At 44.2% G+C, this 72,089-nt stretch overlaps 1 long non-coding RNA gene and 1 pseudogene across 1 annotated transcript; one reads left to right on the top strand and one right to left on the bottom strand.

Moving 5' to 3' along the window:
- Positions 1-10,236: 10,236 nt before the first annotated feature.
- On the top strand, positions 10,237-11,554 carry LOC103246540 (inositol-3-phosphate synthase 1-like; annotated as a pseudogene).
- A 24,709-nt stretch (positions 11,555-36,263) lies between these two features.
- LOC119627719 (uncharacterized) lies at positions 36,264-71,644 on the bottom strand. The gene is made up of 4 exons (XR_005243948.2): positions 71,398-71,644; positions 60,596-60,689; positions 40,069-40,162; positions 36,264-36,405 (listed from the first exon to the last, which is right to left on the bottom strand). It is a non-coding gene; the product is annotated as an uncharacterized lncRNA (long non-coding RNA).
- Between the last annotated feature and the right edge of the window lie 445 nt (positions 71,645-72,089).

The following is a 72,089-nucleotide window of genomic DNA, read 5'->3' as shown; positions in this document are numbered from 1 at the left end:
TAAAAATCTTAGCAATCCAGAAAAGTATGAATCTACATTAACTTGGCCAGGTGCAGTAGCTCATGCCTATAATCCCAGTACTTTGGGAGGCTGAGACAGGAGGATCACTTGAGCCCAGGAGTTCCAGACCAGCCTGGACAACATAGTGAAACACCATCTCTACCTAAAAGTTAAAAACTTATGGTGATATGTGCCTGTAGTCCCAGCTACTTGGGAAGCTGATGCAGGTAGATCATTTGAGCACAGGAGTTCAAGGTTGCAACGAGCTATGATTACATCACCGCACTTCAGCCTAGGTGACAGAGCAAGAACCTGTCTCTAATTAAAAATAATAATAATAACAAAAATACCCTTCTGTATGACAAATAAGCACACAAAATATAAAGACAAGTGACCGATGAGAAGAAAATACTTGTAACATATTGTGGGCCCTGGAGAATAATATTTAAGTACTTGATAACATCTTGTGCATGAAATCCTGTGCTGGACCTATCACTTGTATCATCTCATTTTTTTTTTTCCCTCCCTCCCTCCCTCCCTCCCTCCCTCCCTCCCTTCCTTCCTTCCTTCCTTCCTTCCTTCTTTCCTTCCTTTCTCCCTCCCTCCCTCCCTCCCTCCCTCCCTCCCTTCCTTTTTTTTAATGAAGTTTTGCTCTTGTTGCCCAAGCTGGAGTGCAAAATGGCGAAGTCTCGGCTCACTGCAACCTCCACCACCCGAGTTCAAGCAATTCTCCTGCCTCAGACTCCTGAGTAGCCAGGATTATGGACACATGCCTCCACACTTGGCTAATTTTTTGTATTTTTAGTAGAAATGGAGTTTCACCATGTTAGTCAGGATGGTCTCAAACTCCTGGCCTCAGGTGATCCAGCCACCTTGGCCTCCCAAACTGCTGGGATTACATGTGTGAACCACTGCACCTGGCCCTCATTTCATCTTTAAATCGAGTCTCTGAGGCAGTGGTGACTGACACCATTGTTCAGAAGAAGACACTAAAAATTGGAGAATTTAAGCACCCTGCCCAAATCTCATGGCTCAGAAGCTCAGAAGTGAGTTAGGGTTCCAACATGGAGCTAACCTGGCTCCCACACCTGCCACCATTTATCTCTCCAGGAACTAGCATGATTCCTTATCTCCTAAAGTCACTTAACTTATTCTTTGTGCTTTTGATGTGTTTGTTTCTGGATAGATTGCCTGAAAGGGTCTTTTCAGTGGAAAGGTCCTGAAGTGAAGATGGAGAATGGGTGACAAAGCTGTCACATGCCTTCCTTCTCATGAACTCTTGAGAAGCAATCTTTTTCCTCAGCTTTTTCTTCCGCCTTCTTCCTTGGCTTCTGAATTCCTGGGGTGGCCCCAGTTTCCAGCCAGTGGAGAGCTGGGCTTGGTTGCCCCATTCCATAGCATGCCCACCCTCTTCCCCTTTCTCATTTGCTTGTGACAGGGAGAAAGAATGGAGTGTGGGTGAACCCTCTGAATTATCTGATTGTGCTGTGGACAGGCCAGGCCAGGCTTGGCTTGACTGGCTTGACCTGCTCTCCTATTTCCTTTTCTGTCCCCCACTTTTTCTTTTTTTAGATTAGGTCTTACTCCACCACCAAGGCGGGAGTGCAGTGGCACAATCACAGCTCACTGCCGCCTCCACCTCGCAGGCTCAACTGATCCTTCCACCTCATCCTCTGAGTAGCTGGGACTACAGGCACACATCAGCATGCCTGGTTAATTAAAAAAATTTTTTTTTGTAGAGGTGGGATCTTACTGTGTTGCGCAGGCTGCTCTTGAACTCCTGGGCTCAAGTGATCCTTCCACCTTGGCCTGCCAAACTACTGGAATTACAGGTGTGAGTCACCGCGCCCAGCCTTCTGACTGAAGGATGTAGACTGTCCTGTGTTTCTGTGAGAGGGGCAGTCACTGTTATTTAGGATGTTCTGGAAAGGGTGACTGCTTGTCAGTCCCTCTCAGAGCCCCTTGAGCATCTGAATCAGAGTCAGCAAACTCTGTCCATCTCCTCTGCCATTATCCCTTTCTCTCCCCCATCAACTCCTTCTATGCCTTCCTACTCCTAGTTTCCAAGTCTCCAAGGTCAAGTTCAACTTCCTAAAGCACAGATTTTATCACATTTTTCTTTTGCTTAAGAACCTGTAAGAGTCCACCAGTGAATTTTCAAAATAAGGTTCATGGATGTTACATTGGAGTCCAGGAAGTATTAGACATTCAATTTATTCTTAATCCAAAAGTTAAGAAAGAAACAGCTTGGGTACTAGATAGCTGGTATATTGATTGTCACTAGTGCCCCACTTGGCCCATCTGTCAGACAGTTTCCTGAGTCATGGTGTGTGTCAGAAATATCATAATGCAGAGGGCCAGACAGGAGGGGTGTATTCTCATCCACTCCCTTTCAGTCCATTGCCAAGTGTCGCAATTTCCATGAGTCTAGCTCCATGAATTCCTACGGCCTCAGGATATGGCAGAGAGAAGTTTCTTAGAAATGAAACATGCATGATTCTTTGCATATAATCATGCAAGTCCATTCTAAAGTGTCTGTGGGGATTTTCCTTTCCCTCTATGGAAACAAAGGCATGACATTTCTGGCAGTTCTTGGTAATAAAAAGCCTTGTCCTTTTCAGTCATATCTCTGTCTTCAGACCTCTGGTCTAGGAAGGGGAGTAGTAGTGGCCAGCTTGTCTCTTTAAACTTCTCTTCCCTTGGAGCTAGAAGTAGGAGGAAGGAAGAGAGGTAAGGGATAGAGAGTTCTTATTTGGGTGGTACTTGAATAATCTGACCCCATGATTTCTAGACCTTGGAGGTTTGTGGAGCTGACTCTCTCTCGTGGGCATTTCTATGGATTTTCTGGAGACTCCCTTGCTAGGGCTGTTCAACAGCAACTCCACAGTGGCAGGCAGTGTTTCTCTTGCCTCTGGCTGCTCCTGACATAGCCTCAGTTTCTACCTCTAATGGTTCACATCACAGCCTCTTACCACCAGGGTCCTCTCTGGCTGTAGGCCGCCATCTTGGGAGGATCTCTTCTAAAATGACCCAGGCCATATTCTTACTGCAAGCTCATGTCTGGTCCCTGCGTTAGAGGGAACTTCAGCCACTTCTGACCCACCATTGGAGGGGAGGAGTGAAGAGACTTCCCAGATGTTCAGCCATAGGGAGTGAGGCTGGTCCATGGAGGCCCAGCTATAGGTGCCCTGAGCTCTATGCAAGGTCAGGTGAAGGTTCTCTCGCTGGGTTGAGGTTAGGAGGGCACTCCCCTCCCAACTCTCTCTCGGTGCACCAAGTGCTATGGGCTACATTGTCACTGTGTATGTTGTGGGCACCACATTGATTCTGCTTCCTGGGTTCAAATCCTACCTCTCCCTCACTAGCAGTGTGAACTCGTGCAAATTTTTGAAAGTCCCCATTCCTCATCTGTAAAATCGGGGAATGTTAATGCCTACCCAGTATGGCTATGATAAGCTCAGTATATTTCTAATACTTGGAACAGTACCTGGTACTATATGTATGTGTGTGTGTGTGTCTGTGTGTCTGTGTTTGTGTGTGTGTATTAGCTATTATTTTTACAAAATCAGGACCTTTAGAGTAGAATTTTTATAATTCTTTCTAATGAGATGGTGGCCTCTCTGCAAGGGATACTTGTTTCCATTTATAGTGGTAATGCACTGTTTATTTCAAAAATTCCTAATTTATGTTTTAAAAAGTAAGTTGAATTAAATAAAACTATGAATTAGACAAAAGTGTTGGGAAGCATGGCAAGCATTGTGATGGTGGCATACAAATGACTGATCTTTAGAGGTACAAGTCTAGTAGCTCTTGAGTTCATAATGGCACTCTAAGAAGAACCTGACCAGTATTCTTCCTTATCCAGAAACCCTCATGGAATGAATAGCTTTTTTTGTTATTGTTCGAGATGGGAGTCTCATTTTGTTGCCCAAACTGGACTGCAGTGGCGTGATCTCAGCTCACTGCAGCCTCTGCCTCCTGGGTTCAAGCGATTCTCCTGCCTCAGCCTTCCGAGTAGCTGGGACTACAGGTGTGCGCCACCATGCCCGGCTAATTTTTGTATTTTCAGTAGATAAGGGGTTTCACCATGTTGGCCAGGATTATTTCAATCTCTTGACCTCCGGATCTGCCCGCCTTAACCTCCCAAAGTGCTGGGATTACAGGCGTGAGGCAACGCGCCCGGCCAACATAGTTTAATTTTATCTCAACTTGGCAATATTCTCCAAACATTGTTTTTATTTGTTTGTTTGTTTTCTTCTGAACACCTTCTTCAATAAACCAAACGAAAAAACAAAAACAAAACCAACAGCACTGAACAACTTGAACATGAAACCCCAATATGTATTTGCTTAAAATGTGAACATTATACTTATATATGACAGACAGAATAGAGTAGTAGTTATGAATGTAAGCTTTCCAGCCAGACCATGGAGTTCAAATCCCAGTTCTGCCACCTGTCTACTATATGATCTTAGAGGGATAGCTTGACCTTTCAGTGCCTGGTAAGTAGAATTAATAATACCTACCTCGTAGAGTTGTTGTAGGGGTTCAATGAAATGATAAATGTAAGCTATTAGAATGTTGCCTGACATAGAATAAAAACTCATTGACATTACCTATTATGATGATTACTGTGCAGCAAAATAGGTACCTCATAAAATACTTTAAAATTATAAATGTAAGATTAAGATAGGCGGTAATCCCAGTACTTTGGGGGGCCGAGACAGGTGTATCACTTGAGGCCAGGAGTTCAAGACCTGCCTGGCCAACATGGTGAAACCCCATCTTTACCAAAAAATACAAAAAAATTAGCCAGGCATGGTGGCGTGTGCCTGTAATCCCAGCTACTCGGGAGACTGAGGCAGAAGAATCGCTTGAACCCGGGAGGTGGGTTCAAGTGAGCCAAGATCGCACCACTGCACTCCAGCCTCAGTGACAGAGTAAGACCCTGTCTCAAAACAAACAAACAAACAAACAAACAACAAAAAAAGCACAAACGAACAAACAAAAAGAGATCAAGATTACAGAGGTTCTGTTATGTCCCTTCACCCTCATGAACTGTCTTGTGATGTCTGGGGTGTATACACCCCCACTTTGGAAACTGCTGGCTTAAGCAATGATAGGAACATACTATGTCCCTGGGTATTCTGACTTTTGAGATGCTCTGTAAAGCTTGGAGGACTGTGGGTGGGTGGATTCTTCCATGCTTGGATTATGCACACTCTCATTTCTGCACAAACCTCTTGGCTTCTCTGCTTGTAAACAGTAATCAAGTAGGGTTGAATGTGGGGCCGGGAGGCGCAGGCTCCTTGCCAGTCCTACCCAGTCATTCCTAAGTATGGAGGCTGCACGGGCTCTGCCTCTTGCCTTGCATCTGCCACCCTGTGCTTAAGCAACTCCCACAGAGCTTAACTCCTGGAGACAGTGGCCGGTGGGGACAGCTGCATGTCAGTCTGTGCTGTGAAACCAGCCATCCTTGTAACCAAATGTGAGAGCAGCAGATTAAAGCAGAATTACCTAAAGATAGGTTTGTAGGACACACACTGGCCAAGTCCCCTGCTGCCAGCAGCTGCTTTTCTTGACATGGGGCCAACCCAGAAACTTTGCGGGATACCCTCAGATGCTCCAGCAGCTCTAGAGAGGTGGTGATGGCCCTGGAACTGCTGAGAGCAGCTGGTTTCATCAGGGATGGCTGAACATCTGGATCAACAGTGAAACCTCTGACTCTTTCCCAGGGAGCAGGCTGGTGGGCGCTGCGTCGACAGCCGTGACTAGTAAACCCAGCGGGAACCAGGTCTAATTACAGTAGAGCTACAGAAATTGCCCCCACATTCCAGCTGCTTTAAGTCAGATAATTTTAGGGTTGAGAAAGACCCTAGAGATTACCTAATGGATCCCAAACCTAGTTGCTTACAGCATCAATGAGAAACCTTAAAATTCTTATAGTGAATTAGCTCAGTCATATAAAACAGTGGAGGGGCTGAGTCACCACATCATCCTGTGTTCCACTTAGCTGAAGAAATGGAGGCCGGGCGCAGTGGCTCCCGCCTGTAATCCCAGCCCTTCGGGAGGCTGAGACAGGCGAATCACTTGAGGTCAGGAGTTCAGGACCAGCCTGGCCAACATGGTAAGACCCCATCTCTACTAAAAGTACAAAAATTAGTGGGGCCTGGTGGTATGTAATCCAAGCTATTCAGGAGACTGAGGCAGGAGAATCACTTGAACCTGGGGGGCAGAGGTTGCAGTCAGCCAAGATGGCACCACTGAACTCCAGTCTGAGTGACAGAGTGAGACCCCATCTCAAAAAAAAAAGAAAAGTTTCCCAGGCATTCCCAGTGACCCAGTGATGAGCCGGGATTGGTGAATAACTGCTCTCACGGGGGCTTGCCTGAGTGGACTGAGCACCTGTGTTGAAGTTAAAAAACCTGACATCCCGTCCGGATGGTGCCACCTCCCACCTGTATGACACCTGGCAAGGGGCATATTCCTCAAAACCTCAATTTCTTCACTGTAAAAAGGGGATAAGGACAATAAACTCCCTTTCGAGCTTATGCATGTATATGAAGGTCTAAAACACGACACAGACATAGGACTCAAGGGCTCATGCAGCCTAGGGTTGGTCACCTCCAGTGACAGGAGGCTCATTACTTTCAGAGACAGCACCCCCCTCCTTTTCTTTGAAAGCTCTGATGGACAAAAGGTCCTTCCTTATTCTGAGTAGAAATCTGTTCTCTGTCATTTTCTCCTATTGGATTTAATTCCACCCCTCAGGGAACCACAGAATAAACTTAATCCTTAATTTGCAGACCAGTCTTTTGAATAATTGAAGACAATATAGCCTTTTGGCTTTCCTTCCCTACCTCAGCTTTAGGCTTCTCCACACACTGTACTGAGAAAGTCCCTTTATGAATAAGCAATATTCCCAGAAATTACCATAGGCATCGCTCCATTTCAGCAAACTAGAGAGGCTATGTTCCTGGATTAGTGATTCAGGAAAATCCATTTAGCATCTAGTTAATTAAATCCCCCAGTCACATCAAATCAAATTGTTAAAGTAATCACCTGTGCTATGGGATCTACTTATTAAAGTATTCGCTTAGTAAATGTATAACATCTATGCAACCCTTTTATGTGCCAGGCACTGCTCAGTGATTTGCATATACTCAGTTCTTATGATAAACCCTGAAAGGTAACCACTGTTATTTCCATTTTACAAATGAGGAAACTGAGGCTCAGAGAGGTTAAGAAGGTGCCGAAGATGATGCAGCCAGTAAGTGACACAGTGGGGTTTGGACTCAGGTCTGGCTGACTCTAAAGCCTACGTGGGCCTGGCACAGTGGCTCATGCCTGTAATCCTAGCACTTTGAGAGGGCCAAGGTGGGAGGATCACTTGAGCCTAGGAGGTTGAGGCTGCAGTGAGCCATAATCATGCCAGCTTGGGTGACAGAGTGAGACCCTGTCAAAAAAAAAAAAAAAGGCCGGGTGTGGTGGCTTGCACCTGTAATCCCAGCACTTTGGGAGGCTGAGGCAGGAGGATGGGTTGAGCCCAGGAGTTTGAGATCAGCTTGGGCAACATGGTAAAACCCCATCTCTACAAAAAAATACAAAAAATTAGCCAGGGGTGGTGGTGTGTGCCTTTGGTCCCAGCTACTCGGGAGGCTAAGGTGGAGGACTGCCTGAGCCCAGGAGGTAGAGGCTGCAGTGAGCCAAGATCACAACACTGCACTCCAGCCTGGGTGACAGAGCACGACCCTGTCTCAAAAACAAAATGAAGTAAAGTCCATGTGCTCAGGACTGTGGCAATAGCCTCCCGAGGTAGAAATTCTAAAACAAACGAACCTAGAATTCCAAAATACTCTCTTAACTGGAACTAAATCAAACTATTTCATTTGAAATTATTTGATAAGAAGAAGCTGGCCATTTTACTTTCAAGAATAGGAATTTTTTTTTTTCTTTTTAGATGGAGTCTCACTCTGTCACCCAGGCTGGAGTGCAGTGGTGCAATCTCAGCTCACTGCAACCTCCACCTCCTGAGTTATAGCGATTCTCCTGCCTCAGCCTCCTGAGTAGCTGGGATTACAGGCGCCCACCACCACGCCCAGATAATTTTTGTATTTTTAGTAGAGACAGGGTTTCACCATGTTGGCCAGGCTGGTCTTGCACTCCTGACCCCCAAGTGATCCGCCCACTTTGGCCTCTCAAAGTGCTGGGTTTACAGGCATGAGCCACCATGCCCAGCTGTTTTGTTTTTTGTTTTTTGAAGAAAAATATACATAACGTGGAAATGCACAGATCTGAAATGTACAGATTTGGCGAGTTCTGGCCAAACATATAAATCTGTCTTAAATTCCAATCAAGATAAAATAGGTTCATCACTACAGAAAGTTTTCTCATGCCCTGCCTAGCCAGTTCCTAGCCCTGGAGGTGACTGCCCACTGTTCTGATTTCTGATACGAAGATTGATTTTTGCCTGTCCTTGGCATGTCATGGGTGGACTCATGTAGTGCATACTCTTTTGTGCCTGGTTTCTTTTGCTCAACATGTTTTGAGCCTCAGTCTCCTTGTGTGTGCATCAGCTGTTCCTCTTTTTCACGGCTGAGTACTACTCCATTATATGAATATACATATTCTCCATTCGTCTTTTTTTTTTTTTTTTTGAGATGGAGTCTCGCTCTGTCACCCAGGCTGGAGTACAGTGGCCGGATCTCAGCTCACTGCAAGCTCCGCCTCCCAGGTTTACCCCGTTCTCCTGCCTCGGCCTCCTGAGTAGCTGGGACTACAGACGCCTGCCACCTCGCCCGGCTAGTTTTTTGTATTTTTTAGTAGAGAAAGGGTTTCACCGTGTTCGCCAGGATGGTCTTGATCTCCTGACCTCGTGATCCGCCCGTCTTGGCCTCCCAAAGTGCTGGGATTACAGGCTTGAGCCACCGCGCCCGGCCCTCCATTCTTCTTATAACAGGTTTTAACACTTTGATACATTACATAGATGTAATAATATGTAAAACACTCATTTATTCATTAGGCAAATGTCTTTCCAGAGCTTTCTCTATGCAAGGTACTATTGGAGGTGCTAGGAGACTTTGGTGAAAAAAAACGAAGCCTCTGCTCTCACAGGGCTACTCTCTACAGCAGGAGAGAAAAACAATATAGAGGAAACTGAAGGAATGAACAAGGCAGTAGTGGGAAGTGCTATGAACATAATAAATCTGAGTGAAGGTGCCAGAGTGGCTTGTAAGGACGTTGGGTTTTCCTTTTTTTCTTTTTTTTGAGACAGGGTCTCACTGTCACCCAAGTTGGAGTGCAATGGTGCAGTCTCAGCATTGCAGCCTCAACCTCCTACCTCAGCCTCCTAACTGGGACTACAGGCACCACGCCCAGCTAATTGTTATTTTTGTAAAGACAGGGTCTCACTATGTTGCCCAGACTGGTCTCAGGTCTTCTTTAGAAGTCACGCAGGCCCACGTGAGGGACCTGGAAGAGAACCAGGGTCGTAAAAACAGTGGTACTTGAACAGTTTCACAGCTTATGAAACGCCCTGGCATTGACTCATTCACCATTATTACCCTCTCTTCATTTTTTTAGATGAGAAAACTAAGGCATAGAAAGATTAGCAACTTGTCCCAGGACAAGTGTCAAGTCCAGGTCTTGAACCCAGGCAACATAGTGCTGTGGTTACCACACATGCTTTGGAATCAGACAGGGCCAAGTTCGAAGTCCTCTTTCACCTGGATGTCCTTGGGCATGTCACACTCTGAGTCTCCGTTTTCTCATGCATCACATGAAGGGAATACAGTCTAACTCACAGGGTGTTAAAACTGAAAGATAATCTTAGGTAAAGAATTTAGCGCGCTGTCCACCGCCGCTGCCTGAGCCGACTTCGCACTGACGACCGCCACCGCCGTCCAATTCTTGGTCCAGAGCCCGGACGTGGTCTGTGGCCCCGAGTACGAGTACCGCGTCAGCAGCGAGGGCGGTGTCCTCAAGGTGCACCTCAAGTCCACGAGCTTCACCTTCCGGACCGCCTGGCCGGCAGGTGCCCAGGCTAGGGGTCATGCTTGTCGGCTGAGGTGGGAACAACGACTCCACGCTCACCGCCGCGGTGCTGGCCAACCTACTGTGTCTGTCCTGGCCCACACGCAGGGGTCGCAAGGAGGCCAACTACTACGGTTCGCTGTCTTAGGCGGGCACCGTGAGCTCGGGCCTGGACGCCAAGGGTCAGGAGGTGTTCGCGCCCTTCCGCCGCTGCTGCCCATGGTGGCACCCAACGATCTCATGTTCGATGGCTGGGACATCTCGTCGCTGAACCTGGCAGAGGCGATGCGGCTCGCGAAGGTCCGCATTGGGGACTGCAGGAGCAACTATGGCCGCACATGGAGGCCCTGCAGCCCCGGCCTTCGGTATACATCCCAGAGTTCATCGCGGCCAACCAGAGCGCGCGCGCGCGGACCGCCTCATCCTGGGCACGCGCGCGCAGCGGCTAGAGCAGATCCGCAGAGACATTCGAGACTTCCGGTCTAGCTCAGGGCTGGACAAAGCCATCGCGCTGTGAAACGGCGAACACGGAGTTCTTCTTTCTGTGAGGTGGTCCCAGGTCTCAACCACACGGCCGAGAACCTGCTGCGCACCATCGAGCTTGGCCTGGAGGTGTCGCCCTCCACGCTGTTTGCCGTGGCCAGCATCCTGGAGGGCTGTGCCTTCCTCAGTGGGTCCCCCCAGAAAACCCTGGTGCCCGGAGCCCTTAAGCTCGCATGGCAGCGCCGGGCTACGTGGGCGGAGATGACTTCAAGTCAGGCCAGACCAAAGTCAAGTCTGTGCTGGTGGACTTCCTCATTGGCTCCGGCCTCAAGACCAAGTCGACTGTGAATTATAACCACCTGCGGAACAAAGACCAGCAGAACCTGTCGGCACCATCGCGGTTCCCTCTGAGGAGGTGTCCAAGAGCAACGTGGTGGACGACATAGTGCAAAGACACCCAGTGCTCTACGCGCCCAGCTAGGAGCCTGACCGCTGCGTGGTCATCAAGTACATGCTGTATGCGGGCGACCCCAAGCGTGCGCTGGATGAGTCTACCTTGGAGCTGATACTGGGCGGAACCAACACGCTGTTGCTGCACAACATGTGCGAGGACTTGCTGCTGGCCGCCCCTGTCATGCTGCTGACCGAGCTGTGCCACTGCATGAGCTTCTGCACTGATGACAACACCGGGCCACAGACCTTCCACCCCATGCTGTCCCTGCTTAGCTTCCTCTTCAAGGCGCCGCTAGTGCTGCCGGGCAGCCGGGTGGTCAATGCACTTTTCCACCAGTGCAGCTGCATTGAGAACATCCTCAGGGCCTGTGTGGGGCTCCCGCCACAGAACCACGTGGTCCAGGAGCACACGATGGAACTCCCGGTGCCTGGCCTCAAGCGAGTCGGACCCGTGGCTGCCACCTGCCCTGTGTCAAACATGAAAGGACCGGTACCCGCTGCCACCAGTGTCTGCACGGGTGATACCAATGGACACCCACAAGTGGAGGAACCCCAGATGCACACCACCTGAGGCCCTGGTCACACAACTTCCCGGCCTTTCCCCGCTGCCCCCCAGGACCCAACCTTTCCAGGCGCCCACAAAAACAATAAAGCCGGTGCCACTCTCAAAAAGAAAAAAAAAAAAAAAGTTTAGCTCTTCGCGGTCGGGTGCGGCAGCTCACGCCTGTAATCCCAGCACTTTGGGAGGCCGAGGCAGGCAGATCACTTGAGGTCAGCAGTTCGAGACCAGCCTGGCCAAAATGATGAACCCCCGTCTCTACTAAAAATGCAAAAATTATCCGGGCATGGTGGCCCATGCCTGTAATCCCAGCTACTTGAGAGGCGGAGGCAGGAGAATCACTTGAACCCGGGAGGGGGAGGTTGCAGTGAGCCCAGATCATGCCACTGCACTCCAGCCTGGGCAACACAGCAAGACTCTGTCTCAAAAAAAAAAAAATCTTTGTGCTCATGTTCATTAATTCATTCAACACATGTGAATTTATCATCTACCACTAGGTAGGGAGGATACATTGGTGAATAAGCAGACACAGCCCCATCTCATGCAGCTAATAGCCTTCATTAGAATAAATAAATTTGATAAAGAATGTAGATAAAGCACATGGAATGCCAACTTAACATAGTCTTGGGGAAGTCAGGGAAGGCTTCCTGGAGGAAGGGATGTTTAATATGAAAGAGTTTATCCAGTGAGGGAAATGTGAAGGTGGGAGAGGCTTCTTTGTAGTTGCTTTTGGGTGTGATTTTGGTTTTATAAATCAGATACACTTGCATGAGAATTGGAAGGCACGTGCATAGTGCCATGAATAGTATATCATTGCTGGTTTTTCTGGAACGTGTTTCATTGTCTGGGTACCAGCTTCTTGGGTATGAGAGGCAGGGCGAGGCTCATCTGTTTTTTGTTGGATTGGATCTCTCAGGTGTGGTGTGGCTCTAAATCTAATACTCAGAGTTTTAACAGCTGAAGAGGTGTGTTCCTGAAGCCAGCAGCTTCAGCAGTCCTGCCTTCCTAGTGGTTGCAGCGTCCCTGGTAGGCTGGTCCTGAGGCCTGGTCTAGAGCCCACTGCTCCAGCCCTTCCAGTGATATTTGTAAATTCTTTTTTTTTTGGAAACGGAGTCTCACTCTGCCCCCCAGGCTGCAGTGCAGTGGCGCAATCTCAGCTCACTGCAATGTCTATCTCCTCGATTCAAGAGATTCTCCTGCCTCAGCCTCCTGAGTAGTTGGGACTACAGGTGCCCGCACCATGCCCGGCTAATTTTTGTATTTTTAGTAGAGATGGGGTTTCACCATGTTGACTAGCGTGGTCTGGAACTCCTGGCCTCAAGTGATCCGCTGGCCTTGGCCTCCCAAAGTGCTGGGATTACAGGCATAAGCCACCATGCCCACCTGTTTGTAAATTCTTAATTTCCTATTTGAAATCCCTTTCTGCTTAAAATAATTGGAGTGGTTTCTATTTCCTGCGACTGACTCTTCCTTATACTACTGAGGTACAAGTAGATTCATTTATTTAGTTGTTATTTTCTGAGCACCTAGAATGTACCAGGCACTAGTTTTTGGCTCTGAAAATATAACAATGAACAAGGCCAAGGTCCTGCACCTTTGTGTTATTATCATGGCAGTTATATTCTCTATCAGAGCTATCCAATACGAACAGAATGTGGGTTACATGTGTGTTTTAAACATTGTAGCATCTGGCCGGGTGCGGTGGCTCATGCCTGTAATCCCAGCACTTTGGGAGGCTGAGGTGGGCAAATCACCTGAGGTCAGGAGTTCGAGACCGGCCTGGCCAAATGGTGAAACCCTGTCTCTACTAAAAATACAAAAATTAGCCGAGCATGGTGGCAGGTGCCTGTAATCCCAGCTACTCAGGAGGCTGAGGCAGAAGAATTTCTTGAACCCAGGAGGCAGAGGTTGCAGTGAGCCGAGATCACGCCACTGCAGTCCAGCCTGGGCAACAGAGTGAGACTCTGTCTCCAAAAAAAAAAAAAAAATTAGTATCCATTTTAAAAGAATAAGTGAAATTAACCTAACACATTCAGAATATTATCGTTGCAACATGTACTTAATATAAATATTGATTAATGAGACGTTTTGTGTACTTTTTTCATGTTAAGTCTTGGAAATTTAGTGTTTAGTTTTTACTTACAGTACATCTTGATTCAATGCAAAATTTTTATTGGAAATACTTCATCTGTATTACATTTCATTACATTTATGGTTGAAAAAGTAGATTCATCACTAAGAGGTTCCGGATATACTTAAATACTTTCCACTAGCCAAAAAAAGTACCAAAAACAATTTTTCCTTGATATTTGCATCCATATTGACAAAACTTGTTCATCCTTTCTAGAAGGATTTGACTTTGGAGCAAAAGTTTATCAGTTTCAAAACTGTATCTGTCCAAGTTAAGTAAATTAACCAACTCTTGAGTCAAATCTGAAGCATACTACGTAATTGAAAAATAACTCAAAATTTATCAATGATAATCATGTCCTTCACATTTTTTTCTGTCTTTGCAGCTTAACTTACATAACATGTTTCAGTTAAATGAAAATAACTTGCCTATTAATTTCATTTAGAAAAAAGTATAAAATCATTGTTATTGATTTGTATTTTAAGTTTCAGTTTCGCCGGGCGTGGTGGCTCACTCCTATAATCCCAGCACTTTGGGAGGCTGAGGCGGGCAGATTACCTGAGGTCGGGAGTTTGAGACCAGCCTGACCAACATGGAGAAACCCCGTCTCTACTAAAAATACAAAATTAGCCGGGCATGGTAGCACATGCCTGGAATCCCAGCTACTCGGTAGGCTGAGGCAGGAGAATCGCTTGAACCTGGGAGGCAGAGGTTGCGGTGAGCTGAGATGGAGCCATTGTACTCCAGCCTGGGCAACAAGAGCGAAACTCTGTCTCAGAAAAAAAAAAAAGAAAAGTTTCAGTTCCAACATTCATTAAATGTCTAGCTATGTAACAAATAAGCTTTTCCTTACCTTGGAGTTTCAAGTTTAGTTCATCCATGTGCAGTGTAATTTTTTCTTTTTTCTTTTCTTTTTTCTTTTTTTTTTTGAGATAGGGTCTTGCTCTGTCACCCAGGTGGCAATGCAGTGGAACGATCTGGGCTCATTGCACTCTCCACCTCCCAGGCTCAAGTGATCCTCCCATCTCAGCCTCCTGAGGAGCTGGGATTACAGGCATGTGCCACCACACCTGGCTAATTTTTTGTATTTTTGGTAGAAACAGGGTTTCACTGTGTTGTCCCGGCTGGTCTCAAACTCCTGAGCTCCAGCCATCTGCCTCCCTCAGCCTCCCAAAATGTTGGAATTACAGGCATGAACCACTGCGCCCGGCCAGATATGCAGTGTAATTTTGATGAGAAAACATAAATCATGCTGCCATTTTTTGTCTTTGATTATGGGATAATTTGCCAAGCATTCCCTTTGTTTAAAGAAAATCTTGAATTGGAGTTAAAAATACAGTAACCCTTTGTAAAGCTCTTCTGCGACTCAAAGAGCATTGACAAAGACCACAAGATCATTAAATCTGTCATCTTTTATTTCTTTCAACTGTTCCTTAAACTGAAGATGATTCATAGCATTTGAATGAATACAATGAACAATGTTAATCTATGATGCTTTTCACAGAGTTGGCTGCAGAAAACTAAGCACGACTATTTTCAAAATATATCACCTAATGGGATAAGCAATAAGGAAAATGTTAGTCTCTTATTTGAAAATTCTAATACATCCAAATTTTTGATTCAGCATAATGGAACTACCATTTGTGGTGAAAGAGACTAATTTTTTTCTTGTCTGGCTGGAATTCTTCTTTGACAGTTATGAAAGATTTAAAAATATCCATGCCGTGTGTTAGTTTCTTTTAGGCTATGAATTGATATTTCTTCATAAATTTGAAGTCCTTTGAGACAAAATATAACCAATGTATTAATTGCGCAGTGTATATTATATCAAATGACTCATCTGAAGCTAAAGTACTTGTGATTTTTCAAGATTATTGATTGGTCTTTGCAATTGTTAGAAAAGTCTTCATATTTTATGGATAATTATTTGAGGGCTCAATTGAAGAGCTTTCTCTTCTTGTGAAGTATCTTTTTAAATCTTTTCCTCAGAATTTTCTAACAATATTTTCATTGTCAAAAAATAATTTATTTTACCATTTCTTCACCTAAAAGTGTTTTTCAACTGAGTACTGTGGCACGTGCGTGTCGTCCCAGCTACTTGAGAGATTGAGATGGGGAGGATCACTTGAGCCTGGAACTTTGAGTCCAGCCTGGGCAACATAGTGAGACCCCCTCTCTAATAAGTAAATAAATATATTTTAAAATGTTTTTCTTTTGTGAAAGAATTCCAGTCTTTTTATAGCTGGCCAAGTTTATAAGCACAGATCCTGTTTAGATTTGTTTAACAATTATTTTAAAATTAAACATTATTGATGGCTTGGCACAGTGGCTCACTCCCCTAATCCCAGCACTTTGGGAAGTTGAGGCGGGCAGATACTTTGACTCAGGAGTTTGAGACCAGCCTGGGCAATGTGGCGAGACTTCATGTCTAAAAAAAAAAAAAAGAAAGGAAAGAAAAAAAAAATAGCTGGGTATGTTGGCACATGCCTATACTTCCAGCTATTATACTGGAGGCTGAGTTGGGAGGATCACCTGAGTCCATGTAGGAAGAGGCGGCTGTGAGCCGAGATTGTACCACTGCACTCCAGCCTGGGTGACAGGATGAGAACCTGTGTCAAATAAAATAAGCATTATTGCTTGATATCTTCTCACATAGGAAAAAAAATTAAATATTTGACAAATTTTTGTCGAATGTTTAAGTTACCCAAAAACATTCAACAAATTTTTGTTTAATGTTAAATCTACCTTTAGGTAACTGATTTTGTTGATTCTTTTTTTTACTATTGAAAGGAAACTTCTTATCAAATTCACTATCATATGCTGAAAATGTCTCTTAATATTGTCCACTTTATTATTTTATTTAATTAGTTAATTTATTTCTTTTGAGATGGAGTTTTGCTCTTGTTGCCCAGGCTGGAGTGCAATGGCATGACTTCAGCTCACGGCAACCTCTGCTTCCTGGGTTCAAACGATTCTCCTGCCTCCGCCTCCTGAGTAGCTGGGATTCCAGGCATGTGCCACCAAGCCCGGCTAATTTTGTATTTTTAGTAGAGATGAGGTTTCTCCATGTTGGTCAGGCTGGTCTCAAACTCCTGACCTCGTGATCTGCCCACCTTAGCCTCCCAAAGTGCTGGGATTACAGGCATGAGCCACTGCACCTGGCCACTTTATTATTTTAATAAGATTTTTTTTCTGTCACACAAAAAAAATTTGCTGCAGCAAATTGCAGTTGCTTTTTGTCATCTTTTTTTGGCTTTACTCTTCAGGTACTAGTTTCTGCATCTCCACTCAATTCTGCATCCGTAGAATGCCTTTGTTTAAAACTTTTAAATTTGCCCATACTTTTTTTTTTTTTTGAGATGGAGTCTCGCTGTGTTGCCCAGGCTGGAGTGCAGTGGCTGGATCTCAGCTCATTGCAAGCTTCGCCTCCCGGGTTCATGCCAGTCTCCTGTCTCAGCCTCCGGTGTAGCTGAGACTACAGGCGCCCGCCACCACGCCCGGCTAGTTTTTTGTATTTTTAGTAGAGAGGGCGTTTCACCGTGTTAGCCAGGATGGTCTGGATCTCATGACCTCTTTATCTGCCCGCCTCAGCCTCCCAAAGTGCTGGGATTACAGGCATAACCCACCGCGCTTGGCCTGCAGAAAATATTTGAATAGGCCGGGCGTGGTAGCTCACGCCTGTAGTCCCGGCACTTTGGGAGGCCGAGGCGGGCGGATCACTTGTGATCAGGAGTTGGAAACCAGTCTGGCCAACATGCTGAAACCTCATCTCTACTAAAAGTACAAAACAATTAGCTGGGCATGGTGGCTTTAACATGGGAGGCGGAGATTGCAGTGAGCCAAGACTGTGCCACTGCACTCTGGCCTGGGTGGTAGAGCAAGAACCCGTCTCAAGAGAAAAAAAAAAAAAATTAGGATTTTACTCTTTAGTCTTTACTCCTTCAGGAATGACTTCGAGAGCTGAGTTCCTAGAGTCAGGATAACCATCGTGCTCATTCCCTCTCAGCTGAGTGCTTGAGGTTCACCACCCTGTACCCCACAAACCAACACAGGGCCAGCACGGAGCAGACATGAAAAACAAATATCGAGTTGAAAAGCACCAAATGAAAATGAACTTCAAGCTGAAGGTCCAGGACCCTCGCTCTTCTCCAGTGACTCGCACTGCAAAACTGACTTTCCCTTTTCTTTCTGTCCTTTACCACCGAATCTCCCCAGACCAGCTGATTCTTCCCTCTCTGGCCCTCTAAATGCATCTTCTGCTCTGTGCTCCCTGCATTTTTGTATAACCCTTGTAAACCCAAGTCCAGATTTCTGCCCCTGCTCCTGATTGGTCTCTGGGCTCTCCCTGACCCTGTGGACAGCTAAGTTAATGCCACTCAACCTTCCCAAACAGGAATTCCTTCTGGCACCCTCTGCCGACCTGCATGACTGCCTCCTTTGCCAAAGATACAGGTCAAATTCTTTAGCCTGTCACGACTAGCCTGGCAACATGGCAAAACACCGTCTCTATAAAATAAAAATTAAAAAAAATTTTAAAATTTCTTAGCCTGATGTTCACAGCACTGCATAACCCAGATTTATAATTGGTCAGTAGAGGAACTAGAGGCACAGATGGGTACTGAGCACTTGGAATGAGACTAGTGTGGACAAAGTGAGAGTCTGTCTCAAAAAAAAAAAAAAGAAAGAAAAAAGAAAAGAAAAGAAATGAGGCTGGCGAGACTGCAGAACTGAATTTTTTTTTTTTTTTTTCCTGAGACAGAGTCTTGCTTTGTCCTCCAGGCTGGAGTGCAGTGGCGTGATCTGAGGTCACTGCAACCTCCATCTCCCAGGTTCAAACAATTCTCCTGCCTTAGCCTCCTGAGTAGCTAGGATTACAGGTGCATGCCACCATGCCCTACTTATTTTTGTATTTTTAGTAGAGACAGGGTTTCACCATGTTGGCCAGGCTGGTCTCAAACTCCTGACCTCATGAGCCGCCCACCTCAGCCTCCCAAAGTGCTGGGATTACAGGCGTAAGCCACCACACCTGGCCTGATTTTTAATTTTAATTTAAAAAATGAAGCATTTATAATATTTTTCTATGAACACAGTTTACTGTTTTGCTAAACTACATTTCACATTAATCTTTGCATTACATAAGATATTACTATTGTAGCTTACATGTAGGGCGAAAACATAATTTCTTTTTTTCCTGTTTTTTTTCTTTGGAGACGGAGTCTCACTCTGTGGCTCAGGCTGCAGTACAGTGTGCAGTGGCGTGATCTCTGCCCACTGCAACCTCTGCCTCCCAGGTCAGGCGGTTCTGCTGCCTCAGCTGCCTGAGTAGCTGGGATTACAGGCACCTGCCACCACACCTGTCTAATTTTTGTATTTTTAGTAGAGGCGCAGTTTCACCAGTTGGCCAGGCTGGTCTCGAACTCCTGACCTCAAATGATCTGCCCATCTCGGTCTCCCAGAGTGCTGGGATTATAGGTGTGAGGTACCACGCCTGGTCGAAAACATTATTCCTAAGGTTACACATTAACACGTCAATGAATTACTTCAGTTCAAAAATTTTAAATATACTTATGTGTCAGTGTAATATATTTATTCAAATATTTTCTTTTTTCTTTCTTTCTTTCTTTTTTTTTTTTTTTTTTTGAGACAGAGTCTTGCTCTGTCAACCAGGCTGGAGTGCAGTGGCAGAATCTCAGCTCATTGCAACCTCCACCTCCCAGGTTCAAATGATTCTCTTGCCTCAGCCTCCCGAGTAGCTAGGACTACAGGCGTGTGCCACCAAGCCCAAGCCGAAAACCTAAATGAATTTGACCTCCTCTCTCTGTCTGTCCATCTTGAGAAAGTACTCATTGTTCTTGAAATGCCCTTGAAACATATTTTCTTGCATAATTTGCTGTTAGCTGTATTTTTTAAATGGCTTGAGTTTCTAGATCTGACTGGATTGAACATCTGCTACATACTCTTCTGCCTTGAACCAAACAACTACTATGTATACTTTGGGAGAGAAAGCAGTTTACAAAACACAATGCTCAGTATAATCCCCTTTTTTGAAAAAGCATGGTCAGAGAAAAGAGTGGACAACTGTCATCTTAAGGTGGCCATAAGAAACTACAGCCAAGAGACAGTGACCCTGGATCATTGTCATTGCCATTCTGGTTACCTAAACGTTAACAGTTATGATATCTGGATGGGGAAATGTGACTTCTGATTTCTTCTTTTGGCCTCTGAATAACCTAAAATATGTGTGTGCATTTTAGAAAAAGCAGAAGAAAAACAATGAAAGTTTGTATTTTGTTTTTCTTTTTTTTTTCTGAGAATAGTCTTGCTCTATCACCCAGGCTAGAGTGCAGTGGCGTGATCTTGGCTCACTGCAACCTCCGCCTCCGGTTTCAAGCAATTCTCTTGCCTCACCCTCTTGAGTAGCAGGTATTATAGGCATATGCCACCACACCGGGCTAATTTTTGTATTTTTGGTGGACATGAGGTTTCATCATGTTGGCCAGGCTGGTCTCGAACTCCTGACTTTGTGATCCACCTGCCTTGGGCTCCCAAAGTGCTGGGATTACAGACATGAGCCACCACTCCTGGCCTGAAAGTTTATTAAATAACTTGAGAGGAGCCTCCCATGGTGTCTGGCCTCCCTCCAGTGATTCCAGACCTCAAGTGATAGACCCCTTGGTCAGGGAGATGTCTCCCAGGGTGTTTGGGAGGTTGGAAAAGAGGCCAAAGGCCCAGGAGGATAAGAGGGGGATGCAAGGGCTGAACGTTGTGGAGAGAGGCATGGAGATAAAGAGGGGTTACTCGGGGCTGGGAGGAGAGCAGAGGGAAACGGGGCACGCACAGTGGCTGGGAGCCATCCTGTGCCATCCTGAGCAGTTCGAACTTGGTGGGAGGAGGCAAAGGAGGCTTGAAGCAGGAGGTAGTGTGGTTACATGCATTTTGCAGCAAGTCAGTGGCGGCAGTGCAGCGGCTCCCCAAGAGTGGCAGGTTAGGTAGGAGGCTGCTGAACCAACCTGGAGAATGACGATGGGTGTCAGGCAGTAGGGAGTATTGGGATTCTATGGACCTTTTAAGGTTGAATCAGCCACAGTGGACAACTGTGAGCTCCTCATGGGAAGGAAACGTGTCATATGGATCTTTGCATTTCTAAGATCCAGCACCATATCAAGGTTGGGGTGGAGGTGGGAGGGTGGCTTCTGACTCCATGCTGCTGGGACTTGAAGGAGCCAGGCAGGCAGCTCCCCGCTCCTCTCCCACCCCTGGCCACTGGCCACCCCTCCCCTTTGGCCATCGTGGGTACATATTTTGAGGATCCACATTCTGGCTAAGGCCTTTTTATTTACTTTTTGAAGTTGAAATAGGCCAGGCGCAGTGACTTACACCTGTAATCCTAGCACTTTGGGGGGCCAAGGTGGGAGGATCACTTGAGCCCAGGAGCTCAAGACCAGCCTGGACAACATGGTGAGACCTCAGCTCTACAGAAAAACTTAAAAATTAGCTGAGATGAGATCTCACTATGTCGCCCAGGCTGGTCTCGAATTCCTGAGCTCAAGCGATCCGCCCACCTCTGCCTCCAAAAGTGCTGGGATTACAGGCATAAGCCACTGCACCCAAGTAGTTATTTTAAAATATGCAGTAAATTGTTGTTGACTCTGTCACCCTGTTGTGCTATCAACTACTAGACCTCATTCGTTCTATCTAATTATATTTTTGTACCCATTAACCATCCCCACTCCATACCCCTCACTACCCTTCCCAGCCTCTGGCACCCATCCTTCTATTCTCTATCTCACTTGTTTTCATTTTTGGCTCCCACAAATAAGTGAGAACAGGTGAAATGTGCCCTTTTTTGTCTGATTTGTTTCACTTAACATAATGACCTCCAGTTCCATCCATGTTGTTGCAAATGACAGGACGTCATTCTTTCATATCGTTGAATAGTACTCATTTGTGTATACATACCACATTTTCTTTATCCACCTGTTTATTGATGGACACTTAGATTGCTTCCAAATCTTGCCTGTTGTGAACAGTGCTGCAATAAACATGGGAGTGCAGGTATCTCTTCGATATACTGATTTTCTTACTCTTTGGTACATACCTAGCGGTGAGATTGCTGGATCATAAGGTAGTTCTAGTTTTAGTTTTTTGAGGAACCTGCAAACTGTTCTCTATAGTGGTTGTACTAACTGACATTCCCACCAATAGTGTACAAGGGTTCCCCTTTCTCCACATCCTCGCCAGTACTTGTTACTGCCTGTCTTTTGCATAAAAGCCATTTTAACTGGAGACGGTATCTCATTGTAGTTTTGATTTGCATTTATCTGATGATCAATGATGTTGAGCATTTTTTCATATGCCTGTTTGCCATTTGTATGACTTCTTTTCAGAAACGTCTGTTCAGATCTTTTGCCCATTTTTAAATTAGATTTTTTAAATTAGATTTGTAAAATTTTTTTTAATTTTTCAATTTTTTAAAAATTAGATATTTTCCTATAGCATTGCTTCTTATATATTCTGGTTCCTTGTCAGATGGGTAGTTTGCAAATATTTTCTCCCATTTTGTGGGTTGTCTCTTCACTTTGTTGATTGTTTCCTTTACTGAGCATAAGCTTTTTAACTTGATGTGCCCAATGTTTTCTTGTAGTAGTTTCATAGTTTGAGGTCTTAGGTTTAAGTCTTTGATCCATTTTAATCTATTTTGATTTGATTTTTGCGTATGGTGAGAGATAGGGGTCTAGCTTCATTCTTCTGTATATGAATATCCAGTTTTCCCAGCACCATATCTTGAAGAGACTGTCCTTTCCCCAGTGTATGTTCTTGGCACCTTCGTTAAGCATTCATTTCTTTCTTTTTTCTTTTTTTTTTGAGATGGAGTCTTGCTCTTGTTGCCCAGGCTGAAGTTCAGTGGCGCAATCTCGGCTCACCACAACCTCCACCTCCCAAGTTCAAGCGATTCTCCTGCTTCAGCCTCCTGAGTAACTGGGATTACAGGTATGTGCCACCACGCCTGGCTAATTTTGTATTTTTAGTAGAGACTGGGTTTCTCCATGTTGGTCAGGCTGGTCTCGAACTCCTGACCTCAGGTGATCCGCCTGCCTTGGCCTCCCAAAATGCTGGGATTACAGGTGTGAGCCACCGCACCCAGCCTTAAGTGCTTATTACTATTGGTTATACATCTAGGAGTGGAATTGCTAGCTCATAGAATAGGCATAGATTTAACTTTAGGAGACACTAGCAAATGGTTTACAAAGGGCTTGAATCAATTTACACCCAACCATTAATATATGCGAGTTCCCATTGTTCTGTGTCCTCAGGATAGAGGCTTTGAATCCTCTCATTTTTCCCATTTTGTAAATCAGGAAACTGAGGCTTGGGGATGCTAAATAATCCACTCAGGTTAACATAGCTAGTGAGAAGTGACTCTCCGATGGAATCCAGATATTACTGCAAATTCACTGATGCCTGTCACACCACGTTTCATATGAGGATAGTAAGCAAATGGTATACATCATGTGTATTGATAGAATTCTGAGAAAGATGAGATCAATGTTAGGCTTTGCCAAAGAGTTGGAACTTGAACTTGGTTTCAAAGGTCGTGTAGAGCACAGAGAAGGCTGAGGGCTCTCTGGGCAGAAGGGAAGACTTGGCTAACGGCAGGGAGAGCAGAAGTATATTGGGGTTGGGGGTGATGTGAGGTTGCCTCTCTCATTTGAGAACTGCTGATCTGGTTGGTGTCTCTATCTCAATGTTGTCGTTGGGTTCCTCGACCAAAGGACCATAGTCGCTGCAGTAGTCCCCACCTCCTGAAGTCTCCATTCTTTGTTCACTTTCTCTTGTTGGAGAGAAAGTAGAAGCATAGTTTAGCCCACCTAATCTGACCTCCCTTTTTATTTTGAGTTATAGTTTGGGCTGCTGCAGCAAAAACACCATGGACTGGGTGGTTTTAGCAACAGACATTTCCTCACAGTTCTGAAGACTGAAAAGTCCAAGATCAAGGTGCCAACTGTTGGGGTTCCTGGAGAGGTTTCTCTTGTTAGTTTGCAGAAAGACACCTTGCTGTATCCTAACATGGCAGAGAGAGAGAGAGAGACAGAGAGAGAAAGAGCATGCACTAGTCCCTTCATCTCCTTACAAAGGCACTAATCCCATCATGAGGGCACTTGCCCTCTTCCCTCACCTGACATTAATTACCTCCCAAAGGCCTCAGCTCCAAATATGGAACACGGTGGGGACTAGGGCTTTAACATACAAATTTGCAGGGGACACACACCTGCAGTCCATAGCGCTCACTCTCCTCTATCTGTTCAGTGAAACACTATTTTATTCACCTTTATTCTCTGTATTTCAGGTGAGCAAGTCTAGTCTTTCCAATAAGACTATAATTCCCCTGAAGGCAGGGGCAGGGTTGTGCCCCTCTTATGTAACTAACAGTCCCTAGGGCTTTTCTGGGATACATAGGGCATAGAGACTTAATGTTCACTTGTGCTGCTTATGGATTGATGAAGTCACTCCCGCCTTTAGCTTACCCATAGGTATGATTCCTTTCCTCACATGTCTTCTGTTACTGCAAGCGTGTGGCCTTTCAAGTCCCTGCAATGAAAAATTTGTCAGCTGTTTAGACTCCTGTGATGAATTAATCTAGGTATAATGAAATGTTCCTTTTCTTCATTATTATTTCTCACAGTTCGGTATAGCTGGGAAGACTTAGAAAACTAATTCTAATTAATTATAAGCTGGAAATCATGTCTGGGAGAAGGGTAAAAATTGCATGTAATTTCCTCTCCACTCCTAATTCCTAAAATCTGCTATGTGCATTGATTATCATCGCCTCTGTTTCTAGCACAGAACTTCCCTTTAAAATTGATCACAGCTTGACTTCTTTCTTTTCTCCTCCTTATGTAGTTGTGGCTTCTATATTTTATCATTAAAGCTCTTTTCAAAACTGCTATGCACTGCTTCTGTGAGCTCTTCTGCTCTCATTGTTCCACAGCATCTCTTGGAATCAATTTCCTCTTGTTTCTTCCTAGTTGCATTATTTCACCTGACTCCTATTTGGCATACGGATTCATTTCACCTGGCCAAAGTCAGTTTCACTCATACACATACCCCTTTCAACTCTCTTGCCAAATTTTCTGATTCCAAACATACCAGTAGTGCCCTTTCTTTTCTCTCTCTTTTTTTTTTTTTGGCATGGGCTCAGACGATAGCATTAAAAAAATTACTAGGCTTTATTTATGTAGTACAGTATTAGATTTACAGAATAATTGAGCAGATAGTACAGAGTTCAACATACCCTCCCCATCTCCCCTGCAGCTCCTAACGGTTTCTTCCATTATTAACATCTTCCATTAATGTGGTACATTTGTTACACTTAATGGACCAATACTGATATATTATTAACTACAGCTCATAGTTTACATGAGGTTTCACTTTTTATGTTGCTTGGCTCTGTGGGTCTTGACAAATGCAATATGACATGTATTCGTCACTACTGTGTCATACAGAATGGTTTTACCTCCCTAAAAACCCCTCAGACCACAGCTTTTAAGAGGCTTTTTTTTCCTTACTGGCACTTCATCTCCATCTGACAATACAATTTAGTTTTTGTTTATTGTCTGTCTTCCCCAAATCTCAACCTTTTCTAGACTGTAAGCTCCATGAAAGTGGAGATATTTTTTTAAAAAAATCTATTTTGCTCATTGTTGTACCCCCAGCTCCTAGAACACTCAAATTTGTTGAATCAATGAATGCATGAGTGAACTGATAATGATTTAATGCCCATTTAGAGCTCGAGTGAATTGATCGTTGATCTCTGTGCCCTCTTGGTTGTTGAAGGCATTGTTGCACAATGTCTTAGTGTGTATGAAAACATTTCTGCCAGCCTGGCCAACATGGTGAAACCTCGTCTCTACTAGAAATACAAAAATTAGCCAGGTGTAGTCCCAGCTACCTGGGAGGCTGAGGCACGATAATTGCTTAAACCCAGGAAGCACAGGTTGCAGTGAACCAAGATTGTGTCACCACATTCCAGCCTGGGCGACAGAGCAAGACTCCATCTCAAAAAAAGAAAACAAAACAAAAGGAAACAAAACAAAACAAAAGAAAACATTCCTGCATCCCTACCTATCTGAAAATGGTCAGCTGGCCCTGATGGAGCCAGAAGGCCCTGCTGCCGCTAGAGCCATGTCATTTGAGGGGTTCGGCAGCTCTGGGGAGATGTCCAGCAGACTCACGTGATATTTGTCCAGAGCTTTATCCTCTAGATTACTGTCTCTCAAACTTTAAAAAATTATCATTCCCCTGAGGATCCTTATTGTTTTTCCTGAATACCCACCTCCCTTATGAAATTTTAACACTACAGATGATATACCATCAATCTGTTTATGAACTGTATGCATATCTGTGCTTTCTATATAAAAAGAATAAAAGGTTTTTTGTCCCATTGCAGAGATGTCACCCTCTTTGTGGGGTCGCATACTCCCAATATTCTTCTTGATGACTTAAAGAGTGTGATACCCTACCTTGTTTTAAACTGAGTGACTCTATCCTAGCAGAGAAAGAGCCGAACAGACTCCATTTTAGTTTCTTTATTTGCAGCCCCCTTTCACCTCCCTCCCTTAAGCATAACTAGTGTAAACTGACTCAAAGCACGTTCAGGAATGCACCAACTGATAAGATATCGAGGCAAGCTGCACCATCTGCTCCTGGGGACGCGCATGGTGGATGGCACCCAAAACCCCTGCATTTATCTCTTTGTGATAGTTTAAGCCCCTGCACCTGGAACTGTTTATTTTTTTGTAACTGTATTTGTAACCAATTAATTTTTTAACTTTTTGCCAGTTCTGCTTCTGTAAAAATTACTTCAGCTAAAATCCCCCTCCTCTATTTAGACCACAGTATAAAAACAAAACTAGCCCCTTCCTCGGGGCTGAGAGAAGTTTGAGCGTTAGCTTCCTCTTGGTCGCCGGCTAATAAAGGCCTCTTTAATTTGTCTCAAAGTGTGACCATTTCTCTGTAACTCGCTTGGTCACAACAAGAGGCGAGCAGGAAAGGTATACTGATGCCACCCTCAGATGAAACAACATTGAGAGGGATGGGGGACATAGCAGATGATGAAATGCAGATTCAAAACTCTTTGGGACTGGGTATGGTGGCTCACGCCTATAATTCTGGCACTTTGGGAGGCCGAGGCGGGTGGATCACCTGAGGTCGAGAGTTCGAGACCAGCCTGGCCAACATGGCGAAACCAGGTCTCTACTGAAAATACAAAAAATTAGCTGGGCATGGTGGCAGGCTCCTGTAATCCCAGCTACTTGGGAAGTTGAGGCACAAGAATCGCTTGAACCCAGGAGGCGGAGGATCTGGGAAGCCAAGTTCGCACCATTGCATTCCAACCTGGGCAACAGAGCATGACTCTGTCTCAATTAAAAAACAGAAACAATAACAAAGCAAAACACAACAAAAACTTTTTGGGATCATTAGATTCTATTCTAACCAACCAATTTTAAATGTAAACTCTTTCTTTCTTTCTTTTTTTTTTTTTTTTTGAGACAAAGTCTCGCTCTGCTGCCCAGGCTGGAGTGCAGTGGCGTGATCTTGGCTCACTGCAACCTCCACCTCCTGGGTTCAAGTGATTCTCCTGCCTCAGCCTCCTGCATGGCTGGGATTACAGGCATAGCCACCACACCCAGCTAATTTTTGTATTTTTAGTAGAGATAGGGTTTCGCCATATTGGCCAGGTTGGTCTCAAACTCCTGGCCTCAAGTGATCTGCCCGCCTCGGCCTCCCAAAGTGTTGGGATTATAGGCGTGAGCCACTGCACCTAGCCTTAAATGTAAACTCTTGTACCCAAGTTCAAAAATTCAACAGCATGGATAGGCTGGGGAAACCAGCTTGATTGCCTGCATTAATTGAACACAAGTTTTTCTTTCCTGGGAAGTGGTAGATTCCTCGTGTTGCCTGGTAGATGGGCTGCCTATGGGAAAACCCGTTGTGTCCTGGGACTGGCGTTTAAAAAGAGATCCTATAGAGATCTAACCATAAGAAAGATCTCTCCAGAAACGGGATGGGGAGACCAACAGGAGACATAATGGCTGTGTCCAGGTGTTCCAAGTACTGAGGTTTGGAGCAGGAAGGCGACTTCTTGGGCATAATTCTTAAGGGATGCTATAGGTCAAATTGTGTCCCCCAACAAGATGTTGAAGTCCCGGGCTGGGTGCAGTAGCTCATGCCTATAATCCCAGCACTTTGGAAGCCCAAGGCAGGTGGATCACTTGAGGTCAGGAGACCAGCCTGAGCAACATGGTGAAACACCATCTCCACCAAAAATACAAAAAATTAGCCAGGTGTGGTGGCACATGCCTGTGGTCCCAGCTACTCAGGAGACCAAAGTGGAGGATCGCTTGAGCCCAGAAGTTGGTCGGTGGTTGCAGTGAGTCAAGATCGTGCCACTGCACTCCAGCCTGAGTAACAGAATGAAACCCTGTCTCAGAAAAAAAAAAAAAAGAGAGAGAGAGAGAGAGAGAGATTGAAGTCCTGACTCCCCACTGCCTGTAAATGTGATCTAATTTGAAATAGGGTCTTTGCAGATGATTAAGATGAGGTCACTAAAGGGGGTCCTAATCTACTGACTGGTGCCCTCATAAAGGGGGGAAATTCAGACACTGAGACAGATGAGGCAGTCAAGATAGAGGAAAGATGCTACAAAGCCACAGGGAAAAGGAATATCATCTACAAAGAGTGTCTGAGGTTACCAGAAACTGGGAGAAAGGCCTGGAACAGATTCTCCTTCACAGTCCTCGGAAGGAACCAGCCCTGCTAACACTTTGATTTTGAACTTCTAGCCTCCAGAACTGAGACGATGCATTTCTGGTGTTTAAGCCACCCACTTTGTTGTCCTTTGTCACAGTAGTCCTAGCAAACGAATATAGGATCTAAGCAGTGTCAAAAGGTGAAGGTTTCAAGGAAGCAGCTTTTAGTTTAATAAAGGCTAGGAGTGGGGTGGGCACAAGAGGACGGGGGAGGAATCCACAGCAGCTGACTGCTTACAGCGTGCTCATGCTTTCATCCTCAGCAAGGGCCCCACAGATGGGGATACTAACACCTCCCTTTCACTCATTAGGAAAGGAAGTCTCAGAGAGAAAGCCGCTTGCTCAAGGTCACACCTCTAGTAAATGTCAGAGTCAGCCTTCCAGTCGATACTGGTCCCAGTCCAAAGGAATGATTACTCACCCTTCTCAATGAAATTGGCCAAGGTCCCGAGGCCCAGTCATCTCACTTCTTGTGGATTCTGTTTTGCTTCAGCAGGAGCACCCTGACCTGCAGTTATACTAAACGCTATGGGGTGGACTGGGCACAGTAGCTCACACTTATAATCCCAGCACTTTGGGAGGCTAAGGTGGTCGGATCACTTGAGGTCAGGAGTTTGAGACCAGCCTGTTCACCAACATGGTGAAACCCTGTCTGTACTAAAAATACAAAAATTAGCCGGGTGTGGTGGTGCACCTCTTGAAACCCCAGCTACTTACTTGGGAGGCTGAGGCAGGAGGATCCCTTGAACCCAGGAGGCGGAGGTTGCAGGGAGCTGAGATCGCACCACTGTACTTCAGCGTGGGTGACACAGCGAGGCTCTGTCTCAAAAGAAAAAAAAAAAAAAAAGACTGGGGCGGACCAGGCACAGTGGCTCATGCCTGTAATCCTAGCACTTTGGGAGGCCAAGGCAGGCGGATTACTTGAGCCCAGGAGTTGGAGACCAGCCTGGGTGACATAGTGAGACCTCAAGAAACAACAACAACAAAAATGAGGTGGGAGGATGGCTTGAGCCCAGGAGGTGGAGGCTGCAGTGAGCCATGATCGCACTACTGCACTCTAGCCTGGGTGACAGAGTGAGACCCTGCATCAAAATAATAATAATAATAAAAAAGACTGGGGAGCGCGGTAGTTTAGGTTGCGGCTTGGGATCCCGACTGCCTGAGTTTGAAGCTCGCTCTGCCTCTCACACACTTTCTGCCTTTGAACAAAATGGCTCAACCTCTCTGTGCCTCCGTCTCCTTCACCCTAAAATGAGGATTATGAGGACAGCATCCACCCCACGGAGTTCTCCTGTGCATTACATACATTCTCTCAGGTAAAGTATGTAGAGAAGCACTAGCTGTTACCATTATTTCTTTTGAGCGCGCCTCACACATCTCGGTTGGCTCCTGACTTGAGCTCAGTTCACAGGACTGTATTTCCCACATTTAACAATAATGCAGACAAACTGGAGGCCTGGAGAAAAATGCAAAAAATCTTATTAAACGGAAAGGGCACTTTAAGAGTCAGGATTCACATAAAAAGAAACAGCTCTTGTTTATTTTCTCTCTGGGGAGGGTTTTGTCTTGGGCTTTCAGGAGGCACCTATGGTAATTTACAGTCCCAGTTGCTGGTAAATCCTTAAAGGACTATTGTCTTCAGTCAGCTGGTTTCCAGAAGACACAAATAAAGAAAACATCCCCCAGGATGATAGAGCCCTGTGTGCCTTTTATTTGCGTTGCTTCTTTGGCTCTGTTGCAGGCAGGCCTGAGTGAGTAGGCAAATTTAATTTGGTATCAGCACCTGGAAGGACCTTAACATTTACAGAGAGAATTATTCCAAATGGTGGTAGCAGGAGGAACAGTGAAACAGTGATGACTGAAACTTTTTTTTTTTCCCAGAGGCTCAGGAAGCAGCGGCTGTAATTCTGAAGCTCACCCTTGACCATGGTGTTTTTTGGTTTGTTTGTTTTGAGAAGGAGTCTCGCTTTGTCGCCCAGGCTGGAGTGCAGTGGCATGATTTCAGTTCACTGCAACCTCTGCCTCCCGGGTTCAAGCAATTCTCGTGCCTCAGCCTCCGAGTAGCTGGGATTATAGGTGCCCGCCACCACGCCCAGCTAATTTTTTGTATTTTCAGTAGAGTCGGGGTTTCACCATGTTGGCCAGAGGGCTGGTCTCGAATTCCTGACCTCAAATGATCCGCCCTCCTCGGCCTCCCAAAGTGCTGGGATTACAGGTGTGAGCCACCGCGCCCGGCAGGTCATGGTGTTTTCCCTCACTTTTAATGGGCCTGGGAATCTGCTCCCCACCCCTCATCTGGCCCTCCCTCTCTCCTCCTCAGCTCCAGCCCAAACTGAGCCTTCTCTGAGCTCCTTCAACACACAGTGTCCACATTACCCGGTGAACACTCAGCCTTGCGTGATAGCGGAGTCAGGAAGACCTGGGTTTCACTAAGGATGAGCTACAGAACCTGTGCCCCAGTTTCATCATCTAAAAAAGAGAACAGTGCCGGGCGTGATGGCTCCCGCCTGTAATCCCAGCCCTTTGGGAAGCCACGGAGGGCAGATCACTTGAGGTCAGGAGTTGCAGACCAGCCTGGCCGACATGGTGAAATCCCATCTCTACTAAAAATTACAAAAATTAGCTGAGTGTGATGGCAGGCGCCTGTAATCCCAGCTACTCAGTGAGCTGCACGCCAGCCTGGGCAACAGAGCGACCCTTCGTCTCAAATACATAAATAAATAAGAGAATAGTAAGATCAGATGGTTTTACCCTATCAGCTTGCCCCTCCTCTTTAAGGGAGGATGACTTTGGAAAGGGACCCGGGAGGCCTATGGCCGGAAGACTGCCCTGGAGGTGTGGAGTATGCTAGGAGTCCATCCTGCCCGCCGGCGGCCTGCTGAGTGCAGTGTGCTCTGGAGACCAATGCAGGTAGTGAAATAAGCACTGGTGGGAAAATGGAAAGATCCGGGCATCTACTGTGTCATTTTGGGCTACTGGCATACTCATCTATAAAATGGGTGAGTTGGACAAGGTAGATTTTTTTTTTTTTTTTTGCAATAGAACTGTAAACTTGAAATAAAATCCTAAGCCCTCACCAACTGAATGGACCCCCTCTTAGCCAAGAAGACTCTAGAAAAATCTTTTTTTTTCTTTTTTCTTTTCTTTTTTTTTTTTTTTTTTTTTTTGAGATGGAGTCTCGCTCTGTCACCCAGACTGGAGTGCAGTGGAGCCATCTCGGCTCACTGCAACCTCCACCTCCTGGGTTCAAGTGATTCTCCTGCCTCAGTCTCCCAAGTAGCTGGGACTAAGGCGCGTGCCACCACCCCTGGCTAATTTTTTGTATTTTTAGTAGAGATGAGGTTTCACCGTGTTAGCCAGGATGGTCTCGATCTCCTGACCTCGTGATCCACCCGCCTTGGCCTCCCAAAGTGCTGGGATTACAGGCGTGAGCCACCGCGCCTGGCCTCTACTAAAACATTTCTAAAAATGTTTAGAAAATCTTAAAAACCCAGCCAGGCTCAGTGGCTCATGCCTGTAATCCCAGCACTTTAGGAGGCCAAGGTGAGCAGATCACCTGAGATCAGGAGTTCTAGGCCAGCCTGACTATCACGGTGAAACCCTGTCTGTACTAAAAATACAGAAGTTAGCTGGGCATGGTGGCACACACCCTATAGTCCCAGCTACTCAGGAGGCTGAGGCGGGAGGATCGCTTGAACCCGGGAGGTTGCAGTGAGCCGAGATGACATCACTTACACTCCAGCCTGGGCGAAAGAGCAAGACTCTGTCTCAAAAATAAAAAATTTAAAAAAATTAAAAAATCTTAAAAACTTAATTCCCAGTCATGACAGGAAAGCAGGTCAAACAAGCCTTTGTTACATCCCCTGCCTTTTGGAGTGTAGGCAATTAATCAACATTATGTTAAAATAGAGATCATCTGATTAACAAAACAGACTATGATTATAAAATACCAAATTATAAACAGGACCTAAGGCCATGCCAGGCAAAAGTGAAGTCATACACTCTTACCATGGCTACAGGTCATTCTGACACAGTGTATTAGGCAAGAGACTTCTTTATGTTAACTTAAAACATTCCTTTCTACAGACTCCAAATTTTTAGACAAAGCTTCAACGAATTGCACATTAAAGAATTTCTCGGCCCGGCACCGTGGCTCACACCTGTAATCCCAGTGCTCTGGGAGGCCGAGACGGCCAATCACGAGGTCAGGAGATCCAGACCATTCTGGCTAACATGGTGAAACCCCATCTCTACTAAAAATACAAAAAATTAGCCAGGCGTGGTGGCGGGCGCCTGTAGTCCCAGCTAATTGGGAGGCTGAGGCAGGAGAATGGTGTGAACCGAGGAGGCGGAGCTTGCAGTGAGCCGAGATTGCGCCACTGCACTCCAGGCTGGGTGACAGAGTGAGACTCCATCTCAAAAAAAAAAAAAAAAAAAAAAAAGGAATTTCTATGCTGGGTGCAGTGGTTCATGTCTATAATCCCAGCACTTTTGGAGGCCAAGGCAGGAGGATCATTTAATCTCAGGAGTTTGAGACCAGCCTGGGCAACAGCAAGACCTTGCCTCTATTTAAAAAAAAAAAACTATATAACCTGCAAGCCTCGAGATATTCTGACTTTTTGGGCCAAACCAGTGTATAACCCCATGTGTTTTTTTTTTTTTTTTCCTTTTCTTTTTATCTTTTTTGAGATAGGGTCTTGCTCTGTTGCCCAGGCTGGAGTGCAGTGGTGTGATCATGGCTCACTGCAGCCTCTACCTTCTGGGCTCAAGCAATCCTCCTGCCTCAGCCTCTTGAGCAGGTGGAACTATAGATGCTTGTCACCACACCTGATTATTTTTAAATTTTGTGTAGAGACAAGTCTTACTATGTTGCTCAGGCTGGTCTCAGACTCCTGGGCTTGAGTCATCCTCCCGCCTTGGCCTCCTGAAGTGTTGGGATTACAGGCGTGAGCCACTGTGCCCAACCTAATTTCTATGTATTGATTTTTGATGACTTTTTCTATAACTTATACTTCCCTAAAATGTGTGAAACAGAATTGTGTCCTAACTGCCTCGGGACCACTCTTTCAAGGCTTCTTGGGTTTGTGTTTTTCCCAGGCTTTGGTCACTCCTATTGGCTCAGAACAAACCTCTTTAAAATATTTTACCGAGTTTGGTTTTTCCATTAACAGAACTCTTTCTTCAAATAAAATCTTGCACACAAGCCCAGAATGGAAAATCTTGCACACAAGCTCAGACAGTAGCAGAGTTTCCTTTCTAGACTTGGGGGAGGGGAATCTTGAACTGCCCTTCCCACTCCCCATGCTTTCCAGGAATCTAAGAAATCCACAAAGCACAGCTGAAAAATAACTGAAATCTGGCCAGGCTTGGTTGCTCACACCTGTAATCCCAGCACTTAGGGAGGGCGAGGCAGGAGGTTCACCTGAAGTCAGGAGTTGGAGACCAGCCTGGCCAATATGGCGAAACCCCGTCTCTACTAAAAATATAAAAATTAGCCAGGTGTGGTGGTGTGTGCCTGTAATTCCAGCTACTCAGGAGGCTGAGGCTGGAGAATCGATTGAACCCCGGAGGTAGAGGTTTCAGTGAGCCGAGATTGCTGCACTGCCCTCCAGCCTGGGTGACAGAGCAAGGCTCCGTCTCAATAAATAAATGAATAAAGAAAATATATTTATTGAATTTATTTATTGAGATTCAATAAATAAATAAATAAATAAATAAATAAATCTGATGGCTGCTTAGTTTCCTTCCAGGTGGAGAAGTTATGTCTCTTATCTCAGGGGCCTTAGCAAAGACCCCATTCTTGTGCTTATCTATCTTCCACTAGTACCACAGATTTTACCACTAGCAGATTATCTTTCTGTGTTGCGCTTCCTTCATCCTGCTATAAGCACGGTCACTAGGAAAAGGCAATCTTAAGCACTAACACCTCAGGGTGAATTCTAACATTTCATAGCTCTGTTTTGGGCTCTAGGATAGTCACCACAGCACCCACTCTGCACGAGTGCCCTCCTAGACCTGCGGCTACTGTGGTTAATGAAGGTCTCGTGTCCTCCATCAAATGACAGTTGAGAAAGGGACCACCAAGCAGAAACTCTCAATGATGTGTCTGTGTCCCCAGGCTTACAGGTGTGATTAGAAAGAGGTCAGCTCAGGGACTCTGGAATGGGGAGGATTTCTTGAGAATGGATGGCTTCCAGGAATTAAAGACACTTGAGTCTTAATGTGTCCGTAGGAATTAGCCAGATAAAGAAGGGGAAGGAGAAAGTAGTTCCAGGCCGAGGGACCGTCTTATGTAAAGACTGAGAGATCAAGGGCCCTGAAGATCCAGAGTCCTTGAATGGGGTCCAGGGGCAACATTTCTGAATTGAAAGCATAACCTCTTTTTCTGGGGGTGGGAGAAGGATGAGGATGGAGATGATAAGGGAGACTTTGTTATTATTTTTCTTGGTGAGTCCATCACATTTTTAAAAAAGCAATGCGTGCGTGTATATATTACGTTTGTCTCTTCCAAACCCTTTAATAATCCCATGAGCCTCCCTATTTGATAGATAAGGAACACTTAGGACCTGTGAGTAGGTTGGTCAGGGACTCAGGCAGATACATGTAACTCCAGAACCTGTTTGCACTGTAGCATTCTATTTCTGCTGTCTCATGAGGAAACAGGGAAAATAACAGCAAGAAGAAAAGAAAGAGAGGAGAGAAGAAGGGAGGGGAAAGGAGGGGAGGAAAGGAGAGGGAAGGAGAAGGGAGGGGAGGAGAGAGGAGACAGTATCCGAAAGAGAAGAGGTTGCATGCGGGTTTGGAGAAAGGCTAAGGGGATATGGAACTTTCACCCTGTCAGGATCCAAATGGGCTCTGCCTTGTCCTCCCTTGAGCCCTGGCCCCAGCTCCAGGAGTGGTCCCTTGCAATCTTCCCTCAGCACACTGCATAGTCCTGCCACCACCTGCACCCTGAGACTGGCTCTGGTTTGCTTTTCCAGATTTTGTTGGCACTCAACAAATACCATTGCTGAGATGGAGCAGTCACGTTGATGCGGGGCTTTGGTGGAGGCCGTGGTCATAACTCCAAGGGCATGATCTTAGGTACTGGAGCAGCACTTTTTGGCACTATGCTCATTGGACAGTGAGGCAGCTAAATGGGTGGGTCTCTGATCTATTTCATGAGGACCCCCCTTTAGACAATTCCTCTCTGCATGTCAGTCTTCTCACCTATAAAAGCTAGGGCTCTGTGATCCTAAAGCAAATCCAAGGTCTGACTGATTCCATCAATCATCCCAAACTAATTACGAGGTGATTTCAGAGTGGATTTCATGGTGCCCGGATCCTGCTGCAGATTTATTGGTGTATGAGGAGAGTCACATGCTCAGACAGGGTGGGCTTAGGCTAATTAATTTTCAGGGGCAATGGGGCTACACATTTAGCCTTCGATATTTTCCTTGCTGGGGCTGGACTCAACTGGCGAGTTCAGCGATAATACGCTGTGATGTGTTCTCTTTGGGCTTCCACTTCCCTGACGGAAAGGAGGGCCTCCCTTGGCACAGTCAACCAAATTGCACCCAGAACTGCCATTTGAGTCTCCTCCTTTGGGTCTTTTACAGTCACTTATGTCTACTGCCCCTTTGTTTAACTTCAGATCAGTAAGTCCTGCAATACAGCTGCCACGTGGGAAACGGTGGAATGCAGGTGACTGAGCCCATGTGTTTGAACCTTCCTCTATCTTTCACAGATGTAAGTCAGAAGACCCAGAAGTGGGGGCCACACCATGTTATCCAGTGCAAATTAATTAACAACTTAATAGCTTATTTGTTTATTTATTGTGGGAAGGGTGTAGTGATTAACATAGGCATGCGAGGCAGGTTTCCTGGGTTGAAATCTTGATTCTGCCACCTCCCTTGCTGTGTGATCTGGAGTCAGACCCTTAACCTCAGTTGTCTTATCTGAAAAATGGAATCATAAAATCCTCTCACAGTTTGCGGAGATTGAGTTCACTCATGCAAAGCACTCAGAACAGTGCTCTATAAAACGCATTAGCCATCATTATTATCTGCACTGAGGGGGACTACTGGCTGATTATAAAGTTTAAGCCAATGCAGGTCCTGTCCTCCAAGCTTATGGTCTAGTCACAGGAAATAGTTACAAAGGACTATTCCTCCTTCCAGGGTCCCTTGTAAATCAGCTGCTCCATGAAGATGGAACATGAAATTTTGTGGGGATGCCAGACTTCCCACCTTCCTACAGAGGAAGCTCTTTTCAGGGTAACTATTTTGAAAATTTTTTAAAATTTATTTTATCCTGCCACAGTGGCTCATGCTTGTAATCTCAGCACTTTGGGAGGCCAAGGCAGGAGGATCACTTGAGCTCAGGAGTTGAGGGACCAGCCTGGACAATATAGCAAGACCCCATGTTTTAAAAAGATTATTTTAAACATTGAGGTATCACCTGGATAAATTGCATACAGATGTTTATACCCATGGAATCACCACCATTATCAAAATGTAGAATAATATTACCATCACTCTGTAAGGTTCCTGCCTGCCTCATCCTGGGAAGGAGCTCCCCAGCACCACCCCAGGCAATCTCCTTTCTGCCTTCTAACCCCCATACGTGAGTTTCATGCAAATGTAATCATAGCAGTGATGTACTGATAAATGTCTGACAACCAGCTCTCAAAACAAAAAGAAGCAGCAGAAGCAGAAGAAGAAGAAGAATGAGAAGAAAGAAGAAGAGGTGGAGGAGGAGGAGGAGCAAGAGGAGGATGGTAGGGGAAGGAAGAGGAGGAAAAGGAGGAGCCCTGATCTGTACCTCTGTCAATTTTTCTAGCAATCACCACTGCCGATTTGAAGCTATCAAGGTGTGATTATTGAACATGGTATTGGAAATATATGTACAGTAGAACACAATTATATATATTATTTCCACCAAATGGATACAATAGATGCAAATAATCTCAATTGCATAGAGAAGAGTAAAAATGCTGTAAAATAATTAGGAAGTGATGAGTTTTGAGTATTTACTACCTTTATTTTATATGCAATTTATTTAGTTGTAAGTTTATATAATTTAATTTTAAATAAAGCATGTATTTAATGATTGGATTGCAAAATTCCTCAAAATGTATGGAATAATTTGTTCTCATGAGCTAGTATGAGCTGCCTTTATCACACTCCCAAATCATGCACACTGTATATTATTCTCTTGTGTGGGCTTAGTTCACTCAACACTCTGTATGATTCATTATTGTCATTCTTTTTTTGAGTCAGAATCTTGCTCAGGCTGGAGTGCAGTAGCATAATCAAGGTTCACTACAGCCTCAACTTCCTGGGCTCAGGTGAACCTCCCACCTCATCCTCCCAACTAGCAGGGACCACAGGTTCCTGCAGTCATATTGGGCTAATTTTTGTATTTTTTGTAGAGATGGGGTTTCACCATGTTGCCCAGGCTGGTCTTGAACTCCTGGCCTTAAGCAATCCTCTGACCTCGGCCTCCCAAGGTGCTAAAATTACAGGCACGAGCCACCGTGCTGGCCCATTCCTGTCATTCTGTGTAATTTGTTCTTTTGTTGTTGGTGTGTGGTGTTCTATTGTATGGACAGACCACAATATCCATTCTCCTGTTGATGGCCATTGGGCTGCTTCCTGGTTTTGGCTACTAATTACTTTCAATTTTAAAGCTGCTTATAATCAGTCATGTACACATATTTTTGTAGATATATGTGTTTATTTCTCTTGAGTTTATAACTAGGAGTGGATTTGCCAGGTGTTACACAGGCATTTGTTTTCAGAAAATAATGCTAAATGGTTTTACCAGTCACCCACTGGACCCTTGCCATCTGCAGTGCTTGAATGTTCCCTGGCTCCACTTCCTTGCTCCTACTTGCTACTGTCGGGCTCTAAAATTTTAGCCATTCTGGTGAATGTGTAGTGATGATCTCAGAACAATTTTAATTTGCATTTCCCTGAAAAGCTGAGTCGTCATTAAGTTTGGACTAAGTGATCCGCCCCCCTTGGCCTCTCAAAGTGCTTGGATTATAGGCATGAGCCGCCATGCCCAGCCCATATTTTTCAATTATAAAAACCGTGAATACTAATTAAAGAAAATTTTGGAAACACAAGAAAGTACAGAAAAGAAGAAAAACATTGTCCATCATCTCATCTCCCAATGTCAATTATTATTAATAATGTGCACACACATTTTTTCCCACTTTACGTTAAAATAAACCATTCATAGCTCTTTAACATCATGTTTTTTAATGGTTGCATTCCATTTTGTGGATATCTCAAAATGTATTTAACATCAAAATAGCATTCTTTATCTGCTTTCCACTTAATATTTCCCATGGTTTGTGGACATTTAAGATTCATAAATCTTGCACAGATTTTTGTGCCACAGGAAGGAGATGCCAGAACTTGCCTACTTATCATTTGCTGAGCACTGAATCTCTGACCACTGACAGGACTGTCTGGCTCCTAGTTGTTTATGGGCAAAGAAGTGATTCTGAAAGTAAACAGGGAAAGAAACAAAAGTCCCTAATTAGGCCAGCCACAGTGGCTTATGCTTATAATCCTAGCACTTTGGGAGGCCGAGGCGAGCAGATCACTTGAGGCCAGGGGTTCAAGACCAGCCTGGCCAACATGGCGAAACCCCATCTCTACTAAAAATACAAAAAATTAGCCGGGCGTGATGGCACACGCCTGTAGTCCCAGCTAGTTGGGAGGCTGAAGCAGGGATGCAGAGGTTGCAGTGAGCCAAGATCGCACCACTGCACTCCAGCCTGGGCAACAGAGCAAGATTCTGTTAAAAAAAAAAAAAATTAGCTGGGAATGGTTGCATGAGCCTGTAATCCCAGCTACTCCGGAGGCTGAGGAAGGAGAATCGCTTAAACCCAGAAAGTGGAGATTGCAGTGAGTGGAGATACTGCACCAGTGCGCTCCAGCCTGGCGACAGTGTGAGATTCCATCTCAAAAAAGAAAACAAACAAACAAAAAGTCCCTAATTAGACTTAAAATGTCTAAAACATATTATAAGTTTAATTCCTTATTCTTATCATTCACTCAATTATCACTCATTCATTTTATATTATTTACAGCTAGACATATCTGGGCTTTTGACTCAACTCTGTCACTTACCAGCTGAGGGACTTTATGCCAGTGACTTGTTTCTCTTGGCCTGTTTTACCATCTGTAAAATGGGTAATAATGCCTGTCCCGGTTGTTAAGAGATTAAACTTAAGTGCATGAAGCACCTTTCCCATCTGACCTTTGAATCTCCTCTCTTCTGTTGGTTGAGCAACATGGCAGGCTTGAATGAATTATCGACACAGTGGCCTGTAATTTGGTTTTGTTGATGAGTAGATGAAGACACAGAGAATGCAACTGGTGGAAAACACAGTGGCTTATGGGCTCAGAACTAGAGCCAGAAGAAGAACATGGGTCTTTGTTCCTTCCAGTGGTCTAACATGTCTCATGTAGGTCTTCCGCCCAGTGGAGTTCAGAAGGCCATGCAAGCAGATCTCACTCTTCGCCATGTCTTTATGTGGGAGTGGTCAAACATCATTTCAATTTCAGAGCTGCACTTAGGAAAATGACCACTAAGACTCTTACCTTTTTCCCCTGTAACTTCAGCAATGCTTCTTAAAGAGTTTTCATTTTTGTCTAGTTGCTACTTTCTTATTCCTCCCAGTGCTTTTCTCTGGGTCTAAGAATGAAGGAAGAAGCCCTTTTGAGTTCTGCAGCACTAACCATGTCACCTCAGTGACTTCCATGGACCATTAGGCAGCCAGTCGGCAGCACTTATGTCCTTGCTATCAGCAGGGTATGGAATATGGCGGAGGAGAAGTCATTTCTCTCCTGCTGATTCAACATTCATTAACGTGTTAGCAACAGAGGAGGCACTGTTAACTGCAGCTCCCATCTGAGCTACGGACTTCCTAGAAAGATTAATGCTCTCTTCAATATGAAACAACGACAAAATGGTTACAACCAGTCCTTTCAGCAAAGAAGGCAAGGATCTGCTGTTGTTCTCCTCCCAGACCCCCTGCTTCTCCTATTTCGACCACATTTGAAAAAGGATTTCTCTGTTTCTACCACAAATAGTACTCTATTGTCCAGCACATTGCAGCCACTTAATTTCTTTTGTGCATGAACCTTTTTGACAACCAGTAGGCACTGGAGACTGATACCATCCAGGGTCCATAATCTTCTTTTTTTTCCCCCAAGATGGAGTTTTGCTCTTTCACCCAGGCTGGAGTGAAGTGGTGCAATCTCATCTCCCTGCAAACTCTGTCACCCCTACCTGCCCCAGTGCAGTGATTCTCCTGCCTCAGCCTCCTGAGTAGCTGGGATTACAGGTGCCCACCACCATGCTCAGCTAATTTTCGTATTTTTAGTAGAGACAGGGTTTCTCCATGTTGGCCAGTCTGGTCTCCAACTCCTGACCTCAGGTGATCTGCCCGCCTTGGCCTCCTAAAGTGCTGGGATTACAGGCATGAGCCACTGTGCTAGGTCTCCATCATCTTCTTTACAGTGAAGTTCAAATGGTCTCAACTTCCTCACTTCTTTACTTACCTCTTAATCCCCTACCATTTAGGATTGGCCTTGACACTGCCCTGAGCCTGTTCCTGCCAAGATCACAATGTCAATAAACGCTGTGGTCACTCTTCTGTTCTCCTCTTCCCTGACCTCCCTATGATGTTACCCAACCTTCAGTCACTTTCTGCCTCTTGAAAAGTTCCATTCCTCAGCTTCCTGGTCTGCAAATATTCCTCCTTCCTCTTGCATTTTTGGCACCTCCTTATCACTCTTCCTGGGCTGTTCTTTTCTCTGCCAACTCTTCAGCTCAGATGTTGCCAAACACTTTCTTTTTTTCTTTTTGCCGTGGAACCTTTTTTAAAAAAAAACAAATGAGATTTTACATATATTTGAACCCAATATAAAACACAGAAAACCACAGTTGCTATGGTTGAAATAGTGGGTGGCACTTTCCCTCCTCTTATCTCCTCTCGCAGAATCCCCAAGAGCTCCCCTCCAGAATCCTGGGTCTCCGAGAAGCCACAGACTACATGATGAGGTTCTATGGGGGTCTTCACGCCTCACTCCACTCATGCGTCCTGGATGGCCCCAACCCTCCTGGCATAACAGTAACTATCCTTTTCTCCAAATGGGCTGTGTGTGGAGCACACAAATGCTCTTTTCTTTCTTCAATGCTTCTTTCAAGCATTTGAAAAATGAGACTTAGGAGGCAGATGGAGAGTGAAAAATGTCAGCTTTATTACTGACAAAGCTGCACAGAGAATGTCTTTAAATCATTAGCTTAATGGGTTTGCTATCTTTCCTAGAGTTAACTCTCCCATCAGTCCTGGGCAGAACAGGAATTCCTGGGCATTTATACAGAAGAGAAGGGATGAAGTTCTCCCAAACTCACCAATCAAAAGTCACTCCTTCTCCCATGGGAAAGAGTGGGCACAGACACCAGGAACACTAACCTCAGCCAACAAAGATGGCTCACTCCCTGGGGGTGTCTTGTGGTTTGTGAGGTACTGAGGCATTTAGTGTACGAGGAACCGTGATACCAGGCATCCTCAAACACATAGAACAAGTCAATACATGAAAGAATCAGCCGGGTGTGGTGGCTCACACCTGTAATCCCAGCACTTTGGGAGGTCAAGGCAAGTGGATCACCTGAGGTCAGGAGTTCAAGACCAGCCTGGCCAACATGGTGAAACTCCAACTCTACGAAACTATGAAAATTAGCCAGGCAGGATGGCAGGTGTCTGTAATCCCAGCTACTCGGGAGGCTGAGGCAGGAGAATCACTTGAACCCGGGAGGCAGAGGTTTGAGCCAAGATCACACCATTACACTGCAGCCTAGGCTAGAGTGAGACTTCGTCTAAAAAAAAAAAAGAAAAGAATTCTCCTGAATCTTGCATGACCTTTGAACATCCCATCGGACATTCCATACACTGGTGAATGAAGATAAAATTATCTGTATCTAGGCTGGGCGCCGTGGCTCATGCCTTTAATCCCAGCACCTTGGGAGACCGAGGCAGGGGGATCACCTGGGGTCAGGAGTTCAAGACCAGCCTGGTCAACATGGTGAATCCCCGTCTCTACTAAAAATACAAAAATTAGCTGGGTGTGGTGGTGCACGACTGCAATCTCAGCTACTCAGGAGTCTGAGGCAGGAGAATCACTTGAGCCTGGGAGGCGGAGGTTGCAATGAGCTGAAATCGTGCCACTGCACTCCAGCCTGGGCGAGAGTGAGACTCCGTCCAAAAAAAAAAAAAAAAAAATTTATCTGTTTCTAGAACATTACTCCATTTTTACATACTGAAAGAACTTTTTGCACAGTTTTTTTTTTTTTCTTTTCTTTTCTCTTTTTTCTTTTTGAGATAGAGTGTTACTCTGTTGCCCAGGCTGGAGTGCACTGGCGCCATCTCAGCTCACACTGCAACCTCTGCCTCTTGAGTTCAAGCGATTCCGGCACCTCAGCCTCCTGAGTAGCTGGGATCACAGGTGTAAGCCACCACACCTGGCTAATTTTGGTATTTTTAGTAGAGATGGGGTTTCGCCATGTTGGCCAGGCTGGTCTCAAACTCCTGACTTCAAGTGATCCACCTGCCTCGGCCTCCCACGGTGCTGGGATTACAGACATGAGCAACCGTGCCCTGCCTTTTACAGTTTTTATATGCACTATATACTGCATTTTCTAGAAAAGCAAATACTACACAAATTGAATGTTGATTATACTTTCACAGATTGAGAACTTACCTGAGGGTTGTTCAATAATTTAGAAAATTATGAAATTTGCTGATGACAATGGCTGCTGTAGTATTTTCACCATTGGTGTAGTAACACATTCCTGTATTGGTTGGTATCTGTGGCTGTTGCACTTACAGTGAGAACATCTGACTCCTCCTTTGTGGCTTCCAGTAAACTTCCACCCAAATACTGCTCAGATGCATGCAACTCCCTGCAGGCGCCATCGTTCTCTTTCCCCCTGGCCTTTGCACTTCCTGTGCTTCCTGCATTTCTCTGAGGAGTGCCCCTGAGTATGAAGGAAGGGTCCCTCCTCTAGGATTCCAGAGTATTGCTCACAATGCATCTGAGTCTCTGTCTTTCTGCTGCCTCTGCCACCAGACCTTGAGTTCTGCCAGGGTAAGGAGCCATGCACACTGCTGGCTTCTGCATCCCTAGTGCCTGACCCAGGGTGAGGCAAATGATAAGCAACCCTTCCCTCGATATATATCTTCATATCGAGAGAGACAGCATCTATTTGAAAAACTGTAACTCTGCTCCATCAGGAACTAATGGTGAAATCTTCCCATCAAAGCCAGTCACAGGCAAACTAAGGTGAAATAAAGGTCTCGGGGAAAAGGAAATTTTTCCTCCCAAGATGATCTTAGGAGGCCTTGCCTTTCATTCTTTAGTGTTTCTGCCAGAAAATCAATTGTTAAATTATTCATTGAGTCAGATCAGGTCATTTTGAAAGTAATCTTCAGAGTGAGTGAACCTTTATCAAAGTTGACATTATTCCTGATATCTGAACAGATTAGTTTTATAATTTAATACTTAATCTGTCCACAAAACACAATGAGAAAAAAGATGCTGCAGCAATCTGGGTATTGAAGGACTCGCTTTCTTGATTGTTTTTATTCTCTTTTTACCTTATCAGGTGAATAAAACTTGAAAGTAATAAAAAGAGACTCATAAAACAATGCTCATTTTGATTTATACTTCTAACCCCTTAATTATCAGCAGCTTAACTGCCTCTCCTGATCTCTATCTGACTTCAGGCTGAGCGACAGCGTGCACTCATTGACTCAGAGACACTGGCAGGAGTCTTACAGGTCATCCGTACCTGTAAGTCAGACCAGGTGGGTTCAAAGTCACCAAGGTGAGGCTGCACGAGTGGATTCTGCTCTTGACTCCTTAGTTTGAGGCCTTGGAGAGGCACCCCCTGTCAGAACTTCCTTTTCTTTCTTTCTTTTTTTTTTAAATTTAACAGAAGCAGGGTCTCCCTGTGTTGCCCTGGTCTTAAACTCCTGGGCTGGGGGGATTCTCCAACTTCAGCCTCCCAAAGTGTTGGGATTACAGGTGTGAGTCACCGCTCCCAACCTGAACTTCGTTTACTTCAATGGTAAAATAGGGGTGAGAGTGTCTACTTTGCAGGGTTGTTGGGAGAATTGGATGAACGATGGATAAATGGCCTGTGAAACCAAGGAAATGCTCAACGAAGGTTAGCTTCCTCTCCAAAGGGACGCACAATCACTGTGCTTTCCTCTCTTCTACTCCTTATACATTACCTTTGGCCTTAAACCACACTGGAACAACTCATTTCCTCTTTTAATTCAATCTCTCTGTTGGAATTTGGGTCTTCCTCAGAAAGTCTGTAAGGTGGTGACTGCATATTTATTCCAGTAGAATTAGGGAGATTTGGGTGTTTAATAAAAACCATGGATGGCTGGGCATGGTTGCTCATACCTGTAACCCCAGCACTTTGGGAGGCTGAGCTGGGAGGATCGCTTGCATCCAGGAGTTTGAGACCACCCTCGGCAACATAGCAGAGGCTCCTGTCTGTACAAAAAAATACAAAAATTAGCCAGGTGTGGTGGTGTGCCCCTGTAGTCTTTTTTTTTTTTTGGAGACGAGTCTCGATCTGTCGCCCAGGCTGGAGTGCAGTGGCCGGATCTCAGCTCACTGCAAGCTCCGCCTCCCGGGTTCCCGCCATTCTCCTGCCTCAGCCTCCCGAGTAGCTGGGACTACAGGCGCCCGCCACCTTGCCCAGCTAGTTTTTTGTATTTTTTTTTTAGTAGAGACGGGGTTTCACCGTGTTAGCCAGGATGGTCTCGATCTCCTGACCTCGTGATCCGCCCGTCTCGGCCTCCCAAAGTGCTGGGATTACAGGCTTGAGCCACCGCGCCCGGCCGCCCCTGTAGTTTTAACTACTCAAGAGGCTGAGGTGGGAGGATTTCTTGTGCCAGAGAGGATGAGGCTGCAGTGAACTGTGATGGCACCACTGTACTTCCAACCTAGGTGATAGAGGAAACCCTGTCTCAAAAAAAAAAAAAAAAAAAAAAAAAAAAGAATAGTTTAAAAATTAAAAAGAAAAAATATAGGTATGGCTCAAAGAGTGAGATTTTCATCATTAAGACTTCCAGTGACTGGAATTTTGGAAAAAATTCAGCTTTACCTTTTGCAAAGACCCCAATTCTATTTACAAAGAGAACCAGACTCCACACCATTCATCAAGTTGCAAAGCACTTAGCATTTTTGGTTGTCCAGGATTCACTTATAGATTACCTTGTTCCACAGGCCAGAATGACAGCTCTTCCATGTGGATTATCAGCAACATAAGGCCAGGGGCCATGGCTGGCAACATCACTGTATCTCTTAGGACAGTGCCTGATACCTAGTAGGTGTTCAAAAATATAACTGCCAAACGAATGAATATATCTCGCCCATTCATGGAATCATAGTATTGAAATTGACTTGCTACTTAGGAGGATATGATCAATAGTTTTATATCCCCCAAAGCTTTCTGTAGCCCAAGGAATTTTCCATGTGCTAACCTGATGATGACTGATAAAACAGCTATATTTTGGGAGCTATCTATGTACAGAACAAAGTTCACTTTGCTTTGCTGTACTTCACAGCTCAGCCTTGATTAGACAGTTAGAGGAGATTCAGGAGAATTTGTGCCAGGGAGAAAGCCAATTAAAGCCCGAATGGAAAGAAATTAATGGCCTGCAGTAATTCTGTGGTCTGAGGGCAAAGTCTCAAATCTCTCCCTCCCTAAAGCCAGTGCTGGGTTTTCCAACCTTCTGAATGCTTTTGTAATGCATTTTTGTTGTTGTTGTTAATGTTGAAATTCCTAGTGAAATACTGGCCATTCAGACAACTGTTTATAGCCCTTACTTTAGTAAATGAGAAAATCTGAGAAATGTCTTCCTTTGTGTTAATTTTACCAGATTTATACCTTGGCAAGTCACTGGGTGGAATTGCAACAGTTTGGGAATCAAATATATAGTAACTGGAACAACCCTATCATTATTACCAGTTTTAAATTACTGTGGCTGTTATCAGCTGAAATGCTATAGGAAGATCTCAATTAATTGGACATGAGCCTTCCAGGAATTGCAAGTAATTTGATAAAACATAACACGACAGAATGACATCATTTAACCAAATTCCCGTAGGGGTCTATATCTATGCTGTATGCTCAGGACTCATTTGGTCTATACTTTGCCTATTGCTATCACTAATATCTACCTACAGTATTAAAAATGAGAACTGGCCAGGTGCTGTGGCTCATGGTGAGACCCTGTATCTATTTAAAAAAAAAAGAAGAAGAAAAAGAAAGGAAGAAAGAAAGAAAGGAAGAAAGAAAGAAAAGAAAAGAAAAGTGGCTAGAGCCACTTTGAAACTAAAATTTTAATTTAATTGAAATGTGAATGTAAATTTATTAAACATTCCAGCTCAATAATATTTTGAGTCATGAATGCATTTTTGTTATGACATATTTTAAACATCCAGAAAAGTACGGAGTATGATAAACCACCTACAGAAATGAATACATTGTTAATTTTTTGATGTCTTTGTTTCAGATATTTTTAAAGAAGTAATGCATTAAAGATAAAATTGAATGGCCGGGCGCAGTGGATCACATCTGTAATCCCAGCACCTTGGGAGGCCAAGGCAGGGGGATCAACTAGGGTCAGAAGTTCCAGACCAGCCTGGTGCAATATGGTGAAACCCCGTCTCTACTAAAAATACAAAAATTAGCTGGGCGTGGTGGTAGGTGCCTGTAATCCCAGCTACTCAGGAGGCTGAGGCAGGAGAATTGTTTGAACCTGGGAGTCAGACGTTGCAGTGAGCCAAGATCGCACCACTGTACTCCAGTCTGGGTGAAAGAATGAGACTCCGTCTCAAAAAAGAAAAAAAAAAGATACAACTGAAAACCTCTCTTTCCCCATTCGAGAAGCTTCTGTATCCTTCTCATCCATGTCTTTATAGTTTATTTATGAACAACATGTAGCATTCTTTGAATATTTAAACAAATTGCATTATACTATATATAATTATTAACATATTAATATTAATATTATGTATAGTATATGGCATTATACTATATATAATATAGTATTAATGTATTAGAATATATTAGGAATATAATAGTACAAATATAATTATATTATAACATATAATTTTCTTTTTTTGAGGTTGAGTTTCACCCTGTCCCCCAGGCTGGAATGCAGTGGTGCTATCTCAGCTGACCGCAACCTCTCTCTCCTGGGTTCAAGCAATTCTCCTGCTGCAGCCTCCCGAGTAGCTGGGATTACAGGAGCACACAACCATGCCTGGCTAATTTTTTTGTATTGCTAGTAGAGATGGGGTTTAGCCATGTTGGCCAGGCTGGTCTCAAACTGCTGACTTCGGGTAATCTGCCCGCCTTGACCTCCCAAAGTGCTGGGATTACAGGCGTCAGGGATTACAGTATAATAATTAAAAATATTATTATACTAATATAACATATTAGTAATATAATTACTAATAGAATATATTACATATAGTATAATGCCATATACTATAGATAATGTTATTAATATATTACACTAATATACTATTAATATAAATATATATTATATATTATATAATATGCTATTTGTTTACATATTCAAAAAAGCTATATATTGCTCATAAACTATAAAAACATGAATATATAATATATTATAATATGTAAAATATATATAATATAACATAATTTTATATATAAATATAGAATATATAGTATATTATGCTACATTATATGTAATACAGCTACATAACATAATATATACTATATTCTTAACATATAATATATAGTATATGTTATATATATAATACTACATATATATATAAAACTCTGCAACTTGTTTTTTTTCAGTTGTTATAATTTTGTGCCTTATCTATACGTATACATATGTTTATCAAACCTCCCAGGTTCGATACATAAAAACAAATGTCAGACTGGACACAGTGGCTCACACCTGTAATCTCAGCACTTTGGGAGGCTGAGGCAGGAGGATTGCTTGAGCCCTGCGGTTGAATACCAGCCTGGGCAACATAGTGAGACCCTGTCTCTACAGTAAATAAGACATTAGCCGGGTGTGGTGGTGCACACCTGCGGTTCCAGCTACTCAGGAGGCTGAGGTAGGAGCATCCTTTGAGCCCTGGAGGTCCAGGTGGCAGTGAGCCATGATTGCATATTATTCTCCCTCCTGGATGACAGAGTGACACCCTGTCTCAAACAAACAAAACCCCCAAATTTTGTATCTAAATAAGTTTTATTCACTTTTAACCCCTCTAGAGAGTTTCAAATTATAAATATGCCACAATGTATTTATCTAGTGCCCTAAGGCTGATAAGTTTGGATTGTTTCTAATTTTTTCCCGTTAAAAATAAAGCTGTAATGCACATCTTGGCATATATTTTGGGGGGAATATGTGTGAGAATTTCTCTATAGTCATTCATATTTCTTATGATTCCTGATATGTTTGGGCTTGTTTTTACTTATGTAGCTTTTTTTTTATAGTTTTTTTTTTTTTTTTGAAACAGGGTCTCACTCTGTTGCCCAGGCTGGAGTGCAATGGTGTGATCTCGGCTCACTGCAAATTCCCCTTTGGGTTCAAGCAATTCTCCTGCCTCAGCCTCCCGAGTAGCTGGGATTACATGCGCCCGCCACCACGCTGGGCTAATTTTGTATTTTCAGTAGAGACGGGGTTTTACTATGTTGGCCAGGCTGGTCTCAAACTCCTAGCCTCAGGTGATCTGCCTGCCTCGGCCTCCCAAAGTGTTGGGATTACAGGCGTGAGCCACCGCCTGTAATGTGTACCATGCTTTTTCTTTGCTTCTTCATCCACTCTTTGCCCTTCCCTTGTTTAGAAGTTAAACATTTGATTTATTTTCATTGGTGGTTAATTATTAGCATGCATGATTACAGGTTTAGAGCTAACGAAAACCTCTATTATTTCCTCAAACAGTACAAGGAACTTTGCATGCTTTTACTCCTAAAACCTTCTCCCATCTTCCGTAATATTGTTGGGCAATATTTTAGTTTCACTTACAAAATAAAAATAAATCCTCCCAGTTGTTCTTCATTGTTGTTAGTTACCATAATTTTACAGTGAATATTATTTAGATTTATCAACTTTTTAATCAATTCCTGACTCATCATTGGCTTTTCGCGTTATACACCTTTCTTACAGGTTTGGTTTCTTACTTGCTGAGATATCATCTTTGTTATTTCTCTTATTAAGGAATTGTTTGCAGTAAAATTCCCTAAAATTTTGTGTCTGAAATATCTTTTTCTGCTCACTCTTGCATAGTGATTTGGCATGTATGCCTGATACTACCTCCCTCCTCTTGTCTCTATCGGCCCTCTAGGACTCCTAGTAAATATCTGCTGAATCTGTTCCTTCTATATGAACTGTTCTCTGACTTCTTTCATATGTTTCACCTCTTTATGAACTGCATTTTGGATGGTTTCCTCAAATCTACCTTTTAGTTTATTAGTTCTCTGTTTAGTGTATTGTATAATGTGTTCGTTGAAGTTTTATTTTTAATGACTCTCATTTTATTTCTAGTTCAGTTGAACTTTTTTTAAATTTCACAGTTCCCCCCACTCCTAGCTTTGTGTTGTATTCTTTCATTTTCTTTTGTTTCTTTCTTTCATGTATTTTATTCCTGTATATTATTGCCTGTTTGAATATTTGATTTTAAGATCTCTTTGAGATTGCTTTATATGTACAGTTCTTCGTTCTAAATTCTGTTGCATGTGCTGCACCTACTAATTTTCTCTTACTGCATTTATTTACTTCATGAACTTAGTAATTTTTTTTTTACCATGAGCTTATCTTTGCGGGGAGTGGTTTTCTGTGAAATGCATGTGCTTGTTCCAGACCTTATAGATTCCAGACCAGTTTTTTGTTTTGTTTTGTTGGGTTTTTGTTTTGTTTTTTGTTTTTGAGACAGAGTCTTGCTTTTTTTGCCCAAGTTGGAATGCAGTGGTGCTGTCACGGCTCACTGCAGCCTAGACCTCCTGGGCTCAAGTGATCCTCCTGCCTCTGTCTCCCAAAGTGCTGGGGTCACAAGTGGGAGCTACCTGCCCGACCAGCTTTATGTTTGTTTCTTAGAATGGGTTCTTTTTACTGATTAGTAGCATGGATTAAGACCACAGGTTTGTATATGATGCAGGTGGATGTTCTGCTCTCTTTTGAGTGATTCTTTTGTTTTTCTTAGGACAGGGTTTCACTGTGTTACCCAGGCTGGAGTGCAGTGGTATGATCATAGCTCCCTGCAGTCTCAACCTCCCAGACTCAAGTGATCCTCCGGCCTCAGCCTCCTGAGTAGCTGGGACTACCAGCATGAACTACCATGCTGGGCTCATTTCTTAAAGTTTTAGTAGAGATGTGGTCTTACTATTTTGCCCAGGCTGGTCTTGAACAACTGGACTTAAGTAATCCTCTTGCCTCGGCCTCCCGAAGTGTTGGGATTACAGGCATGAGTCACTGTGCCCAGCTTGATTCTCTTACTTTCTATGGCCCTGGAAGATGGTCAACTTTCTTTCTGTGTTTCCGGCTAATAAAAGGACTTCTGTTGCCTGTTTTTGGTGCTCAGCTTTACGCCGGGGTGAGGGGGTGGTCAGTTCCAGCTCCCCATTTCTCACAGGGTGAGAGGTTCTGAGGATTTGTTTAATTACCAGTCTCTGCAGTGTTCATCTAGCTCCAAATACCCTCATGGACTATTTCTTTTTAGCTCCTGCTCCCTGCTCCGAAGTCTGGGGGATATTCTTTTCTTATTTTCAGAATTGGCCAGGTATTTAAAAACTGGGACAAAGGGGTTAAATTTTACCCAGCATTTCCATGTGATGAGAATGGAAGAGTCTCCTGATCTGCAAAATTAATGAGAAGTTCAGTAATCAGTGATTCCATTTTTGTGTATAGGATATTACTTGCCCCTTTTGAGCCTTGAGATCCTTAACTGTGTTTGGGAATAATGTTAATATCTACCTAATAGGATTGTTGTGAAGATTAAAGAAAGCAGATAATAGAAGTGTTACCTAGAGATGAGCTAGGGTCTTGCTACTCCCTTATTTTTAGATAAAATGTTCTTAAACCCCGGCCCTCATGCAGTGAGTGGGGAGGTGGTGGGGCTTACCTTCTTCTGCTCATCTTGGCTTTTGAGTTTCTGCATGTGGTGAATTAATTCTGTTTAAGTATTGCCTCTATGTCTTAAACATGCTGGGCCGGGCACAATGGCTCACGCCTGTAATCCCAGCACTTAGGGAGACTGAGGTCAGCAGATCACCTGAAGTCAGGAGTTGGAGACCAGCCTGGCCAACATGGTGAAACCCCGTCTCTACTAAAAATACCAAAAAAAATTAGCTGGGTATGGTGGTGCCTGCCTGTAATCCCAGCTACTCTGGAGCCTGAGGCAGGAGAATCGCTTGAACCCAGGAGGTGGAGGTTGCAGTGGGCCGAGATCGGCCCAGGGAGACAAGAGCGAAAATCCATCTCAAAAACAAATAATGAAAAACAAAAAACAAAACCAAAACACACAAAACAACATGCTGGTCCTCTTCATAATGGGTTTCCCTATGTGGGAATTTTTTTTTTTTTTTTTTTTTTTTTTGAGATGGAGTCTCACTCTGTCGCCCAGGCTACAGTTCAGTGGCGTGATCTCGGTTCAGTAGCTGAGATTATAGGCATGAACCACCACACCTGACTAATTTTTGTATTTTTAGTAGAGACGGGGTTTCACCATGTTGGCCAGACTAATCTCAAACTCCTGACCTCAGGTGATCCGCCTGCCTCGGCCTCTCAAAGTGCTCTGATTACACGCATGAGCCACCGCGCCCAGCCCATGTGGAAAAATGTTACAAAAAAGAAAAAATCACCAAAACATAAGCCACCATCTCTGTGCATTGTTACAGGTACAGTGCAAGACGTTATACTGAAAACTGAAGGATCCCTTGATCATTTTAGCACCTTGAGATCCATCTACCACATACTGACTGAAACCCCCTACCCCCACCTCCCATTTTTCCTCTCGTCTCTCCTCCTCATTCCTTCTCTCTGTGTTTACCCTAGAACTCCACATTCTTCTCATTTCATGAGGCAGAGTAGTTTGGCTTTCTCTAGCTTTGAGCACCAAATTTCCTTCTGCACTCACTTTGTGTAATTGAGCCAAGGTGCTCAGTGAACTTTCCAGATAAGAGACTCCCTGTCCTTAGAAGGAAGTTGCTATTTTAAATAGCAAGTCTTTCATTCATTTGTATGTAAAGCACAATAACTAGCACAAAATAAACACTCCACAAATGTTAAGCTATAACGATATCATGATTTCCACTTCTAAAGTCTGTGATTCTTTCTTTCTCTTTCTTTCTTTCTCTTTCTTTCTTTCTCTTTCTTTCTTTCTCTTTCTTTCTTTCTCTTTCTTTTCTTTCTTTCTCTTTCTTTCTTTCTTTCTTTCTTTCTTTCTTTCTTTCTTTCTTTCTTTCTCTCTCTCTCTTTCTTTCTTTCTCTCTCTCTCTTTTCCTCCCTTTCTTTCCTTCCTTTCTTTCCTTCCGTTTCCTTCCTTCCTTTCTTTCCTTCCCTTCTTTCCTTCCGTTTCCTTCCTTCCTTCCTTCCTTCCTTCCTTCCTTCCTTCCTTCCTTCCTTCCTTCCTTCTTCCTTCCTTCCTTCTTTCCTTTCTCTCTCTCTCTCTCTCTCTCTCACATTTATATATTTTTTGAGACCCAGGCTGGAGTGCAGTGGCATGACTTTTGTTCACTGTAACCTCTGCCTGCCGGGTCCAAGTCATCCTCCTACCTCAGCCTCTCAAGTACCTGGGACCACAGGCATGTGTCACCATGCCCAGCTATGTTTTGTAATTTTTATAGAGATGGGGTTTTACCATGTTGCCCAGGCTAGTCTCGAACTCCTGGGCTCAAGCGATCCGCCCACCTCGGCCTCTCAAAGTGCTGGAATTACAGGCATGAGCCACCATGCCTGGCCAAGTCTTTGATTCTAAATTAGATTTAATGATTGATTAAGCTGAATTGATTTCAAAGAGGAAGTATGGAGGCAAAACAGCAATCATTCCAAAGTTGAATTAAAATTATTAGTAGTATTTTTTGAGACGGAGCCTTACTCTGTTACCCAGGCTGGAGTGCAGTGGTGCGATCTCAGCTCACTGCAACCTCTGCCTCCCTGGTTCAAGCGATTCTCCTGCCTCAGCCTCCTGAGTAGCTGGGATTACAAACATGTGCCACCACGGCCGGCTAACTTTTTGTATTATTAATATAGACCACGGTGCCCGACTAGAATTAAAATTATTTTGTATTTACTTACATTCTTATTCCTTTACTAATGCATATGAATAAAGAAGATACAGATGGCTGCATGCAAACAGTGCATGATAATATTAAATTAAAAAAAAGAAAGAAGGCTGGGCATGGTGGCTCACGCCTATAATCCCAGCACTTTGGGAGGCCGAGGCAGGCAGACTGTCTGAGGTCAGGAGTTCAAGACCAGCCTGGCCAGCATGGTGAAACCCCATCTCTAGTAAAAATACAAAAATTAGTCAAGCATGGTGGCGCATGCCCAGCTATTTGGGAAGCTGAGGCAGGAGAATCACTTGAATCTGGGAGAAGGAGGTTGCATTAAGCTGAGATCATGCCACTGCACTCCAGCCTGGGCAACGGAATGAGGCTCTGTCTCAAAAAAAAAGAAAGCAGTCTGGGTGCTGTGGCTCATGCCTGTAATCCCAGCACTTCAGGAGGCCGAGGTGATCACCTGAGATTTGGAGTTTGAGACCAACCTGGCCAACATGGTGAAACCCCTTCTCTATTAAAAAGACAAAAATTAGCCACACATGGCAGTGGGCACCTGTAATCCCAGTTACTCAGGAGGCTGAGGTAGGAGAATCACTTGAACTGGGGAGGTGGAGGTTGCAGTGAGCCAAGAGCGTGCCACTGCACTCCAGCCTTGAGCGACAAGAGTGAAACTCCGTCTCAAAATAAATAAATACATAAATGTAAAAAGCACAAATTGATCTTATAAAAAGGCTGTCAATCTCATTTATAATCAGGGAAAATAAAAATAAAACCACCGGGAGACACCATTTTATTCTCACCAGAAGGGCAAAATTAAAGAATCTGATAGGCCAGGTACAGTGGCTCACACCTGTAATCTCAGCACTAAGGAAGGCAGATCACTTGTGGTCAGGAGTTCGAGACCAGCCTGGCCAACATGATGAAACCCCATCTCTACTAAAAATACAAAAATTAGCCAGGCATGGTGGTGCATACCTGTAATCAGAGTTACTTGGGAGGGTTGAGGCAGGAGAATCACTTGAACCTGGGAAGTGGCGGTTACAGTGAGGCAAGATCGCACATTGCACTCCAGCCTGGGCAACAAGAGCGAAACTGTGACTCAAAAAAAAAAAAAAAAAAAAAGGAAATACAAAAATTAGCTGGACATGGTGGTGGGCACCTGTAATTCCAGCTGTTTGGGAGGCTGAAGGAGAATTGCTTGAACCCAGGAGGTGGAGGTTTCAGTGAGCCAAGATTATATCACTGCACTTCAGCCTGGGCCATAGAGCAAGACTCTATCTCCAAAAAAAAAAAAAAGTCAGATAATAACAAGTGTTGGCTAAGACGTGGAGCAATGGTGATTCCCACACATTGCTGTTGGGAGTGTTAATTAGCCCAACCATTTTAGGTAACAGTTTGCTATTATTTGGCAAAAGAGAAGAAATTCCTGTCCTTCTAGAGAAATTCTTACTCATGTGCACCTGAAGCTCGACAAAGTGGTCACACCAGCAGGGATCAAAATAGCCCCAAAGAAGAATCAACCCAAATGCCCAAAATAGTAGAATGGATAAATAAATTGCATATTATTCCTGCAATGGTATCCCATACAGCTAGGGTAATAACAAAATTTTACAGCTGCACACGAAAACATGGATAAATCCTGCAGTCAGAATATAAATAACAGAAGCAAGTCACAAAAGGACATCTAAATCATGAATTCTCTATAGAAAATGCAAAAACAGATATAGTAGAATGAACCTATAGTCACAGCCAGTCAGTTCTATGTTCCTCTCTGTTTCTGTCCCTCTCTGCTACCATCTTGAGATGCCCTTGGAGTCAAACTCGTAATTTGCTAGTGCAGGGCTTCCTTTGAGGGGTGTATATACTTTGTTCCTCTGGTTTCATTTGCTCATACATTCATTCAACAAGTACTGAGTACCAACTCTGCATACAGCACTGTTCTCAGTGCTGATGGCAAAACAAAAAGACAAAATTCTGCTTCTGTCCTGGAGCTAACATTTTTGGGGGGGCAGAGGGGTGGGTAGAGGATGAGGGGGAGACAGTAAACAAAACAAAAATGTAAATTATACGTACAGTAGATAGTGATAAGTACTGTGGGAAAAAAATAAAGCCAGGAAAGATTGTAATTCTAAGTAGGGTGGCCAGGAAAGAACTCCTTGTGATGGCAATATCTAAGCAAAGATTTGAAGGAATGAGGAAGGTAGTTGTGCCAGTATCTGGGGAAGCGCTTTCCAGATAGGGGGAACAGCAAGTGCGAGGGCCTGGAGGCACAGGCTTATCTCACCTGAGCATTTCAGAGGAATATCTACTCCAAAAATCTCAAAATTTCCTTTCACTGTTACATGGTTCTTGCCACAGATATGACTCATGCTATGTTTACAACCAAGGAGAAACCTATAATTTGAGAGCCAGCGTGTGCGTGGTGCGTGTAGGAATAATCTTGACCTAAAGTAATAATCGAAGTCACATTTGGTTACTTCATTAATTTGTATCAGTTCCTTGGGGCTAGCATTAGTTACCATATAGAGCACAAATGTGAGATCTGGTTTAAATTGCAGCTCTGCCACTCTGTGGACTTGAGCAATTTATCTAATTTTTCTGGGTGCAGAAAGATAACATGATACCCACCTCAAAGCACTGTGATGAGGATTGAGAGAAAATACAAGTTCAAGTCTTTGGTGACCTTCAGTAAGATTTTACAATGTTCTTTGCATACAGCTTGCACATGTCTTCAATTATTCATATCCTTGGCACGCTATTTTTGTTGTTGTTGTTGTTGCTGTTGTTGAAAAAGAAAATTCTGAAAGTATTCAGACAGAAAAGGCAAATTTCTTTTTTTTCTTTTTGAGATGGAGTCTCACTTTGTCGCCCAGGCTGGAGTGCAGTGGTGCAATCTCAGCTTATTGCAACCTCCGCCTCCCAGGTTTAAATGATTCTCCTGCCTCAGCCTCCTGAGTAGCTGGGACTACAGGCTGCTGCCACCATGTCTGGCTAATTTTTTTTATTATTAATAGAGATAGGGTTTCACCATGTTGGCCAGGCTGGTCTTGAACTCCTGACCTCAAGTGATTTGCCCGCCTTGGGCTCCCAAAGTGCTGGGATTACAGGTATGAGCCACCATGCCCGGCCTCATAGATCTATTTTTAATCCCTCCAGCTCTAGAAATCATATAGGATAAAGAATTAATATATACTATACACAGACATTCATTCTTAGTGCTGCACTGCAACATAACCTATCTGTGTTGCAGTATCTAACATCTCACACTCTATTCATGTCTTTGGTTAATACCTATGTCATTTTAGTCTACTAAGATTCAATTAATATCAATAAAAATAAAATAATAATAGTAAAGTCATAATATTTTATGCTTATATCATTTGTTTCCTGAGAGGTCACAAAACTATAATAATATTATTTTATGACTCATCTTTGCTAACCTATTATTCCCTTGAATGGACGTACACATTGATACTAAAATATCATTCCTTGGCTGGGAGCGGTGGCTCACACCTGTACTCCCAGCACTTTGGCAGACTGAGGTGGGTGGATCACTTGAGGTCAGGAATTCAAGACCAACCTGGCCAACATGGTAAAACCCTGTCTCTACAAAAAATACAAAAATTAGCCGGGGTTGGTGGAGCATGCCTGTAGTCCCAGGTACTCCGGAGACTGAGGCAGGTGAATTGCTTAAACCCAGGAGGCGGAGACTGCAGTCAGTGAGCCGAGACTGCGCCACTGCACTCCAGCTTGGGCGACAGAGTGAGACTGTCTCAAAATAAAACAAATTAAAAATAAAATAAAATAAAATAAAATATCATTTCCTGCGTATGTGAAATTCAAATTTAACTGGGGCCAGATGTGGTGGCTCATGCCTATAATCCCAGCACTTTGGAAGGCCAAGGCAGAAGAATCACTTGAAGCCAGGAGTTATAGAGACCAGGCTGGGCAACACAGCAAACCCCTATTCTTAAAAAAAAAAATTAAACTAAATAATAAAACTAGGCCGGGTGCGGTGGCTCACTTCTGTAATCCCAGGCAGAGGCAGGCAGGTCACTTGAGCTCAGGAGTTCAAGACCAGCCTGGGCTATATGATGAAACCTCATCTCTACAAAAAACTTTAAAAAATTAGCCAGGCATGGTGGCACCGCCTATAGTCCCAGCTACTCAGGAGGCTGAGGTGGGAGGATCACTTGAGCCTGGGAGATCAAGGCTGCAGTGAGCGGTGATTGCGCCAACGTGGGTGACAGAGTGAGACCTTATCTCAAAAAAAAAGTAAAAAATAAATAAATAAATAAATAAAAACAAAAATAACTAGGAGCCCTTAACTGGCCCCTAGTTCCCAGTCCAAGCCCTCCCTGCATCTGGGCTCTAAGTGTGATTCAGCAGGCTGAGGATACTGCCCATGTCCTGAAGGCTGAGCTGTCATATTTCTGTCACCCTTATCCCCTTATCCCACTCCTAGAGATTCCATCTGGCATGGCAGGAACAGTTTTCGGGGCACAGTCTTGAGTTCAAATCCCACCCCTTCTTTTAAATGGCATCATGATTTGTGGCGAGTTGCTCGAGCCCTTTGCACTTCCGTTTCCTCATCTGTAACACAGGGCAAAAACTAGAGACCCAGACTCACAAGGTTGTTGTGAGGTTTGCATGAGAGGATGCGTGAAAAGCACTTCGCAGAGCCAAAATATGAGCCTGAAGCTCGTGTCTGCAGAGGTTAACGCAAGAAAATTACTCCTAGGGCTGCCTTCAGTGTCGCTGGAAGATGGAAAACCATAACAAACTTTGGGTTGGGGGACAGTAAACCAGAGAGACTGGGAATTCTAGTTTTTGGTAGCAGGAGGTTTGGAGCCCTTTAAAAGAAAGTTACTTCTGGTTGTTGTTGTTGTGTGTGGGTTTTTTGTTTTTTTTTTTTTGGTCAATGTTTTCCTTGCGAATGAAACTGATTCTGTGAAGGTGATGTCAGATGAGAGATTGAACGATTCCGCGTTGGCAGCTACAAGGTAGAGGCGGCATTCTGTGAACACTCAGAAGCTCTTCCTGATTTCCTCCTCAGCCCGAGTAGAAGTCTGAGCTGACTGAGACATCCACATGCTTTCCTTCCGGGCAAAACAAAACCTTTCACCGTGCCTTTTCTACATCTCCCAGGGCCTCCACAACTCCGTGATCCAAGACCTGCTTGAAATGCCAAAGTTACCTATTGTTAAATATTTTCAAAGCAGCGGAGGCAGTCCTGCCAACTCTGTCCCGCTGTCTCCAAGAGCTAAGGCCAACAGCCCAAGGGTCCTTGCCAATTTCCTGGAGAAGGGGGGTGTTACAGTTAAGTGGGGTGGGATCTTAAAGGGCCAGAGCCAATATTAGGGCTTCAGGTTGCCAGGTCTTCTGTCATTAGTGGGGACAGGTGGTGTCTCCTCCCTTGGTTCCTCACCCAAGCAGTTATTGTCTGCCTGTCTGATAGATGCGGTCTGGGAGGAGCTTCTCCCGGCTCACCTTTAGATAAGGGTGTGGAAAACACAGCCTTTGCTTCTTCCTGGGGACACAGTCTTGACCCTTGAGCTGGAAAGAAGAGGCTAGTTCCAGGGAGGGAATGGGCCATGTCTCAGTCAACTTCTTTCTTTCTCTCTCTTTCTTTTCTTTTCTTTTCCTTCCTTCCTTCCTTCCTTCCTTCCTTCCTTCCTTCCTTCCTTCCTTCCTTCCTTCCTTCCTTCTTTCTTTCTTTCTCTCTCTCTTTCTTTCTTTTCTTTCCTTCCTTCCTTCCTTCTTTCTCTCTCTCTCTTTCTTTCTTTCTTTTCTTTCCTTCCTTCCTTCCTTCCTTCCTTCCTTCCTTCCTTCCTTCCTTCCTTTCTTCCTTTCTCTTATTAATTTATCATTTATTTATTCATTTGAGACAGCATCTTGCTCTGTTGTCCAGGTTGAAGTGCCATGGTGTGATCTCAGCTCACTGCAACCTCCACTTCCCAGGTTGAATTGATTCTCCTGCCTCAGCCTCCCGAGTAGTGGGGACTACAGGCGTGTGCCACCATGCTGTGCTAATTTTTGTATTTTTTTGTAGAGACAGGGTTTCACCATATTGGCCAGGCTGGTCTCTCGAACTCCTGGCCTCAAGTGATCCACCCGTTCACCCATCTCGGCCTTCCAAAGTGCTGGGATTATAGGTGTGAGCCACCATGCCTGGCCTGCATTTATTTTTATAAATGCACATCTCTGGACCTAAAAATGCTTATCCATGTGACCTTTGAAACCATCTCAAATAATAGCTGAAACTTATTCAGTGTTTTGGGCCCTGAACTATTTCTAAGCCCTTCATGGTAAGAATTTATTTATTCCTCACTGAGAGGAGGGGAGGGGGAGGAGAATAATACTACTGACTTCAACTACTGCTATGTGAGGATTCTCTGGCTGGTATATGTAAAGTGCTCAGAACCGTGTCTGATTGGAAGAAGATACATGCAAGCATTTGCTGTTAGTATTATCACTGCCATTTTACAGATGACAAAATGCAGGCAAGTGTAGGCATATTGACTTGCTTAAGGGCCCAAGATGGTGGAATCAAATTCAGACACTGAGTCCGGAGCCTAGACACTAATCCCTGGTGTTGTTCACCTTCCACACTCTAGGAAACACTTCAACTCACCTAGAAGAAGTGCTGGCTGTTTGTCACCTGGATGCAAAGGTGTGGGGTGTGGTGCCTGCTTCTCTGACCAGTGAAGTTGGTGTGCAGTTTAGGACTGGAGGAAGGAGGAGTCCCATGTCTACTCAGAAATGTCAGGAACTCACCTGCTAAGCTGCCCTATCCAGGGAGAATGCTGAAACTTTATCCATTCCGAACAGAATCTTCAGAGGAAGGAGATGCTGTCTGTCTTCACTGTTCCTGCAACGCAGAACCAAGCGTTCCGGCTTTGAACAAAGGCATTGACTATAAGTTACTGGCTTGAGTATTCTACATGCCTAGCCCTGGAGGAGAGGCGGTGGACTTGAATCCAGCCTGTTCTATAAGTGTGCAATGCCTAATGGTCCAAAAGATGTTGCAGATGAAGTTTTTGATCTTTCTGAGACTAATCTGTTTTTCACCACTCCAGAGGCCCTCATTTGCATACCAACATATTGATTTGGTAAATAAAACTGTTCCATTTCTTCCACACAGCAGATCCCTAAAGGGTCTTAACCTGACCAATGGAGTCCAGTTGAACTTACGATAGGGACCTGAAAGTGCCTCCTGGCTGCTTCAGAGAGTTGAGATTTAATCTACTAATTTAGACTTCCAAACAGCCCCAGACAATGAACAGCTTATGCTGTGTGCATTTTTCAAACATTCAGAAAATGCTTTTGCTGTTAAAAACTTCTATCTTCTTTCCTCTGCCTTTTAAGGAGAGTACCAATTGTAAGGCTTCGTTTAGAACAACTTTTTTGTTTGTTTTTGTTTCTGTTTTTTCCTTAAGCAACGGAATCTCACTCTGTTACCCAGGATGGAGTGCAGTGGTACAATCACAGCTCACTGAAGCCTTAGACTTCTTGGGCTGAAGTGATCCCAGCCTCCTGAGTAGCTAGAACCATGCCTGGCTAATTTCTTAATTTTTTAGAGACGGGATCTCACTATGTTTCCCAGTTTGGTCTCCAACTCCTAGCCTCAAGCAGTGCTCCTACCTTGATCTCCCAAAGTTCTGGGATTACAGGTGTGAGCCACTGTACCTGGCCTAGAACAAGTTTCTAATACAGACTCATCTCAACCTGTTGAGAAACAGTTGTTGTTGTTGTTGTTGTGTGTGTGTGTATATATGTGTGTATGTTTAAGTCAGGTTTACTGAGGTATAATTTGCCACAGTAAAATTTGCATTTCTTAGGTCTGCATATCTAAAGTTTTAACAAATGTAAGCTGTACCACTATCACCACAATTAGGATAGATAATAGATAGATAATATTTCATCATTCTCCCTAAAGTTCCCTCACGCCGCTTTGTAGTCAATATTTTCCCCATTCCAATCCTTGGTAGCCACTGTCCTGGTGTTTGCCTCTGTAGCTGTATCCCTTTTTTTGGCAGAGTCTCAGTCTGTTGCCCAGGCTGGATGAAGTGGCATGATCTTGGCTCACTGCAGTCTCCACCTCCCGGGTTCAAGTGATTCTCCTGCCTCAGCCTCCCGAGTAGCTGGGATTACAGGCATGCGCCATCACGCCCAGCTAATTTTGTATTTTTAGTAGAGACAAGGTTTCGCCATGTTGGCCAAGTTGCTCTTGAACTCCTGACTTCAAGTGATCCACTCGCCTCAGCCTCCCAAAGTGCTGGGATTACAGGCGTGAGCCACTGTGCCTGTCCTATAGCTGTGTCTTTTTTACAGTAGGTGTTTTTACTTTAAATGGCAAGGCGGCTAATATTTTTTTTTTTTTTTTTAAATCACATGTTCGCTACGAAAAATGTCTGGAAAGACCAAATAAAATAAAATAAATAAAAATGTCTGTAAAGAAGCTGCTATTTTTAAATTATTTATGCCTCACACTCCTTATTGCAAAAAGGATATAAGGCAGGCCAGGTGCTGTGACTCACGCCTATAATCCCAGCACTTTGGAAGGCCGAGATAAGCGGATCACTTGAGGCCAGGAGTTCAAGACCAGCCTTGCCAACATGGTGAAACCCCAAAAATTAGCCAGGTATGGTGGTGTGTGCCTGTGATCCCAGCTACTCAGGAGGCTGAGGTGGGAGAATCGCTAGAACCTGGGAGGCAGAAGTTGTAGTGAGCAGAGATTATGCCATTGCACTCCAGCTTGGGTGACAGAGTGAAACTCCATCTCAAAAAGGAAAAAAAAAAAGATGGATATAAGGCAGCAATAAAGTCATACAGTGAGAAAAACCACTGCAAGGAAGTCTAGACAGAGTGAAGACTGGTTGAAGGATTGCTTCTCCCCAACTTTAAAAGAAAAATGGCATGTGCCTTTGGTCCCAGCTACTCAGGAGGCTGAGGCAGGAGGATGGCTTGAGCCCAGGAGTTTGAGGCTGTAGTGAGTTACGAATAGTGCCACTGCACTTCAGCCACAGGCAACAAAGACAGATCCTGTCTCAAAAAATTTAAATGAGAAGTTTACATCTTCAAATACATTGCAAGAATAGGACGATGAATGCCTCTATACTCTTCTCCTAAATTTACTAACTGTTAACATTTTTGCCACGTTTCTTCTCTCTCTCTCTTTGTACATGTGTACACTCTTGTTTATTCATGTTTGTTTGGTTTTGCTGAACCTTTTGAGAATGACTTGCAGCAGAAATCTTAAGACTATCTCCCTAAACACTTCAGCACGCATCTCCTAACAACAGAGGCATTCTCCCTCAGAAACACGAGAAACTGTTACTCAGTAAATTTGGTAATCATTAGATGCTATTATTTAACATATAGTGGCACTTTGGGAAGCCGAGGTGGGCGGATCACTTGAGGCCAGGAGTTGAAGACCAGCCTGGCCAACGTGGCGAAATGCTGTCTCTATTAAAAATACAAAATTTAGCCGGGCATGGTGGTGAGCACCTGTAATTCCAGCTACTTGGGAGGCTGAGGCTTGAGATCACTTACACCTGGGAGGTGGTGGCTGCAGTGAGCTGAGATCATGCCTCTGCACTCCAGCCTGGAGACAGAGTAAGACTGTCTCAAAAAATAAATAAATAAGTAAAAATAACAGATAGTCCATAATCACTTTTCTCCAGTTGTTCCAATGATGTCTTTTATAGCTGTTTAGGTTTTTCAAGAAAAATGTTAATTCAGCATATCCAATGAAGGATCAGGCATTGTATTTTGTTGTGTGATTTATGTCATTTTAGCTTCCTTTATTCTTGAACAGTTCTCCCAGCCTATCTATCTATCTATCTATCTATCTATCTATCTATCTATCTATCTATCTAATCTTTTATGACATTAACATTTTTGAAGAGTTCAGGCCAGTTGTTTTTCACAGTATTCCTTAGTTTGGATTTGCCTAACTGTGTGCCCGTGGTTTAGACTCAGCCAAGGGAACCACGGGTGGGAGGTTGTGTCCTTTTCAGTGTTTAGGAGAGGCACCTGCAAGACATTTCTGAAAAGTTCCTTTTGCAAAAGAAAAGCAAGCCCCAAGTTCTTCCTGCAAGAAGAGCATTTAGCTTTGAATGCCTCCTCAGTTGCTACTGTGTGCAAATCTCTTTAGCAAGGCATTTTCAGGAGGGACTGATTAAGAATTATGGTTTAGATTTTAGTTAAATGCTGTCACTTAGCTTTAAAACATATGTTCCCATATTCCCTGCATCAATGATGATTTCTATTTTATTACTCTTTGAATCATGTCTCCCTCTTTGGGAATATATCTCTTCAGTTATTATGTAACATGGTGGAAAAGTAGGATCAGACTTACAAAATGTGAGTCACACGCCCACTTTTCATAAGCCTACTTGAGTCTTTTCCCTGGTGTGCACATGGCTGACTCCCTTCCAGTCTCCAGATCTAAATGTTCCCTCTCCAAGTGGCCAATCCCAACTTCCCTCCTGAAAACATCAGCTACCACTCCCTACCTGTATCCTCAATCCCTTTCATCCCCCATATTCTAAAAAATAGAGACAGGGGACTGGTTGTGGTGGCTTACACCTATAATCCTAGCACTTTGGGAGGCCGAGGTGGGTGGATCACCTGAGGTCAGGAGTTCAAGACCAGCCTTGCCAACATGCCGAAATCCTATCTCTATTAAAAATACAAAAATTAGCTGGGTGTGGTGGTGCATGCCTGTAATCCCAGCCACTCAGGAGGCTGAAGCAGGAGAATCACTTGAACTCGAGGGGCGGAGGTTGCAGTGAGCCATGATCACACCACTTTACTCCAGCCTGGGCTATAGGTGAGACTCTTTCTCAAAAAAAAAAAAAAAAAAAAAAAAAGGTGGAGACGGAATCTTGCTACTTGCCCAGGCTTGTCTTGAACTCTTGGCCTCCAGCAATTCTCCCACCTCAGCCTTTCTAGTAGTTGCTGGGACAACAGGCATGCACCACCATGCCTGGCTTCATTCCACCTATTTTTTCTCTCTCTCCTTTTCAATTCTTATCTCTTGTTATCTCCAGTATCCAATATAACTTACTTATTTGTGTATTTATTATCGCTGGTCTCTTCCTGATGGCACATGGGCCCCATGGGGCAGGGATTTCTGTCTGTGGTGTCCACTGCTATAGTCCCCGCACTGAGAACCGTGCCTGACACATCATACTATCCTATGCATATTTACTGAGTGAACGAAGGAACAGGTGAATGGCTCTTTGTCCAGTGAGCAAATTATTTCATGCTTAGAATGAGAGAATCGTGAAAGTTATTGATCTCGTAGTAGTTAAGAGTATACAAGAGCTTGGGTTGGGTTCAAATTGTTGTTTGAACGTGGCTCATCTTTTACAGGAGACCATTCCAGAATCTCAAGATTAGGTGGCAGTGAAGTATGGTACTAAGAGGCCCAAGAACCCTGGCCTGGTGTCCTGACTCCATGTGTCATAATGGTGGAACCTCGACACTCCAGGCTCTGTCAAACTGGGGTTCTCTCCCCTTGGGGCCACACCCTCCTTTAATTCGTTTCATTTCAAGGAGATGGCCCCAAAGGATAGAGAAAGGGTTTCCCGCCAGGTGTGGTGGCTCGCCCCTGTAATCCTAGCACTTTGGGAAGCTGAGGTGGGCGGATCAGTTGAGGTGAGTTTGAGACCAGCCTGGCCAACATGGTGAAACCCTGTCTCTACAAAAATACAAAAATTAGCCAGGAGTGGTGGCTGCACCTGTAATCCAAGCTACTCGGGAGGCTGAGCCAGGAGGTGGAGGTTGCAGTAAGCCGAGATCATGCCACTTCACTCCAGCCTAGGCGACAGAGCAAGATGCTGTCTCAAAAAAAAAAAAAAAACAAAAAAACAAAAAAAGAAAAGAAAAGGGGTTTCCCTTGTCTTTTATTCCTTCTCACATGCAAATAACAGTTTTGCTGCTTTCATCCTTCCTATTGAGGCATCTTCCACCTGCCACTACTCTCAATGTCTGGGATGAAGACAGAGTGGAGCCTGGCCCTCCTACCAAGACCCAAATGGGTTACTGCTCTGACAGGGCAGAGGTCCCAACTCCTTTTATTACCATCATGGAGCAGAAATTGTGGTGCCTGGGGCCATGCAGTCACAACTCTTATGTCATTCGGACTTCAAGGACAAAGGATTTCTTGTTCTTTAATAGAAACAAACTAAGCAAAGCACAGTGATTTCTAAACAAAGAAAGAACCCTGATACCAAATGCAAATCAAGCAGACTGATTTCTAAACAAAGAGAGAGTCGTAATGCAGTGTGTGCCGGCAAGAAAAGACAATGGAAGCCACAGGCTGTTATTCACAAATGCTCCCTGGAGAAGCCAGTCTCTGTGGGTGTGGTCATGGGAACCTAGGGCCATTGACGGATTTTCCTGAGAGCTGTCCCTTCCCCTTGGGCAAATTCCTCAACCTCTCCAGCTGAGGGATTTTTTTCCACCTGTATTTGAGGATAATAATATTTATCTTTCATGGTTCTTCGTAATGAATAGAGATGATATATGCAAAATGTTGGACAGAGAGTAGGTATTTAATATTAATAATAGTGATAATAATATAGTAGCTACCATTTATTAAGCAGCTATTCTGGGCATGCTTACAGCAACCTTATAACCTCATTCCATAGGCACTTTTCTTTTCTTTCTTTTTTTTTTTTTTTTAAAGACAGAGTCTGGCTCTATTACCCAGGCTAGAGTGCAGTGGCATGATTTCGGCTCACTGCAGCCTCTGCCTCCCAGGTTCAAGTGATTCTCCTGCCTCAGCCTCCCAAGTAGCTGGGATTACAGGTGCCTGCCACCACACCTGGCTAAATTTTGTATTTTTACTAGAGATGGGGTTTGCCATGTTGGCCAGGCTGGTCTCAAACTCCTGACCTCAAGTGATCCTCCTGCCTTGGCCTCCCAAAGTGCTGGGATTACGGGTGGAGGCACCATGCCTGGCTAGCACTCTTGTTAGTTCTATTTTACAAACTCAAAAATGGAGTGTTAAAGGAATATGTTTCTGCAAAGAATGGGTGGCAGGAAAAAAAAAGATAAAATAAAAATAAAGGAATCTATTTCTACCTAAGCCACACAGAGAGTAGGAAGGATTCAGGCGAAAGGTTGGCTGCCTGACTCAAGAACCCAGTTCTTAAATTCTTTTTCTTTTTTTAATTTATTTTTTGAGACATAGTCTTGCTTTGTTGCCCAGGCTGGAGTGCAGTGGTGTGATCTCGGCTCACTGCAACCTCCACCTTCCAGGTTCAAGCGATTCTCTTGCCTCAGCCTGCCAAGTAGCTGGGACTACAGGCGTGCGCCACCATGCCAGGCTAATTTTGTATTTTTAGTAGTAACAGGATTTCACTATGTTGGCTAGGCTGGTCTTGAACTTCTGACCTCAGGTGATCCACCTGCCTCGACCTCCCAAGTGCTGGGATTACAGGTATGAGCCACTACGCCTGGCCTTAAATTCTTAATTGCTTCGTTTGATGTCTTTTCAAGTAAGTGAAATATACACATATTTTTCATACAAAAGTATATATAAAATATGTATTTTAATAAAATATATGTTTTTTAAGTTAAGTGAAAATATATATATATTATAATTTTCCAAGTAAGTGAAATATATACAGTCATGTCAACAATGGACTGCATATATGATTGTGGTCCCATAAGATTATAATACTGTATTTTCACAGTACCTTTTCTACGTTTAAATACACAGATACTTCCCATTGTGTTATGACTGCCTTTGTTTAGGTAAATAAATACTTCTGATTGTGTTACAGTTGCCTTCAGTATTCAGTGCAGTCACAAGTTGTACAGATTTGTAGCTCTACCATATATCCTAGGTGTGTAGCAGGCTACGCCATCTAGGTTTGTGAAAGTACACTCTAGGATGATCACACAATGACGAAATTGCCTAATGATGTGTTTCTCTCCCTTTTTTTTTTTTTTTTTTTTTGAGACAGAGTCTCACTCTGTCACCTGGGCTGGAGTGCAATGGCGCGATCTTGGCTCACTGTAACCTCCGCCTCCCGGGTTCAAGCGATTCTCCTGCCTCAGTCTCCTGAATAGCTGGGATTACAGGTGTGCGCCATCATACCTGGTTAATTTTTGTATTTTTAGTAGAGACGGGGTTTCACCATGTTGGCCAGGCTGGTCTCAAACTCCTGACCTCGTGATTTGCCTGCCTCAGCCTCCAAAAGTGCTGGGATTGCAGGCGTTAGGCACTGTGCCAGGCCTCAAGTGACTGTCTCGCCTCAACCTCTTTAGTAGCTGGAACTACAGGCACGTGCCACCATGAGTTTGCCATGTTGTCCAGGCTAGTCTCGAACTCGTGACCTCAAGTGATCTGCTCGCCTCGGCCTCCCAAGGTGCTGGGATTACAAGCATGAGCCACTGCACCTGGCCTGAGTACTCTATTTAAAACACACTCCTCTCCTGTTACTCTCAGTATGGCTTTGTTTACCTTCATAGCAATTAGCCTCACCTGAGGTATCATATTCTACTCATGACTCCTCTGATGTAAGCTCCATGAGGCAGGGGCTGTATTTGGGCTTTTGCTTGTTCCCAGTGCCTGGCATGGAGTTTTCGCTCAGCAAATATTTGTTGAATGTCCGGACGTGGTGGCGCACGCCTGTAATTCTAGCACTTTGGGAGGCTGAGGTGGGAGGATCACTTGAGCCCAGTCGGTTGAGGCTGCAGTGAGCCATGATGGCGCCACTAAACTGCAGCCTGAGAGACAGAGCAGGAACTTGTCTCAAAAAAATTTTTTTTATTGTTGTTGAATGAATGCTTGGAGAGCCAAAGGAGCTGATTTAACCTTTCAAAGGCATTAGATCAAACAGGCAGGGCCAGTTTTTCAGATCTGAGAGGGTGCCCAGGAGCTCTTCCCTCTTTCCAGCCCCTCAGTTCAGTGCGAAGGAAAGAAAGAAGCTAAAGAAAAATTGTTCTATCAAAACAGAATAAAAGAGGGTAATGATTTAGTCAAGGAATGTGTTGGTGTCTGTATCATACAGATCCTTATCTTGCAATCCATGTTACAGAATCCTAAAAACTCAGCCTCTGAGGGGGACCAAGGAGCTCTGTAGCTTATTGTAGAAGCCCCTCTATAGACACCATCTCCCAAAAAGGGGTCATCTGACCTCTACTGGAATACTTCTAGGATGGCCAATTCACTGTTGCATGAGGCTGATGATTTTGCTTTTGATAACTTGAGCTCTAAGGTTTGCCCCCAAATTCTTCCTGCAGCTGACTTCCACCAGCCTCTGACAAAGCACATTTTCCCATCTCTTCTCTCTGTGACTTGGCAGCGATTAGATTTTAATGGTTATCTACTGAGCAGAGTACTTTCCAGTTCTTGGTAATAGCCCCTTATTCGGGAAAATCAATACCAGAAATAGTTGAAGCTTTAAAAAAATTCACCAGACATCTATCTGAGGTGGTTTAATAGCATGGCATTTGTAATTCCCACCACAGTCTGCAATGCAGTGGTGAGCACTGGCACTGATAACAGTGATGATATATTCCATAGCGAAAATATATTTCTTAGTATCACATCTCAAGTCCAGCTCATTTTGTCAACATTATTGAGCATCTTACTAGGCTGTGGAAGGCACTAAATCCAACATAAACCTGCAAGCTGGTTTTCTCTTTCAACTCCTATTATCATTGTTTAGAACCACATTCATGAGATGTGATGTAAAATAACATGATTGATGCTCTTAACAAAGCCATGAATGGGATGGGGTGGAGGGAGGCAGCTTAAATGTGCGCTAGAAAATGTTAATGCAAGGCTGGGACGAGGATGAGGAGAGTGAGGGACCTCGGCCACAAAGTCTAAGGATCCTGTCCACCTAGTCCCTGCTCCTGTCTTCAAAGCCTCTTCTAGGTCTGGCATTTTGTGACCCAGTGCATACACATGAAGTATGTGGTCTTCAAAGTCATCACCTGGGAAACCTTGACTTTCAAACAATGCTTCTACTGTTCACACTTAAGCAACGGTGCTTGAGAATTACCTTCAGAGCCTGCATTGCATTTTTAAATTTCCATATGTCTTTGGGGGAATGATAAATCTTCATCCTTTGGAGGTAGATTTGATTTTCAGAAACAGACACAAACCATCTGTGGCCAAATCTAGGGATTAATATGGAGTAGACAAGCCACATAACTCTATGTGAAGTCAAAAGTAGATTTTCACCTGTGTGTTGTAAATTAGCCTTGAAGGCAATCTTGACGGAGGGGGCTGCAGAATGTGTTTTGAGCTACAGTTTTCCAGATTGGTACATATGCTCTGAAGGCATCCACTCCAAAGCCATTACTTGCTCTATTATGAGAGTTTGGGCATGTTTATTCTTTTTTTTTTTTTTTTTTGGAGATGGAGTCTCGCTCTGTCACCCAAGTTGGAGTGCAATGGCACCATCTCGGCTCACTGCAACCTCCGCCTCCTGGGTTCAAATGATTCTCCTGCCTCAGCCTCCCGAGTAGCTGGGATTACAGGCGTGTGCCATCACACCTGGCTAATTTTTGTATTTTTAGTAGAGATGGGGTCTCACCATGTTGGCCAGGCTGGTCTCAAACTCTTGACCTCAGGTGATCTGCCTGCCTCAGCCTCCCAAAGTGCTGGGATTACAGGAGCGTTGGCTCACGCCTGTAATCCCTGCCTGGAGTGCTTATTCTAAAAGTCACTTTGATTACTTTCTAGTCAAACTCTGTATTATTGAGTTAGAGTAAATAGAAACCATTTAACTTATCTTCAGTCCTTCTTAAAGGTTGTAAGTGTGGAGAAATTACATAATACTAATTAATATATTACAAAATACGTATTTGCTTTGTGATTAAGAGTTGGCCCTTAAAAGAAATTGAACGGAACCAAGACATCTTAAGTCCTCTTTTAATCTCTCAAACATCTCAATTTCTCTTCAGGTTTGATTGAAATGTTTCATGTTGGGCAAATCCAAAGATTCCTTGGTGAGTTATCTCAGTCAAAGCAGGAAAGAGGGACCTTCCGATATTCCTACTGCTGATCTGGAAAATCTTAGCTGGTAGAGAAATGAAGAAAGAACTGAAGGCCCTGCAATCCAACCAGTAAGCACCTTCAGACAGTTCCAAGAACTCAGACTCGTTGACTTCTACTGTGGTTATGTGTTGGGCCAAAGTCTGAAAAACAGAACCCCTAAGCTCCATGCCTGAAGACCACCCCGATCAATATTGTACTCACTCTTTATGTTTTTTTTTTTTTTTTTTGAGACAGAGTATCACTCTGTCGCCCAGGCTAGAGTGTAGTGACACAATCTTGGCTCATTGCATACCCCTCCTGTGTTCAAGCAATTCTCCTGCCTCAGCCTCTCGTAAAGCTGGGATTATAGTCACGTGCCACCACGCCCAGCTAATCTTTTTGCGTTTTTACTAGGGACAGGGTTTCACCAGGTTAGCCAGGCTGGTCTCAAACTCCTGACCTCAAGTGATCTGCTACCTCTGCCTCCCAAAGTGCTGGGATTACAGGAGTGAGCCACCGTGCCCAGCCAGCACTGGGCTCTTAATCTCCCCAGATGTCTACTTACCCATTTGCAAATCCCTGCCCCAGACAGTAAGCTGCTTCTCCAGCTTCCCAGATAGCTTTTATTCCTTGTGAGAAACCAGCAGTTTCAGATGTCATTCCTGAAATTCAGTCTGAGTTTTTTCAGGCCCAAGACCTGTTGGCCACTTTCTGCTGCAGTGGCCTTCGGGTAGAAGCAACCTTCAGCTGGGCTTCCCAGCCACTTAAGTTTGCAGGAAACTATTCTGTATAAGCCTTTGAAAAACGGCAAGCTTCAAAACTCTTACTAGTCTGTAAGTTGGAGCCTTGGGGACATATTTACACACCCTGGTAATTAATTGTTTGATAGTAGAGTTATTGCTAATTGTTTTATGGTTTTGCAACTCTGTGTGGTGGCTTACAATTGGTTCTCAGCCAGGCCGGGAGCGTTGGCTCACGCCTGTAATCCCAGCACTTTGGGAGGCCGAGGCAGGTGGATCGTGAGGTCAGGAGTTCAAGACCAGCCTGGCCAACATGGTGAAACCCCGTCTCTACTAAAACTACAAAAATTAGCTGGATGTGGTGGCACTTGCCTGTAATCCCAGCCACTCAGGAGGCTGAGGCAGGAGAATTGAACACAGGAGGCAGAGTTTGCAGTGAGCCAAGATCGTGCCACTACACTCCAGCCTGGGCGACAGACTGAGACTCTGTCTCAAAAAAAAGGAAAAAAAATTGGTT

Source organism: Chlorocebus sabaeus, chromosome 27, assembly GCF_047675955.1.
Source record: "Chlorocebus sabaeus isolate Y175 chromosome 27, mChlSab1.0.hap1, whole genome shotgun sequence".
NCBI lineage: Eukaryota > Metazoa > Chordata > Mammalia > Primates > Cercopithecidae > Chlorocebus > Chlorocebus sabaeus.
Note: the sequence above shows the minus strand (reverse complement) of the source record. Positions and strands in the feature narration are given on the sequence as shown.